General features: G+C 45.9%; 1 protein-coding gene across 2 annotated transcripts; it reads right to left on the minus strand.

Annotated features, from left to right (window-relative positions):
- Positions 1-17,483: 17,483 nt before the first annotated feature.
- LOC137423316 (fibroblast growth factor receptor substrate 2) lies at positions 17,484-41,648 on the minus strand (the record flags this gene model as incomplete). Of its 2 annotated transcripts, none has more annotated exon segments than XM_078774334.1 (4): positions 17,484-20,961; positions 29,992-30,158; positions 36,270-36,428; positions 41,462-41,648. In XM_078774334.1, coding segments are annotated over 4 exon segments (1,464 nt in total), but the record flags the coding sequence as incomplete, so codon positions are not given.
- Between the last annotated feature and the right edge of the window lie 8,918 nt (positions 41,649-50,566).

Genomic DNA, 50,566 nt, shown 5'->3' on the forward strand with positions numbered 1-50,566 from the left:
TCATATTATTGCACCATCTCAGATTCAGAGATTTGATTTTTGCAAGATTTGCAGATTTTGCAGATTTCCAAGCTGAGATTGCAACGCCAGGGACGGCCGACTCCTTCCTGCGAGCTGCCCACATCACCCGCACAAGAAGAGCTCATCAAATCACTGCAGCGGCACTGCACATCCTGCAACACCGTGCGTATGAACGCCACTGTATGACATATGCTGATGATGCAGAAGACCTACCTGAGTTTGAAGACTGGTGTCACCAGAGAGGAGAAGACATTCCCAACTTTCAGTACTGGGCAACTGTGCTGGAACTAGAGATGTTGGTACTGGTATACGTGCGTTCTCTGCGGCAGGCTTCATTCACGATGTACCTTGATGCCCTGACGGAACTGGTCCCATGCCTTAGACCACAGACACTATGCCAGGTGGGTCCCTGTTCACCTGAGGGACATGGTTGCACTCCCAATGAAGCACCCAGATGTAGCCAGAGAATTCAGGGCTGGCAACTTCACTGTACATAAGACAAAGAAGGTGTTCTCTTCGATCCCAATCGAATCGAAATCTTGCAAAAATCAAATCTCTGAATCTGAGATGGCCCAATATCCAGATCTTTTCATACTATGATAGTCTACTAGTGTGCCAAATTTGGTGCTTTCCTCACAAAATGCACAATTGTTATGCTAAGTTGCCCCACTAAGTCGGTCTGTGAGAGAGCCGAGAGTTGTGTTGATATTGCTAGAGCTCTCTGTCAACGAGGAGTCGAGGTGTGGTTGAGTCGAGAGTCGAGTCGAGAAAGCACGAACTCTCCCTGTGCCCTGCTGCCTGATAATAGCGCTTACGAGGACGATCCCTCCCGGGGCCACAGGCACCAACGATCTCCTTGCCTGAGCTCCCTGCACACGTGCCGCAAACACCTCGAGGGACACGCCTGGCGAGCTGACCGGAGCTAACGGCACCAAGGCCGCATTTGGAGCGCGTTGTCTTCTCTTCCTTTCCCCGCGTGAGTGAAAGGGCCCTTGTCCGGGGATAAGTCAAGGACGATAAGTTTCTGCCCTGTGTCTCTTTGCCCTGATCATTTGTATAAATTGTATAATAAACCTGTGTTCTTTTGTATCCATTTGGCCGTTCACGTCATTTCCCACCATTGGCTTCACACTGCACGAATAAAACCGCTCAATCGGGTTCAATAAGAATTAACGGCACGAGTCACATGACACGCAAACCGCTCGGGCGTATCAGACCAGCGTGACTCGTGCGAGGTCCAGTCCCCGTCTTCCTGGCGGCGTGTGTATAGAAGGTACGTGGGGATTCGACCCGATACCCTTCCGCACGTTCGCTACGGGGGTGGCGGCTGGAATTGCTCAGCAATCCGCCCTCCACGAGTGCAAAGTGGGGAGCGGCCTCGTGGATTCGAAGGCCCAAGGAGGAAAAGGGCTTAACCCCCCCCCCCTCTGTACGTCGACGGGCTCGAGATCCGCAACACATTGGTGTCCGGGAGTGGGATATTTGGACCTAGAGTGCGCTTCACGTGCTCGAAATTACGAGCGCACAAAATTTAGCTTTAAAAACAAATTTAAATTCGTACAATGGCTGGCCAAGGCGACCAAATGCCGGTGGGAGTAATAGATGAAGAACTAATGGCCCAGGACCAGCAGGAAGAGTTGGTAGAAGGGGAGGCTGATGAGGGTGCGGCAGTTGGTAAAGAAAATGGTGTCGCCTCGCACGTGGCGGCGGAAGCCGGGCCCACTGTGCAGGCGGGTTTTGACCTGCAGCTGTTCATGACACAATTCAGCGCATACATGGCAGAGTCAAAATGCGAAAGGAATAAAATGAGTGAAGAAATGAATAAAAGGAGTGAAGAAATGAACAAAATGGGGGATCGAATGACTACTCAAATGAACACCCTGGCTGAACGGATAGATACTCAGAGGGAGGAATCCAGGTGCGATATGTAGAAGATGAGGGCAGAGTCAAGAAAGGACATTTAAAAAATGGGGGAGGAGATTGGGCGCAAGCTGAGCGGGGAAGTCGTGGTGGTACGCGACGGGGTGAAGCGGTGCAGAGAACGCATGGAGAGCGGGGTGAAGTGGAGCACAGCCAAATTGACGGGGGCCATGGGAGTAGCGAAGCGGGGTGTAGAGGAGCCGACGATGGTCAAATTGGACAAGGAAATTTTGGGGGCGCCGGCGAAGGTCGAGTTGGAGGAGGAAATTTTGGGGGCGCCGACGATCGTCGAGGTAGAATAAATAATTGGAATTAAAAAGACACAAGGAGAGACAGGGAGTAAATCACGGGAGAAGGTGATGGAGCCTGAACAAAGTTTGTGTTTGCACCATGATGCCGTGCTTGCGAACCCCATGAAAGGTTTGCAGGTGCTGGCGGAGAAGCAGGGGAAGGAGGGCCCCGAGGTGAGTGGCGCTAATGGCGGGAATGTGTTTGGCGCGAACGGGTGCTCGGCGCGCTTGGGAGAGAGGCGAGACCCGGGCGATCGCGAAGGGCCCATTGTGCGGTGTGCGAGTGATAGTGGTACGGAGTGTGAGAGAGAGTGCGTACCAGAGTGTGTGGAGAGGGAGTGTGCACCGGAGTGTGCGATCGCCGAGTGTGTGGAGAGGGAGTGTGCACCAGAGTGTGCGATTGCCGAGAGGGAGTGTGCACCAGAGTGTGCGATGGCCGAGGGTGTAGAAGCAAAGTGTGCACCCGAGTGTGTGATGACCGAGTGTGCAAAAGAGGGGTGCGCACCAGAGTGCGAGCAAGAGAGCACAACGGAGTGTGTGAAAGGAGAGTGTGCACCGGAGTGTGCAATAGCGGCGTGTGTCAAAGGCGCGTGTGCGCATGGGTGTGCGAGTGTGGAGTGGGTCGCGCGTGGTGAGGACGTGGCCCAGGCATCGACACCGACCGGGGTAGCGCGTAGTGGGACGGGTAGCGTACGCAAGCCCCCGGTGAGTTGTGTGCTGCGGGGACCGGAGGCAATCGGTGTTGTGTCGGTCTCACAAGGACCGGCGTGCACGATTCGTGCCTCCGGCACCCGCACGGTATGGTTGGCGCTGTATGGCGGCAAGGCCGGTCGGCGGCGTTCGAGGGGTGGTTCGGGTTTTCAGAGCCATGCACCTTACCGGGTGAGGTGCCCGGATGGTGGCCGGTTGGGTCATCGTGCGTGGGACCGCGAGGCCCCGCGCAAGGATGGAGCCCGGCACCTGGGCCCATCAATTCCTCCCCCCTTGGATCGTAAATGCCGGACGGACATCCCATACAGGCAACCAACCACCCGCATGGATCGCTCGGCCCTTCGAGGCCGAGCTGTGACCCAGTACATCCACATGGAGAGGCTCATAGTTTAGAGGACTGGGGGGAGTAGTGTACCCCAAGTGGGGGAATGGTAGTGTCACCATTCCTCCCACGGAGGGGGGCCCATGAGCATTAGTTTAGGGGGATGGCAGTGTTAGGCCCATGGAGGGGCCAGCAATGGTTGCCTCCATGGGGCACCGAAGCTAGCCGAGGGAGGGCTGGGATAATGATAGGGATTTAGAAGACAGTAGGGACATGAGATTTAAGTAGTGACACCTGAACTGTAGAGGGGACGTAGAGAGTTTAGGTGGATGTTAAAGAAAAGGGTGTGCTTAGTGTAAAGGGACGACGGGGAAGCATGAGTTTTAGGGGAAATTAGGTAGGTAGATGATGCCGTGTGTGTGAGAATAAACGGAGTTGTGTGTGAGAACAAATGGAATTGTGTAGAGGTGTGTGAGAAAAATGGTGTGCAAGATAAGAGGTGTGGAATGCTTGGTGTGGAATGCATGGTGCGAAGGACTGAATGGGGGGGGAGTATAACCCATTTGCGAAAGCCTGGGGGGGGGGTAGTGTAAAGCCAGGTAGAGGGCATAGGCAAATTGCATGGATATTGACACCTGTGGTGCGGGTAGTAGCAAGTAGTGTTTTGTAGGGTGCAGTAGACGGTGGAATGGCTGGGCGTGTGGCTTAATTGGTGAGTATGGTTATTGGGGCACTCCGTCACTGGTAGCTTGTCGGCCAGGTGAGGCCACAGGTAGGCTCTCGGAGCCGGTTAGTTGTAGTGTGTGAGTGGGGTCCGAGGATCCCAGGGGAGGACCCGGGTTGCCCGATGCCGAGGTGGGCATAGAGGGGGTAAGTGCCAGGGAGGGCCTTCCCCGGTTAGTGGTCGCAGGAGCAGGCAAGCTCGGGAGGCGGCTTCAGTGGCGGAGGTGCGCAGGTAAGTAGGCCTGCTGGTAGAGCCACACGACCCAGCCCCGAAATTGTGCGAGGGCACAGTGAGAAAGATTGGTGGGGTGAGACCCAAATTAGGGGGCACCACAGTGTGGGCAATGGGAATTCGGGTTCTTAGAACCACATAGTTTAAAGAGGCCGATTGGCAGGGTACGACCCCGGGTAGTTTAAATGAGTAATGCTATTAGTGTAGTTAGGATGAGAAATCCCTTCGCACCATTCACAGCCAGTCACCAAGGAGGATGAGCTTCACACCAGGGCTCTGGAGGCCGTTTGGGAGTAAGACGCATCATGACGTGGGTGAGACATTGTTGTGTTCCGTCCCTTCCGTCCTGGGAGGGATTTGGGGACAAATTTGGTATGGAGGGGGATATGGGAGACAAGACATAGAGACGGATTGTAAATACAAGGGGGGCTAGGGTAGTGTAGCCAACGGTGGGGGGTACTGATGGCTAGGGATGAGCTTGCTCTGCTCGCTCTACCACATCCCTCGCACTGCACCAGACATGGTGCTACCGTGTGCCTTTCCCTTTGCTTGTTGCGCCTTGTTTTCCCTCCCCGCCCCAGGACCGTTTGGAGGCCGAACTGTGCAGCACCGTTACACCTGTGCAGCATCCATTTTTCCGTGTTGCACCTGGGCAGCCGAACTGTGCAGCACCTTGCTGCCAAACCCACCTTGCGGCACCTTTGCTGCACTTATGGACCACAAGCCTTGTGGCCCGCACCTCTGCTGTGCAGCATCTTGCTGCAAACTCATCTTGCACCTTCGGACCATTGTTGAGTGGCACTGACGCCATGCAGTTGGACCACGTGGGAGTAGCCCTGCTGGCCAATGAAAAAGCAGTTGTGTACTATTGTGTGCCAGTTATGAAAATGGAAGACTTAGATGGCCCTGATGTTTCATATGGCCTGCATGCCGGTGAGGGCCAGCCGGTTTTGTTAGCCGCAAACAGAAGATGCAAGATGCAAGCAGCAAGTGCCATATGAGTGGTTGATTTTCTCTCCTCCAATTCCTTTCCTTAAGTGCAGGTCCTGGGTCGTGGAAATGTAAATAAAGTTTAAGTTCTGTGATTGTAATATAAGAATGTGCCCACCGGCTATGTGTTTAGTTTACAAAATTCCGGAAATACTCGGATAGTTGTGGGTGTGAGTGATAGAATAGCTGCTCAACGCATTAGGGGGGACATATCTAGTGTTAAAAATGTCGCACACATGGGTTCGAATAAATGTTAGGAGGATTACACCTATGTGTCACATTAAAGGTAATGGTAAAATTGCATGCCAGACTACCGGTCGTTCCGATGTTGGGGTCGACTCGGGACGAGTCTGGTGAGAGAGGGGGGTAGTGTTGCAGTTTTGAGAATAAAGGGTAACCCCCCCCCCCCTCTTAGTTAGTTGCACCACAACATGTAGCCTCGCTTAGTTCAGATATGTCTTATTAAATGTTAAGCATAGTCTCCTTTCCTGTGTTAGTATGCGTTGGAGCAGGCCAGTAAGTGTAGGCCATGTGCTCTTTGGGCTGGAGTACCATGTGCTAGGGCCTAGAACAAGTCTAGGAGGCCCGAGGGAGGAGCTGCAGGGGAGTGGCCGGTAAGCGGCAGGCAGCCAATGAACGCTCAAGGGGAGTGGCTAACAACGGCAGCCAGGGCAGGGGCTTGGAACATTCTAATGGGACTCTGGGCGGGGCTATAAAACCCTGCCCCAGGCCGCCGAACAGAGCTCTGTCTGTAGGAGAGGCAAGTCGGTCTGTGAGAGAGCTGAGAGTTGTCGATATTGCTAGAGCTCTCTGTGAACAAGGAGTCGAGGTGTGGTTGAGAGTCGAGAGTCGAGTCGAGAAAGCACGAACTCTCCCTGTGCCCTGCTGCCTGATAATAGCGCTTGCGAGGACGATCCCTCCCGGGGCCACAGACGCCAACGATCTCCTTGCCTGAGCTCCCTGCACACGTGCCGCAAACACCTCGAGGGACACGCCTGGCGAGCTGACCGGAGCAAACGGCACCAAGGCTGCGTTTGGAGCGCGTTCTCTTCTCTTCCTTTCTCCGCACGAGTGAAAGGGCCCTTGTCCGGGGATAAGTTAAGGACGATAAGTTTCTGCCCTGTGTCTCTTTGCCCTGATCATTTGTATAAATTGTATAATAAACCTGTGTTCTTTTGCATCCATTTGGCCGTTCACGTCATTTCCCACCATTGGCTTCACACTGCACGAATAAAACTGCTCAATCGGGTTCAATAAGAATTAACGGCACGAGTCACGTGACACGCAAACCGCTCGGGCGTATCAGACCAGCGTGACTCGTGCGAGGTCCAGTCCCCGTCTTTGTGGCGGCATGTGTATAGAAGGTACGTGGGGATTCGACGATACCCGTCCGCACGTTCGCTAGGGGGGTGGCGGCTGGAATTGCTCAGCAATCCGCCCTCCACGAGTGCAAAGTGGGGAGCGGCCTCGTGGACTCGAAGGCCCGAATGGGAAAAGGGCTTAACCCCCCCCCTCTGTACGTCGACCGGCTCGAGATCCGCAACAATATTGTAACGGATTTGGGAATTGTGTGTGTAATTTGAGGTAAAGCTTGTTGTAAAAATCACCCTCCGTAGTGTAAAGAAAGGTCAAAGGTCGTCCGTAGTTAGGCCACCGCAACACGGAGCCAATCATAAATTCCCTCGGTAGTTATGTCCCGAATCTATGTAGTTGAAGGCTCTGTTTCCCATTAAATCGACACTTCATTGCACCGAATTAAATAAGGTAGATCCCTCTGACATGGTATCTTCGAAGTGCCACCTTTCGCCACTTTGCTGCATTTTAACTCCCTTTCGCCACTTTGCTGCATTTTAACTCCCTTACGCCACTTTGCTGCATTTTGCCTCAATTACGCCACTTTGCTGCATTTGGCTCCATTAGCCACGTGGTTAAGCCTCGGAGAAGAAAGGCGTGTCTCCGCCCTCGTGATCGGAAGGAGGAGTGAGCGGCACCAATCCACCAACCAAGAACGAGGGGTTTGGCTTGAGAGGGCGGAGGGAGAACGCTTGGGGGAGGTTCGAAAAGGTTTGAGGGTGTGGCCTATAAAGACCGCCGCGGGACGCCTCGCGAGAGAGAGCTTGAACGAGAGGGCTGTGAAAACCAAGCTGGAGAGAGGGAGAGATGGGAGAGAACCCCGAAAGAGCACGCGACGCAGCAGCTTGAAGCAGGGGGCTCGAACCGCAGCGGTGTAAACCAGGGCAGCTTTGGGAACCGCGGCAGCGGACGCGACCGCAGCGTGGGCGTCTGACGACGGTGCCGAGGTGACCGCGAAGGAACGGCGGCCGGCCCGACCGTGCTCCAGCCCGAGCTGAACCTTCTCCCTCCAGCCAATCCACCCTGCAATTCCCCATGTAAGTGTGAATGTTTGTCTGTTGTACACGTTGTCCTGGGGTTCATTAATTAAGACTGTTAATAGGTAAGCTAATGATTTCACTGTGTCTCCTGCTCCTTCCATTTCCCTGTATATAACCTTGACTGCTCTTTTTGCTTTGGCTTGTGTAAATAATTAATAAATCCTGGTATTCCTCTGTTCTTCATTCTCGTTCGGTCGCTTTAGTGGTTTCAATATTGAGTGTACGTGGCGCGATTCGGCCAACATTCAGGATCGGGTTTAGTGAAGGCTAATGACTCGAACTTCGGGTTGCTAAAAACCGCTCGGCAACTAGACTATCTAAAACCGGGGTTCGAGTGGTACTTGTCTCCCTAGTCTGCGGAGGGACGGATAAAGGTATTCGGGATAAACCCTGGACCCATAACCCTGATCCATTCCATCCTGCGGGATAGCGTTACAAGTGCCAGGAGCGGAGACGGTCAGCTTAACAAGACAAGGGACTAACCACCCCTTGCTAAGGGGGAAGAGCCGTACTCCGTATCCGTAACAATATTAACAGGGAAAAATAGGAACCTGACTCCTCTCATCCACGGATATTTCTTGTACATCCTATATTTCTACGAGTCCGATTTGGATTCAGGAAAATAATAATGATGATTAACCATTTTGAAATTGCCACTCCTTTGTCTAAATGCTGAAAATTATGTTTCAGAAAAAATATTTGAATAACAGCTTTGGAAAGCCAAGTATTGTTAATATGGGACTTTTCAAATGAGGTAATCTGCTCCAGAATGCTCGGCGGGCAGGCACAGAAATCCCTAGGAACAAGGTTCATCAGGGCAGCCGATCACATATCATGTGTGCCAGATAAGGATTGTAACATAAAATGGCTCACAAAGCTTCTCGAAGAAGCCAAAAATACTTGGAAAAGTAGCTCCGAGAAAGGGGTGTGCCTCTGCACAAGGAAAGATTTGGAGAATTTTTGTCAACTCGCTAAAATGTTGATATCTTGCAGTCCATACTATTATAAATAAAAACTTGATGATGTTGGCCCATGCAACCTGTGGACGGTTGCATTCCACCTGACTTATCTGATCATCGCTTCCAGCAAGTGAACTTTGAAACTTGCGGGATTACCTCGTGTGAGCATGGTACGCTTGGCGGTTTATTTAATGGACTATGCAATCTGAAACCTGACACCATCTTCACCAGCATTAGGTAGACTTCCCAGTGACACCGTATCTGGTTTAGTTGCTTCTTAACACCAATGGAAAGGTCATATCTGCGGCTTATCAATGCACGGGGTAAGTTTAAAATGATATTTACTATTAATCATGTTTGGGAGAGGGGTCGGAGGTGTACGGGTTGTGAGGGGCATTATATATATATATATATATATATATATATATATATATATATATATATATATATATATATATATATATATATATATATATATATATATATATATATATATATTTGGTTCTGGGGACACGAGAAATTATACTCGATTTTTGCATCTACTGGTAAAAGGAGAAGCATCCATCTGTGTGTGCTTGTGTTCTATCCACTGCCTCTACTAGATTGTACAAACAGGAAATGATATGAACCCGACACCCATCAGCCACGGATATGCCTCGTATACCTACATTTCCATGAGTCCGATTTGCATTCAGGAACAGAAAAATTACGATTAACCATTTCGAAATTGCTACTCTTTCGTCTAAATGCTGAAAATTGTGTTTTTAAGACGGATTACATTACAGATTTTGTGCTGGCAACGGCAGGTTAAAAGTGTTTGACCATTTAAACCGAGTCACTGCAAACGCAAACAAACAAACAAACAAACACACACACACACACACACACACACACACACACACACACACACACACACACGTCCTCGTTCAGCATTCATGCGACATTTTGAAAGTCTTATATTCAGACATTGATCAAAAAGTAGAAGAAACGATGAGTAGGATGTGTGCTAATTTACAAGTGTAAAGAAAACTGTTCAAACTTATCTCAATGCAGTGATGAACATTCAAAATGGCAAGATGGCTGACACGTTTGAGTGTGAATGCAGAGATCGAAAGTGTAAATACGAGTGCGATTGAAAAATGAATAGTATGATTGATAAAGTCAACGAGCAGATGAAGCAAGTGATGGAAAAATATGTAAGGACGGATGGAGCATGAATGAGGTATTTTGAAAAGGAAAAGTGAATAAGAGTATGTGCAGTTGAATGGTTTAAAAAGCTGATGTTGGTTAAAAATTTAAGGGAAAAAAATGAGGAAAGGATGAGATGGAAAATTCAATGGAGAGTGAACAAAAGCAAATGTAAACAATGTGCACATCACCTTTTGAGAGAAGGGCAATAAGCTGACAAGATGAAGCTAACTCCGAGGGCCTTTCACTCACTCACCGCAGGCAGGTTGGTGGTCTTTCTGTCTTCTACCGACTCCTCTCCGGCCTTGCTCCCCCAGTTCTGTCTGTGCTCTGTCCCCCAAATATTCCTAGAGGTCGCACAAGAGCTACCTGCAACCCTCTTATGGTTAAACTGCCAAAATCAAGACTCTCTATTCACCTTCACTCTTTCATTCCTCTTTTTTCCCACCTCTGGAACAAACTCCCTCACTCTCTTCAAACCCACTCATCCCTCCAGGGATGCCCCACTCATCCCTCACCCACTCATCCCTCTTTAAAAGAGCTGTCCACCACCATCTTATCTTCCCCCATCCAAAACCTTGATCTTTTCTACCCCTGTTAATTCACCCCAGATCCACTTTTTTGAAATTCCGACTTCTTTCCTGGAAGTCCTAGCAGTGTCCATGTGTTTTATACCTCTCCCACCCCCCTTCCCATGCCTCCTCCACCCAAGCCCTTTCCCTCCCACAAATCTCCCGATGTCCCTGTTCTCTACTGTTGTGCTTGTGTGCTTCCCTCTCTCTCCCCATCTTGTCTCCCGCTCCCTTTATCTTATGTTTTATGTGTCAGTTTGTGTTTTTGTGATTAATGTCAGCTCTTACACGAGCCTCGATCTTGCATACAAAAAAAAAAATAAACATAAAAAGAAAAAGATAGACTATAGGTATGCATACTCGCGTTTAAGTGGCTAGCCTCTGTTTGAATCCAGACCCAGCTATAAACGGTCTTCCCGGTGTTTTTAAAGGCAGGGTGACTCAATGTGTGCGCCTTCCCTCGAAAGGACGTTAAACAGGGTGATCGTCTGCCAACATTAGTTGATGGACAGTTGAGATCCCACGGTCTCCTTCATGAAGAGTGACTGAGCTACCTGCAATGGTGCAGGCAGCGTGCCAAAAATTTCTGTCTATGGCGATTAAAAAGAAAAACTTTTTTAAAGCTCCATGGGCGTTTTGCTTCAAAATTAGCCGATTTGGCATGAATGCCCTCATGGTTCTGTGATCCCAGGTTTCAATTCCACATGGTGTGAATTTTGTTTTTCTATTGACCACTTGTAAGTCATGTAAAAGTACACCAATGCTTCCTATCATCCCAATCCTACATTTGATGGATATACAATGCCCTCTCTGCATCAAAGGAACAAGAAAACAAGAAGACATCATGCAGAGCACGATAATTGCAAAATCCCCCTCCCCCCCCACTCAAAAAAAAGTTGCCATTGGTCCAGCAAATTGTCCATTTCATAAAGATTAAAATTGACGATCTTGATAAAAGCTCGAGTCAATAGGATGAAAAGTGACGATTTTTAAGATGAAAATTGATGATTTTAGAAGTTTGACCTAAAGTTGACCTTTGACCTTTTGATCTCAAAAATAGTTAGTTTCCCTATTTAGTGACTCAATGTGCAAATGCTGTTCAATTTTGAAGTCAATCGGATGAAAATTGAGGATTTTAAAAACTTGGCCTATGTTGACGTTTTGGTCTATGTTGACCTCAAAAATAGATGGTGGTTGAATTCAGTGACCATACATATAAATCCTCGTAGAAGTTCAAGTCAATCAAATGAAAATTGGTGATTTTAGAAATTCGGCTGATGTTGACCTTTTTGCCGATGTTTACCTAAAATATATATAATAATTTGTGGTTGAATTCAGTGACCAGACATGCATATCCTCTTCAAATTTCAAGTCAATTGGATGAAAATTGAGGATTTTAGAAATTTGGCCTATGTTGACCGTTTGGCCTATGTTGACCTCAAAAATACTTGGTGGTTGAATTCAGTGACCAGATATGCAAGTCCTCTTCAAATTTCAGGTCAATCGGATGAAAACTGAGGATTTGAGAAATTTAGCAAAGTTGGTGACCTTTGGCCTATGTTGACCTTTTGACCCCAAAAACAATTGGCTTCTTGCTTTTGACCAACTCTACCATTTGGTGAAGTTTCGTGAAGATCGGTTGAAAATTGTGACCTGTAGGCCGGTGACAAACAAACAGAACCACAAACGCAACCGACCAACAATATACTTGAAAAATCTTCGATTTCGCAAGTAATAAATACAAAGCTTGGAAAAGTGTTCTACAGTTGAATCAAAAATGAACATGAGCAAACAGTTCAACCTTGGATGGTTGTTTGAGGATGATGCGTGTTTGACGACCCTGTTGGAAGATTTGGTTTTTTTTGGAAATGAGAGCAACGTTTTTAAATAAAATGTTTTAATCAACTTGCAGGGAAAACAAAACAAAGCCAGGTAATAGAATAAACACGTGACCTCGTAGGTATGAAAACAATGGAGAGCATAGCCCTCTCTGTTTATAATCTAAAGAGAAGAAGAATTTACACTACGTGAGACATTTACATTCATGACTAGAATATTTTATCGATATATGTTATTACATTTAGAGTCTGCAGGGAAAAGCGTGAGTGCTTAAGTCAGTTGTGAAGGCACATTATAAAAAGGTGCAGCAATAATGGAGAGCTTCATTCAAGTGCAAACGTTATGTGTTTGAAAAATGCTTTTTAAAATCCATTTACTTATTTATTTACTTATACAGAGATCTATGCTCAAGTGAAAATGAAATTAGGCGTTTCTAACTGACAAACAATGGGTCAGTGGGGAATGGGCAGCCAAGGAAAATGTGAACGGCTTGATTTTGTGAAAAGTTTTGTCCGATGCTTTTGTATCTCAAAAAACACGATATTTATTGTCAAGTCCATGCTTCAACAAGCCCACATGAAAACATTTTTGGTGCTAGATCTTTGTTTCGAGTAACAATGGGAGGGGAGATGTGGGGAACAAAAGAAGAAATGATTCTGGCAGCAGCAAATTGGCTTTAAAATGAAAATGTACAACAGACAGCATTGCATGAGCATGAGAAGGTTTTGCACAGGAATGAGGAAGCAATCTCTATATTACATGTGCAAATATGGAATGGGAGCGGAGCACGGCAAGAAAAATGGATTTGAAGAAGAAAAAGGAAGGGGAGACAAGAGGAATTAATGAGGAGAAAGAAGAATATGGTAAAGGTCGAGTGGAGATGCAAGTAAAGAGGTGGGAAAGGAGAGGAAAAAGTATGGGGGCATAAAAGGACATGTCAAAATGTTCACCATTTTTTAAAGTAATACATATCCCCTACAATAAACATCATATAATATCGCTTGTTCGGCAGTCCTGAACTCATTATTTGGATCCAAAGACGGTACTTATGTAATGGGATCCCTTTGTTATCAACACCTATGCAATAAGGACAATGTGGAAGCCGCATGAATATTTATGAATAAAAACGAGTTGGCAATGAGCATATTTTAGGCAAGCAGGAGCCGGTTAAGTGTGCTATCTGGAAGACGACCAAGAAATAAATTTGAAGTCCATATGATGCATAAGCAGCAGCAGCAGCAGCAGCAGCAGCAGCAGCAGCAGCAGCCAGGTGTCAACTAAAGCCAAATGCCTGGACAAAGGTGGTGGGGGAGTGTATGCTGTTCGACCATTCCGTCGTGGCTTACAGAAGAGATAAGCGTGCCCGACATTTTGGTGCAAATTCCTAAGGTATTCAGCACAAACACACATGAACATGAACATACACTGCAGAAATGTAAACAGAGACCAAGAAGCAGCAAGATATAAATTACATCAATATTTTTAGCTCTTTGGTGAGCCCTAACATCACTATTTGCGTGTGTCGTGTACCGGAATACATACTCATACGTGCATACAGAAATGACAGAGTTTTAAAAGGATCCAATCAAATATTCAAGCGGAGAAATCAAGGAAACCACCATATCTCCCACTAATATATTCTAACATGGTTGCACTGTATCTTTCTTCTTCTTCTTAATGTCCGAACATTAAAAAAAAAACACAATTTTTTTTATGCTACGTAAACAAGATAATTAGACCTGTTTATCCAAAACATGACATGATGAGCTACTTGTCCAAAACATTTTATACTGGACATAAGGCCTAAGTAACTGTGTAATGGAGATAACCGTGTTAATGTGAACCATCATTTATGATAAACATAAATTCAAATAAATTGGTGTTTCAAAAGAATGTAGGAAATAAAGAGTAATGGAAAAATAATAAAACAATAAAAAAAAGTAAAGAACTCACAAATTCGTCATGGATCATAAATGGCCGTTGTACTGAGCAATATAATGGAGCGTTTCATGGAATGGAAACGGTTTTGCAGCTAAAACAGCAAAATATTTGACAAAATGCTCAGATTAAATAAGTTAAAAAAGAAGAAGTTAGAAACACTACCTACCTTTGGTGCGATGGTGCAGTTAGCACAACTACCTTTGAGCTGTCTATTCTGGGTTCGATTGATTATAAACTGTCGGAATGGTGCTTCACAACCAGGGTGTCGCATCACAAAGTATGCCGTTTTAAATTTTTTTATTTAGAATGGACCTTAAGCTGGGGAGCCTCTGCTAGCAGTAGCTGGTGGATGTTAAAGATCCTACGGTGTCTTTCAACAAAGAGTATGGGAGCCTGGCCACATTCCAAAAAAATCCTGCCCTCAACTATATGTGGCACAGCTGCACTCCCTAGAAATGATGCGACCAGCAGCCTTGCGCTGCAAACGAGAGAAGAAACACTTATGTGATCCAAAATGAGGGATGCATCAGTCGTTATATATTTCAGCGTTCTTTTGTTCACTATGGCTACAGGTTGGTAATGGGCCAAACTAAAAGCAGATAGAATAGGGCTCGGTCTTTGCACTTGTTAAAGACAAAAGAGGCACTGAGTACGCTTTAGGCAGCATAGTGCATACAAAAACTAATAAAATATCAAGTTTGAAATGAACACCGATACTGTATAACATTTGATTCTTACAAATATGCACAATACAAGACACAGCACTGAATAATTCATACCTTGCATTAATGCTGCCGACTAACAGCATGGTAAAGATGAAGGTGTAAACCAATAAGAGAGCTTTGTCAGTTTTAGCCGCGAGTAGATGCAAGAAGGAACGTGTTTCTAAGACAACATTGAGAAGGAAAAGCCACTTAGACATACTGCCTTGGCCTCAAAGCGTAATTCTGCTTGGCAAAACCATGCCATGCAGTCAAAGCCGGGACATGAATGCAATGTCGGACGAAACGTACACAATTTGTTTTGACGATGCATCAACATAATTATGCAGGTCATCGTTATATCCACTACTTTACACTAAATAAGAGAATGCAAATGGAGGCAGAAGCATGGGGCTCACGCAGAAGGGAAACATGAATGTCCAAATGATATTGTATATAATGTAAAAAATTGGAAGCAGTAAAAAGTGACAGGGTAAAAACACTTTCATTTCCTTGTAACACTTCTTTCAAATACCCTCGTGTGTACTCCATTATGCATGTGGCCTGGATTGGAGAATAATAATGACAACAGTTGTCTCACACCCTTGCTTTAACATACAACTTTCTGGTAACATAAATGTATGCTCAGGGAGGAGCTAAGTTACAGAAGGCAGTAGGTTCACAGACAAAGGATCAAAGGAAATGGGCACGATGGGATTAGTGGGAGTAGAAGAGAGCAGAGGTGGGTATGAGAATGAGAAATGGCATATAGGATTGGAATGCTGGAAGAACGCATGGTACAACATGGGTGGGCTGGAGGAGGACAGAAGGCCGAGGATGAGAGGAGCGAGGCCAGAAGCTATAAAACTCTGGAGTCCACCAACGAGCCTGCAATGGACAAGAAGCTGACTTTCGGACCCGGCATCATACCGAAAGATGTCAATAACACAGAGAGCCTTGGCCTTGCATGGGAAGCAGCCGAGGCCGGTGCGGACCTGTAGTCCATAATAATGCGGATGAAGGCCTTATATACATTGTAATGTGCTTTGAACGACTCAGAATGGACATCTCTGCAGAGAATGACGAGACATCAGTCTCCTTACATATAGCTTAGAGACGCAGTTCACCCAAGGAAGGTTTTGACAGATTGAGGCCGACGAGCTTCAGAGACGACACCTCTTCCAAGGATTGGCCAGAGTAGCAAACTGGGAAGTTTAAAATATGATGCTTGTGGAAGGATAGAGTGAGAACATGGGATTTTCTGCATTGAAAGACATGGTCCAAGTGGCTAACTGACAAGTTCCTTTTCCAGATCTGTAGAGATGGTTCCTGCAACAGTTTGCCTCTCAGAAGTGTTGTGCACTGTTTTTTCCCCCACAGAAGAGAGATTTGGTGGTGTGACCAGACACAGAAGAGAAGAGAGATGACCAATAACAAAGTTGGTACTGAAACACTGCCTCGTTTTAGAATTGATGAAGAGGCAGATCATAACCAATGACACCGAGAAAAACCTGTCGCTTCCACTCACAGATAAAAATCAGATCGCCATTCAAGGAAGAGTCCTTGAATTCCATTATCAGACTGTTTGGAAAGTAAGACTGGGTGCCATGTAGTATTAAAAGCTCGATGGATATCCAGAGAGATGGCTTTCATCTCTCCTTTGCGATTGTGTGTTCTTCAATTGTTCATGATAGAATAGCCAGAGTGGAAGCCAAACTGATAATCACACATTGAAACAGAGTTGAAGAAGAGATAATGCCTAAAGTTGGCAGCACTGACTGATTCAATCACTCTGCTTATGATGAGTTCTGCCGTTGAATGGATCAGAATTGGAACCCTGCTCGTGAATAGGGGTGACTAATGCATCTTCCCAAGATGAAGGCAGGAGACCATCCGACTGAGAAAGACCTGGAGAAGAAGTTAGGACAAAGGAGAGGATTTGGCTGAAGCACAATTTTTGAAGATTACAGTGACAACTAGGTGGTATTCATAGAATACTTACCCTGCACAGTCAACTTAGTGTGAGCCAACTCTTCTATTTTTGAACGTTTCTTATTTTTTGATCCAATATGGCTGCCAGACCACGTGAGCGATGACATCATAAATTTATATTCTCTAAATAATTGTTGCACAGATCATGCTCAATCAATTTCAAACTGATCAGACGAAGAGTTGTCCGTCGAATTATGACGTCATAATTATGGCACCAATGACGTCATCGTTAACAACACCTATTCCCCATATGGAGTTATTTACAATGAGCCACGTTTCAATTTTTAAAATGCTGACATGGCACACACTTTACTTTACTGAAATGCAGACACAAATGTTATATTTGTCAAGAATCGTCAGAATTTCGCCAAATCTGTTTTGGTCGTGTGTTAATATACCTCAGCGATTGACAAATCTGAAATCAGAATTTTATTTGAGGTCAAAATGACCCCGTGAGGTCGCTCCGTACTTTGCCTGCTCGTCATGTGCAGTGTGATAATTAATTCCATGCCCTTCTCTAGAACTCTTCTTCTTCACACAATAGCAACTTCTAGCTTCCAGACCGTAACATCCAATCATCTTGAAATTTTGCACACTGGTTATACTTCATTATCTCTACTATAATATAAAGTTTCACGTCGATCAATGAAGCAGTTCAAGAGTTATAAATTTTTAAAATATTTTCGTTTAATTATATATATCTGCCAAACCTATGACGGTGGCACCTACGACGTCATCTTTCACATATGTTCTTCCGCATGGAGAGTTCTTTGCAACGAGACCTCTCAATTATTTCTGTGCAGCGGTTTTTGAGATATAGAGGTGCAATTTTTTTTGTTTTTTCCAAGATGGCGCCCATACCACTTGACCTGTGACGTCTTAATATTCACTAAAATATTCTACAGGAGGAGGCCCTCCTATGGTGAAAATTTAATGTCAATCGGACCAACGGTTGCCGAGAAAATGAATTTTTTAAATGCAGACACGCACGCACGTACGTACCCGAATGCTTAACCCTGCCTTTCGCTTCGCGAGCGCAGGGTAACAACACCAGGGTCCAGTTGTTGAGGTGGAGGAAAGAGTTACAGAGAGCTTCTCCAAGCTCCACCTTAATGGAGCAGAAGTCCACGTGCTACATTGAGGAGTCTATTTTGTGGGAAAGTGTGGGAAGGGGAAGGGACGGATTAGGAAGCTTGACATTTTCAGTAAATATAGCATCAAGATATTTTGCTTTTTCCCTCCAAAATCCAAAGCAAGGTCCAACATGACTTCATCCTTTCGGAGTGAATGTACGTAATGGGAATGTGTACTGAAGACAGTCTTGTTTAGCTGTCATCAGTTTCTCGAAGTTGGTGAGAGACTTGAGGTTTTGCCCACAATTGATCTTGATGCTGGGCTCGTGGAATGATTGATAAACACTGGTTGCAGGCTGTGGGGATGGACTTTAGGTTCCCATCAATTTGGTTTGCCTTCCAAGTAGAGAATATAAGCGATGTTCACACGATGTTTGTTGAATAGGCCAGTTGGAAATGCGCAGGGATGAACTGGGAAGGGGAGAAAGCAGTTGTTGAGGAAAATATTCCAGGAACTGTTGATGTCAAGAGCCGATGAGATAATGGACCAGTTTGGGAGGGAGAGGGTCCTTTTGAGACCAGACTAATATCCCTTGCCAAACAATAGGTTGTTACAGAGATGTACAAAAAGGCAAAAATGCTCTTTGGGGTCAGGTGCAGTCGGGAAGGGAAATATAAACACCACCACTAAGACGAGAGTTGGTCTGTCAAAGCACGGGATGAGAGTAGCCATACAGGGAGACAGATGACTCGGGGACATCTTGTGTGAGAAAGGTTTCTCTCAGACACAGATAATGTAAGGAGATGCAGCAGAAACCTGGATAGAGATATCTGAGAAGTTTGTTTGAAGACTTCCAATGTTTGAGATCCACAGAGTGATGGGGGGAGGAGTAACAGAGACCGAGACAATACAGCCTTAAGAGACAGACGGTGGGAGGAGAGCAACGGCTATGAGAGCAGGATAAATGAATGGGGATGGACAGATTATGAGTGGGATAGACATAGGAGCCGAAGGGAGGGCTGCTGGGAAGGATAACAGAGAGGGCAGAAGTGGATGTGGAAGAGGTTTCAGCCAGATGCAAACAACTATTACAACCTGGTTTTTAATTTCTGCAGCCCAAGTTCCAGCAAATGATCGCGAACACTGTGTCTGGGGTGGAAAAGTGGACTATTAAATGCCCATTAAAAAACAGTGCTATAATTTAAAAAAATAGCCCAGAGTGGACTGGCGGTCATCTCTTAAGGTTGTAGTTCAGACCTCTGCTGATTTAGGGGGATGCCGTGGGAGCTCTCCTGATACAAAATCGAAAAATCTAAGACTGGGTAATCCTGCAGACCATTGGGTAGAAGGGCTGTATTGGGTTTCAGAGCAATCGGTTGAAAACTAAGGAAAGAGTAGGGATCTGAAGTTTCAGGGGGTAACTCCCCCACTCCCCGGGAGCCCGCATGATCCAAAATCGAAAAACAAAAATCGAAGCCTGAGCGATTGTGTGGGCTCTACTGTCTTGTATCCATGTGTTAAGTTTCAGAACAATCAGCCGGGTGATGAGGGAGGAGGAGCAAAAATCGCAAAAAGTTAACAGATGGACATCACCACCCATTTCATAGGTTCATCTCTTCGAGACTCAGGATGAGATGACCTAATGATGCAAAACATTTGAGTTTTGGTGCCGTCAAAAAATAAGGGCAGTTCAGGAAAATGGAAAGGAACACAAAGGTAGTGGGATTGGGGAAAACGGATGGAGGGAAGGTAATAGGTGTGAAGGGAATGAGAAAAGCAGATATAGAGGATATATTGACAGATAGCTGCATATTTAACGGTTATAGGTCCATAAGAATTAGCCATCGCACAAATTCCTTCCCCATCACACCCAAGTCATTGCATTTTGAAGAAAATAAAAATTCTCATTTGTAATGAATTCGGAATAGCACAGCAGTAATAATATAACTACTTAATTCACAGCATAAAAGTATCGCATATAGCAGTAGCTAATGTGCATAAGCTTGAGTTTAAGAGCCCATATGCTGCAGCTAAAAAGCCTGGTTCATAGAACATCATGGCAATGTTAAATGCATAATCCAGCAGCACTCAGCATTGTTTTCCTGCAAAATAATTCAGTGAACAAGCCATCACACTAAAAAGTCACATTGGAGGGTCAGTGCTGTTATGGCGTGTCTTCCGCACTGTGCCATCGTCTCGAGGAAGTGCACGCTGAAGGCTAGACATGGCTGCTGTTTTTTCAAGGTCAATTGTGGCATACAACTCATTGTGGCGTGTTGGCGTTTGAGGAGGTAAAGGTGTGACAGGTGTACGTGGCGTGCGTGGTGGCATGCCCTCACTCTCACTGCTGCCTCCTTCCTCCAATTCTATTTGGATGTAGTTGAGTGCAGAAGCTATTGTCCTGCTTCCTCCCCCATTCCCATTTGCAGCTACTGGCAACCTGCATCGCTTCAACTCAAAACTGAACACTGTTGGTGGATCATCACACTTTTCCAAAAAGTCTGCATTGTTCTCAAGAAGTCCATTATCATGTAAGGTCTTAGAACTGTTATCATCAGTATTGCCAGACATGTCCAGCTCTAAGCTCGTGTGCAATCCATTGTAGAGCACAGGTTTTGGAAGGACTGGCTCTTCCCATACTGGTGGTAAAGCTGGCCAATTCTCATAGTTTTGTAGAGCCCTGCTTGATACAGCTACCATGCAATTGGATTCATCTGGTGCTGAACAGCATGGTGGGCACGCCTGCAACGGAGGCACGAGGCCATTGAGATTTTCATATACCAATTGTGCTCCTCTGCTGTTCTTCCCCATTAATGATGCTGACAATATCCTATTCTCCTGTTCATATCGCCGTCGCTTCTCTTGTTCACGTTTCTGAGCTGGTGTTGGGCCAAGTACAAACTTCACACTTTGTGGTTCTAGCTGCACCTCAGCACTAAACTCATTAATGCAAGGTTGCTCAGTTTCTTCACTACACCGTATTTGAACATCGTCAAGCAAGTGCTCCCCATCTTCAGTTACAGGATATGCAAGAACAGCCGGCCGTGAAGTCAGCTCGTCTTGCACATTTGACGTGTTCACATAGGTATGCACCTGCATCACAGTGCAGAAAACAAACATTCAAATTCTTGTTTCCAGCTTATTCTTTAAAGTAAACAACAGTACAAATTTAACTGTATACTTTAAAATGGCATTCCATTACGTTTAATACCGAACCAATGCAAAAACAACCATCTATGGTTCCATCATTTGCAGAATGACTGAGTCTTGGAATTACTTTCCTTGGTAATAACACTCTGCCAGGATCTGCTCTTGATAGTATGTGTATGTATGTATGTATGTATGTATGTATGTATGTATTATATGCATTCCCAAATTGCTGGACAGGATGAGTTGAAAGCTGCTGGATGTAGTTATGGGGGAGGGGAGAGGGGAACGGGAAGGCTTTAAGCAGTAAAATAGAGCCATGCAACTGCGTCGCCAATATGCCTCCATGTAGTCCATGCCCGTGACAACGGGTAGATGCCCTCGTTGACTGTCCTGACAATAAACAAGTTTGACTTAAATCCCTTCAGCTGTTCTTAATTATCACATTTTTAACCAGACATGTTTTCACATCGATCGATAGGTGAAAGGTTTTTTTTTTAAATATCGGCTTTGAAGCTAATATGACTGCCAAACCACGTGACATATTACTTCTTTTTTTTAAAGTACACTCTGCATGTGTATGAGTAGGGGATCATGTTTGAGAAGTTTCCTGTTGATCGGATAAGGTTCGTTTTTCTATCCAATATGGTTGCCAAACCACGTGGCATACGACATGATACATTTCAAACTATATGCAGCAATGTTGTTAGATGACATTTGTAAAGTTTCGCATCGATGAGGTGAGCGGTTTCTGAGATATAATTATTTTATATTTTCCTTCAAAACAAATATGGCTGCCACACCATGTGACCGATTACGTTTTCCTGATCAAATATTAATCGACATACCTAGTCGATGACACTCATAAAGTTTCGAGTCGATTGCTTCAGTGGTTTGGAAGAAGATTTTTTTTTAAAGGTTTTGGGTTAAATCCAATATGGCTGCCAAACCATGTGACCTATGTGAATTTAATATTTCAATGTAAATGGGTCATAGATCATGTGCATGAAATTTCAGATTTTTAGGATAAGGCATTTGATTAAAACATCATCAAACCGACACATAAAACACAAAATAAGGGGAGTGGTAGACAAGATGGGGAGAGAGGGGGAAGGACACAAACACAACATTTGAGAGCAGGGACATTGAGAGAACTGTGGGAGGGAGAGGGCTTGGGGGGAGGTGGGAGAGGTATAAAACATATGGACACTGCAAGGACTTCCAGGACAGAAGTTGGAATTTCGAAAAAGTGTATCTGGGGTGAATTAGCGGGGGTAGAAAAGATCAAGGTTTTGGATGGGGGAAGATAAGAGATTGTGGGGAACAGCTGTTTTGAAGACCTGGAGGGGGGAGTGGGATTGAAGCGAGTGTGGGAGTTTGTTCCAGAGGCGGGAGAAAAGGGGAATGAAAGAGTGAAGGTGAACAGAGAGCCTTGATTTTGGTAGTTTCACCAGAAGAGGGTTGCTGGCAGATCTTGAGTGCCCAGCAGGAAAATTTGGGGGACAGAGCACAGACAGAGCAGGGGGAGCTAGGCCGGAGAGGAGTCGGTGGAAGACAGACCTGCCTGCGGTGAGAGAGAGAAAGGCCCGCAGAATCAGTTTCATCACTGGAGATACCAATGATTCTGAATGCTTTGGTTTCAACCGCGTGAAGCCGAGCTAGGTGTGAGGCAGGAGCACCAACCCAGAGGGGAGAGCAGTATTCCATTGAGCTGCAGATGAAAGCCTTGTATGTGGTGAGGAGCTCAGAGGTGCCCAGAAAGGACGACGACTGGCTTTGGAGGCCAGTTTGGACATGTGGTTTTCCCACGAAAGATCATGGCAGATAGTGAGACCTAAAAGCTTGAGTGACAGAACTTCTTCAAGAGGAATGTTGAGAAAGTAGATGGGAGGGTTTTCCAGACGTTCTTTACAGAAAGACAAAGTGAGTGTGAGATTTGTCAGGATTGAAAGACATGTTCCACTTGTTTAACCAGTTTGTTATTTTGTCCAGGTCTGCAGAGAGTGAGGAAGCTGCTGCCTGTCGAACTGAGGGTTAAGATATGGAGCGGCAGAGAGTGGAATAATCAGCAAAGAGATAGAGAAGATTTTCCAGAGAGTCGAAGAGATCATTAATGAAGACCAAAAAAAGCACAGGGCCCAGAACACTGCTTTGGGGAACTTCAGCCTGAGCAGGAAGGGGAGATGAGAGAATTCCATTCAGGGCCAGAAGTTGACTGCAAACGCAGAGGAAGTCCTCGAGCCATGCATGGAGGCTTCCATGGATATCATAGGAGGAGAGTGGTGAGCAGGGCGGGGTGCCAGATGGTATCGAAGGCACGTGATATGTCAAGGGAGACGGCTATGATTTCCTGTTTGGCATCAAGGACCTCCATCCATTGTTGAGACAGCAGAAGCAGCATGTCCAGAGTAGAATGACCTGGTCTGAATCCAAATTGATGATCCGAGATCAGGCCATTGGAGAAGAGGAAGGATTTAATATCAGAAACAATGATGGATTCCATGACCTTCCTGATAAATTGGAAGCAGGCTGATTGATCTGTAGTTGCAAGGATCTGTTTTTGCACCTTTTTGTGTAAAGCTGTAATGTTTGCTGATTTCCAAGATGCTGGCAGATGACCTTGAGCAAAAGAGAGGGCGAAGAGAACAGAGAGAGGATGTGAAAGAGCAGCAGAGCAGGATTTTAGGACCCATGGGCTAATGCCGTCTGGTCCAGTTGCAGAATCAGTCAAGGTTTGACAGAAACTTCTCCACCTTGTCAGGAGAGAATGACACAGAGTCCAGGAGCAGCTGGGTTCGACAAGGTAAGGTGGGTACAGAGAGAGATGGGTTTGGGATACAAGATTTTGAGGCAAACACAGAGTTGAGGCATTCAGCTTTTTCACGTGCAGTGTCAGCTGTGTAACCATTTGAGGTAAGGGAGGGGATGGAGGGGGAATAATCATCAGAAACAGATTTGACCCAACGCCACCAGGATTTGGAAGAGGGAGATAGGTTTGAGAGTTCAGTCTTGAGATTGGAGAGATATTGTTTCCTGGCTCTCCTGAGGATAGACACACAATTGTTCCGAGCTTTGTGAAAGGAACTGAGATTACCTTCAGTTGGATTTTGCCTACCAGGACGCGAAGGTAAGTTGTTTCAGGCCAACTGCCTCACCACAAGATTCAGCATACCATGGGCGGGAGGAAGGCTATGACAACTGAAGACGAGATGGGATGAGTCTGTGCATGAGAGAGATCAATTTACTTTGGAATAATTCCCAGGATGAGTTGATGTCAGAGGCAGTACAGATGGGAGACCAGTCCAGATGATTGATGGCTGCTTGAAGACCGTGACAATCAGTTTGAGTGAAATGCCAGACACGTTGACGCTGAGGAAGCTCTCTGAGAATGGCCAGAGAGATGCTCACTTTAACAAGGAAATGATCAGATGAACCGATTGGAGCAGAAGAAGAACAGCAGACATTTGTAGGGAAGGTGGTCATAACCAAGTCCAGAAGAGCTGATGTACCATTGACTGAGATCCAGGTCGGGAAATTGACAGATTGTGTCAGTCCCAATGAGTCGCAGAAGTCCTTTGCTGAGATGCCATGGCTGGTGCGAGAGAGAGGTGCCCACACCCAGTCAGTTGGCATGATGACAGTTGAAGTCGCCACATATGAGGAAGAGTGTTGGGATGAGTGGATAGAAGTTGGTCCATGTTGTCAGACAGCAAGAAGTAAATGGAGTCATTACAGTTTGCTGGACGGTACAACACACATATGAACAAAAGGTGGGAGCGGAGGGGACACCATTGCCAGAGGTACTCCTGGGGGTGGGGTGGAGGGAGGGCAGTGCAGGGAGAGTGAGGAAGAAAGTTTTTGATAAAGATAGCAACCCCACCACCAGGATGAGGCTCACGTCTATCATACCGGAGGAGGGAGTAACTCGGGAGAGATATTAAGGAATCAGAGACATCTTGAAGGAGGAAAGTTTCTGTTGAGCAGATCAAGTCTGGATTGTCAGAAGCAACCTGTATGGAGAGATCAGTCAGTTTGAGCGAAGGCCCCACATGTTTGAGGTCCATACCGTTAAGAGGAAGCATCAGATACAAGACAGGGGCGGGGAGGGGTAGGGTAAGATGAGGAAGCAGAGGAGGTAGGGAAAGCTGTTGATAGTGTGTTGGAGATTTCAGAGGAGTTCAGAGAAAGGGAAGGATGAGGAGGACAAAAGGTTTGATGGTGATTAAAAGAGGCACAGTGAGGTGTTGTTTGAGGGAGGGGCAGAGTGAGGAAGAAGGGTGGAGGAGGTGGAGGTATGAGTTGGAAGGGAGAGGAAGCAGGGAGGAGGCTGCTTTGAGGGGGGGGGAAGAATGGAGAATTGGAGAAAAATGGAGGTTAGGGAGATTTGAAGGGGAAGGGGGAGTTTTGAAGGGGAGGGGCAAGGGGGGAATTTAGGAGGGGAGGGGAAAGGAGAAGTTTGGGAGGGGAGGGGTGAGGAGGGAAAATTTGAAGGGGAGAGGTGGGGGGAATTTTGGAGGGGAGGGGCGAGGGGGGAGTTTATGAAGGGAGCGGCAAGGGGAGAGTTTAGGAGGGGAGAAGTGAGGGGGGAGTTTAGGAGGGGAGGGGTGAGTTGGGATTTTAGAAAGTGTTGGACGATTAATTGAAAACTAATATTTTTTGCAATATGAGTTTCTTGTGATTTCCAAGTCGATGATCCGTTTGAAAACGTTAGAGGGGTGGAATGCAAGTGAGTTTAGGGAATGTAGAAAGGAAGAACTGTAAGAGATTTTTTTTTTTTTGAAATGGAGTGATTTGATGAGTAAATTGAAGAAAGCCTTTTAAAGAGGAAGAAGAAAATCATGTTATAATATACAATATATGTTATAACCTCAGTATTAGAAGTTACACTGAAATAAACCAATCCTGGGGGATTAACCCATTCGTAAGGATGGGTTCTTCACTAGTAATAATAATCGGAATGACAACAGGACGTTTCATTTGGAATAAATAAATAAAAACTTTAAAATCCCAGCAAGAGCAATAGCCTTCAATCAATAATAGTGTCGTGTCCGTAGCCGATGAACACCAGCCTTGGACGAATAGCCAGAACGGTCCTCAATTCCCGAGGCGACCAGCCGAATATGTGGCAGTTATTTGTACAACTGTACAGTCCGATCTCTACGATGGGATTCCATCATCTACCCCCACAAACGTAACAAGAGCATGGAAGGTTTTGACAAAGTAGTAGCCATTTTCGTAGCTTATAATTGGTCGTAGTGATCTGTCTTTCGGATATTTTATTCTTATTTTGGTAACTTGAAATGATCGGCAATACAGGCAGTTCCCAGTTTCCGAACACAATGTGTTCTTGAAAATGGGTTCGTAATCTGGATGTTCATAAACCGGAAGAATAAATCCCATTTGAATACATGTTATAAGTGATTAATTGGTTCCCAAACACAAATTGAACCCTTTTTTACATAAGAAAAACGTTATTAAATGTGTGTGTAAAAAAAAGAAAAAGAATAAATACATTGACGTAAATAAAGCATGTGAAGTATGAGGGATGATGATGGATAACGAGCTAGAGGGGTTTATGGTGAAGCATCAATGCCTCTCATGCCGGTAAGGAACTCTGGAGAGAATGCAGTCTCATGCCCGTGAGGAACCCTGTGGAGAGAATGCAGTCTCATGCCCGTGAGGAACCCCGTGGAGAGAATGCAGTCTCATGCCCATGAGGAACCCTGTGGAGAGAACGCAGTCTCATGCCCGTGAGGAACCCCATGGAGAGAATGCAGTCTCATGCCCGTGAGGAACCCTGTGGAGAGAATGCAGTCTCATGCCGGTAAGGAACTCTGGAGAGAATGCAGTCTCATGCCCGTGAGGAACCCTGTGGAGAGAATGCAGTCTCATGCCCGTGAGGAACCCTGTGGAGAGAATGCAGTCTCATGCCAGTGAGGAACCCTGTGGAGAGAACGCAGTCTCATGCCAGTGAGGAACCCTGTGGAGAAAATGCAGTCTCATGCCAGTGAGGAACCATGTGGAGAGAATCGCATTTGAAATGGCGGAAGTGTTGGAGCGAAGCCAGTGTGAATGGGTAATTAACTCTCGATGTCTGATTTTCTGCATTAGGGCTTAGCATGGTATGTTCAAAAAGGCCATGTTCAAGTGAATACAGCAAACGTTCCAAGACCGAAACATGGTTATAAAAGTATAATTTTAATATGAATGGATGTTCGGAAGCCAGGTGTTTGAAAACTGGGGACAGTCTGTAGATGGTTTTCCATGGCTTTCTGAATGCAGCCTGTGTACACTTCATTTATTACCTCCATATCATCTCAAGGCTGGTGATGCAAGGGTGAAGTATCTTCTCTTCTTTTTAACATATTTGCACATGTAGACATTTCGATAATAAATGACACTGTGCAACAATAAAAAAAATTTTGATCATTATATTAACCGGCGATAATTAATATAAAGCATATATATAGCATAAATAATTATATATAATTTGATAATTATATAATTATATAATTCCTGATCATCTCCATAAATAACCTTTATTATCGTCAGGAATTAGGAATAATTTTAAGGAATTTTAATATAATTTTAAAGTCAGGAATAATATAAATTTTTTTTTGTTTGTTTTTTTTTTTCGTCAGGAACATCCTCTATTTTTTTGCAGCGATTCCACACCATATCTTATCGTACCTATCCCACAGACAGGCAGACAGCATCTGTGTCACTCTCTGCTAATCTGGAATTGATGAGATGTTTCCCTGACAAATAGAATATGTTGGTCAATCCTCGAAAATTTCAGTCTCAACCTTTCACTCCAGAAGGATCGTCAAACGAACATATGAAAAAAAAGAACAACCCTATTTCCATGGTCAGTCACTGGAAGAGGTTCAGTTTCTTGAACCTTCTGGCCTCTATCATGCAGACTGAGCATCTTATGTTGTTTGAAGTGATCATTTGAAAAAATGAGAGGTACTGACAGCTTACAAGGTCTTTGTCGATAGCTCAATGTATTGCCGCTCTTCCCTGAGGGATGGCACCCCAGCATATCTCCAGGATTCCATTAAATCGAAAACTCTGAACATTATTGGCATATCCCATGATGAGGCCGAAGCACAAGGTGTGTTATAGTCACATCACAAACAGGTGGATGGCCTGTTTTTTCCCCTTCCCCTCCTCCTGTTTTGGTAGCTCAGTTCTCTGCCATCCAGCCCTCTCCAACTATTCCAGGAAACAAGAGTTCTTCCAGTAACCTCCTGGTTAAACTCTAAAACTCAGGCTTACTACCGATCTCCACCTTTTTCACTCATTTGTGGAACTTCAAAGTAGGTGGTACACCACCATCTCATTTCATCCCCAATCTCTAACCATGACCATATATACCAATATTAACCATACATTAGCCAACATTCTTATTTGCAGGTTACTGCGTTTCTTCTCCCCTCCTTTCTCTTTATCCTCTCTCTGTCTCTGACCCCTCTCTGTCTCTGACCCCTCTCTGTCTCTGACCCCTCTCTGTCTCTGACCCCTCTCTGTCTCTGACCCCTCTCTGTCTCTGACCCCTCTCTGTCTCTGACCCCTCTCTGTCTCTGACCCCTCTCTGTCTCTGACCCCTCTCTGTCTCTGACCCCTCTCTGTCTCTGACCCCTCTCTGTCTCTGACCCCTCTCTGTCTCTGACCCCTCTCTGTCTCTGACCCCTCTCTGTCTCTGACCCCTCTCTGTCTCTGACCCCTCTCTGTCTCTGACCCCCCTCTGTCTCTGACCCCCCTCTGTCTCTGACCCCCCTCTGTCTCTGACCCCCCCCTCTGTCTCTGACCCCCCTCTGTCTCTCTCTCTCCTTCTCTTATTATCCCTCTCTCGTCATCTCTCTCTCTCGTCATCTCCCTCTCTCGTCATCTCTCTCTCTCGTCATCTCTCTCTCTCTCATCATCTCTCTCATCATCTCTCTCTCATCATCTCTCTCTCATTATCTCTCTCTCATTATCTCTCTCTCATCATCTCTCTATCATCTCTCTCTCATCATCTCTCTCTCATCATCTCTCTCTCATCATCTCTCTCTCTCATCATCTCTCTCTCATCTCTCTCTCATCATCTCGCTCTCTCAACATCTCTCTCAACATCTCTCTCATCATCTCTCTCATCATCTCTCTCTCATCATCTCCAAACTCCCTCAAACTCCCTCACTCCCTTCAATCCCACTCCTCCCTCCAGGTCTTTAAAACAGATGTTCACCACCATCTCTTATCTTCCCCCATCCAAAACCTTGATCTTTTCTACCCCCGCTAATTCACCCCAGATCCACCTCGTTTGAAATTCCAACTTCTTTCCTGGAAGTCCTGGCAGTGTCCATATGTTTTATACCTCTCCCACTGCCCCCTTCCCACGCCCCCCCCCCCCCCAAAGCCCTCGCCCTCTCTCAGATCTCTCGATGTCTCCATGTCTCTCGGTCCCTGCTCTCAAATGTTGTGTTTGTGTCCTTCCCCCTCTCTCCCCATCTTGTCTACCGCTCCCTATGTTATAGTTTTATGTGTCGGTTTGTCTTTCTGTGTGATTAATGTTCGCTCTTTCACGAGCCTCGATCTTGTATACAAAAAAAAAAAAAAAAAAAAAAAAAAAAAAAAAATCTCTCTCTCATCATCTCTCTCTCATCATCTCTCTCTCATCATCTCTCTCTCATCATCTCTCTCTCATCATCTCTCTCATCATCTCTCTCTCATTATCTCTCTCTCCTTTTTTGTTCATTTCCTTGCTCATGTCCAAATGTGACGCAACCACACAAATGTTAATACTTTGCTATTTCACAATCTGTAATCTTGCTCTTCCATGACTCTTGATATTGCACATGTAAAAAAAAAATCTCCAGTCTCCATCATCTCATCCACAAGCACAAATATGTTAATAATAACTGATATGCAAGTTTGTTATAAAATCCCACTTCGGCTACAAGCTGATACAATGTGCTCCAAAATTTCACGTACCTGTTTTTCTGGAACAATGAGAGGGTGAGTGGATTCTTCACCAACTGAAGGCAGACGAGCACTGCCTACTGAAGCATGTCGACTTGATGGATGTGAAGAATTTTCCTCATAAGAAAGACGACGAGGGAAGACAGAGACAATGGAAAATGGGTGCCCCAAGCCAGAAGCTGAAGAACAAAATAAGATTAAAAAAAAAAAATTCCTGATTTCCTTCAACACTTTGTACTACAATCAGTCATGTAAAATTGCGTTGCATACATTCAAATATATACAAGAAGAAAAAGACATAAAATGCCAGCCCCCCACTGTGGCTTTAGTATTTTTGCTGTATGGAGTTAAAGGCAAACAGTTTGCTGTCAGTTGGATGACAAAACAAAATCTTCTGAATATGTATACTCATGTATTGTCTTTGTGCCAGGATTGAATAAAAATCGGACCATGCATGTTGAAGAAATGGTTGGGGACACGTTTAAGTAACAAAATGGCCACCAGTCAGCCATATTGGATCTGTTCTCAAAAATAAATGAGGTGCATATGTAAGCCATCATTCATCATCTGGGTGCAGTTTGAACAAGATCGGTAAATGCATGTCTGAGGAAAGGTTGAGGACTTGTTCAATATCAGGGTTTTTTTTTTTTTACAACTAAAATGGATGCCAGTCTACCAGTCGGCCATCTTTGACCAGATTGCAAAATAACGTGAGGTGCACATCGATGCCATCATGTTTTGTCTTTGTGCCAAGCATGAACAAAATCTGTCCATACATCTCCGAGGTATGGTTGCAGACGCACAGACGGATGGACCAACATCCAATGGGGGCTAATAATAATTAAATAAATAAAGTAACATTTCTCACGAATATCGAAAAATGGCACATCCACAAAACTCATTGTGATCAGGAGCCGTCTCCAAATTACATCTGTAAACACGGCAGACCATCTCTTCTATGCCCATGCGCTCAAACATCTTTCGTTGAATCTTCTTTTACCCCATCTCATTCAAAGCCAAACACAGACTTTCCTGCAAGGAAAGGCTTCACATTTCATTATTTGTGTCCCATTGAAAAGACTATATGAATGCAAACAGTTCCTGATGCCATTCGTTCAAACAGTGGAGCTTCAGTACTCTAGCAGCTTTGATAAAGAGTGGTAGTGTCAATGCACTATTTCGGCTTTCTGTGCTGGGACACTCAGAACAATCAGCCTAGATTGTCACAGCGAACTAACAAAAATGAACTGGCTAGGCCAGGGGATCGGTGAAATTATCCACAATTCTGTTTGCTGCATCTCCCAAGGGCCACCTTTTGATTACATAAATAAAAACTGGACATTTTTGAATCTTCCCTTCCCTCTTGTGCTCCAAGCCTGGCCTTTCCCTCCCTCCCTTTCCCTCTCAAATATTATCAATTTCTAACAGCAAGTCTTGGATTTATTGGAGATGTTTCCTTTCGAGAGCCACTTTGTCCTATTCTCAACAAAAACGTGGGCAGATAAAAGGAGTTCATTCAGATTTGTGTGTGTGCCGTTGGTTGTCCCCATATTCGGGTTTCAAAATGTGGAACGGAGTCCTCCCAGGGCTCGAAGTATCCACCTCCGTTTTGGTGAAGGATCTTGATTTGATTATCGGGCTAAGTTGTGAAGTTTTCTTGTTCTCAGTTTGGATCCGAGGGCTATTTTCAGGATCGTCACTGAGCCCCGTACAGCCACCAACTGTAATTTGTTTTTGGTAATGTTCCCGGGGATGGTTTGTGGGTAGTTTGTGAGATTCTTCTTTGTCATTCTCGTTGCTCCAATGATCATTGGTACAATTTGGTGCTCTTCAGCTTCCAGGATATTTTCACTTCATTCTTGAGACCTTGATATTTGGTCATTTTCTTGATTTCCATGTTATTTAGACTGAAATCACTGGTACTCAAACCTCAATTAGCAATGCCTTCTTTTCCTTTTTGTATGCGAGTACTATATCTGGTGACAGTGCTTTGTTTTCCATGTTCACGCTCTATGGGATCATCAGGTCGTACATGATCTTTACTTCCTTGTTTTCAATGATTACTTTTGGTTCATGTTTCCATGAGTTTTCTGAAACTGGGATATTGAAATTTCTGCTGATGTACCAGTGGATTACTATGCATACATTATTGTGCCTTTATGTGGACAGCTGTTCTGACACGAGTGTTTTTATGTCCTGAGAAGTGGAAGACAAATTGAATTCTGTAGTCTGTTGAGCTTTTCACGTACTCTGCTAATCCTACAGTTGTCATTGTTCACTTGATTTCTTTCTTTTCTCGGCAGGTACATTCTCAGAGGTGGTGTGTATGTGCACGTGAGGCTTGTGGTACTCATCACTGCCCTGCACTGCCCTCTCTCCACCTCACCCCCAGGAATACCTTTGGCTACGGCTTCCCCTTCGCTCCCACCTTTTGTTCATATGTATGTTGTACCGTCCACCAAACAGTGATGACTCCATCTACATCTCGCTGTCTGAGAATATGGGCCAACTTCTATCTACCCATCCCAACTCTCTCTTCCTCATATGTGGTGATTTCAACTGTCACCATGCCAGTTGGCTGGGTGTGGGTACCTTTCTCACCAGCCATGGCTCTTCAACAAAGGACTTCTGTGACTCACTGGGACTGACACAATCTGTCAATTTCCCGACCCGGCTTTCAGTCAACGGAGCATCTTCTCTTCTGGACTTGGTTATGACCAACTTCCCTGAAAATGTCTGCTGCTCTTCTTCTGTTCCAATCGGCTCTTCTGATCATGTGCTTGTTAAAATGGACATCTCTCTGACCATTCTCAGAGAGCCTCCTCAGCGTCGACGAGTCTGGCATTTCACTCAGGCCAACTGGCACGGTCTTCAAGCAGCCATCAATCATCTGGACTGGTCTCCCATCTCTACTGCCTCTGACATAAATTCTTCCTGGGAATTCTTCCAAAGCAAACTGCTCTCTCTCATGCACAGATTTATCCCATCTCGTCTTCTGTTGGCATACCCTTCCTCCCGTCCATGGTACACGGATTCTTGTGGTGAGGCTATTGCCCAGAAACAACTTGCTTTCATCTCCTGGAAAGCAAATCCAACGGAAGGAAATCTCATTTCCTTTCACAAAGCCCGAAACAAGTGTGTGTCCACCCTCAGGAGAGCCAGGAAACAATATCTCTCCGTTCTCAGGACCCAACTCTCTTATCTGTCTCCCTCTTCCAAATCCTGGTGGCGTCTGGTCAAATCTGTTTCTGGTGTTTGTTCCCCCTCCATCCCCTCCCTCACCTCAAATGGCCACACGGCTGACTCCGCACGTGAAAAAGCTGAATGCCTCAACTCTGTGTTTGCCTCGAAATCTTGTGTACCAAACCCATCCCTCTCTGTACCCACCATACCCAGTCGTACCCAGCTGCTCCTGGACTCTGTCCTTTCCTCCTGACAAGGTGGAAAAGTTTCTGTCAACCCTCGACTCTGATTCTGATTCTGCAACTGGACCTGACGGCATCAGCCCACGGGTCCTAAAATCCTGTTCTTCCGCTCTTTCACTCCCTCTCGCTGTTCTCTTCACCCTCTCTTTTGCTCAAGGTCATCTTCCATCTGCTTGAAAATCTGCCAACATCACCGCTTTGCACAAAAAGGTGCAAAAACAGATCCCAGCAACTACAGACCAATCAGCCTTCTCCCAATTATCAACAAAGTCATGGAATCCATCACTGCTTCAAATATGAAATATTTCCTCTTCTCCAATGGCTTGATCTCTGATCATCAATTTGGTTTCAGACCTGGACACTCTACTCTGGACATGCTGCTTCTGCTTTCTCAACAATGGATGGAGGTCCTCAATGCCAAACAGGAAATTAGAGCAGTCTCCCTTGACATATCACGTGCCTTCGATACGGTCTGGCACCCCGCTCTGCTCACCAAACTCTCCTCTTTTGGTATCCATGGAAATCTCCACGCATGGCTGGCGGACTTCCTCTCTAGTCGTAGTCAACGTGTGGCCCTGAATGGGTTTCTCTCATCTCCTCTTCAGGTTCAGGCTGGAGTTCCACAAGGCAGTGTTCTGGGCCCTGTGCTTTTTCTGGTCTTCATCAATGATCTCTCTGACTCTCTTGAAAATCCGCTGTATCTCTTTGCTGATGACTCTACTCTCTGTCGCTCCATTCTTCATCCCTCAGATCGGCAGTCTGCAGCCTCCTCACTCTCTGCAGACCTGGACAAAATCACAGACTGGGCAAACAAGTGGAACATGTCTTTCAATCCTGACAAATCTCACACTCTTACGATGTCTCTCCGAAAAGACCGACTGGACAACCCTCCCATCCGCTTTCTGAATAATCCTCTCCAAGAAGTTCTGTCACTCAAGCTTTTGGGTCTCACTATCTGCCATGATCTTTCCTGGGAAAACCACATTTCAAATCTGGCCTCCAAAGCCAGTCGTCGACTGGGCATCCTCCGTCGTGCGAAGTCCTTCCTTGGCACACCTGAGCTCCTCACCACATACAAGGCTTTCATCCACAGCTCAATGGAATACTGCTCTCCCCTCTGGGCTGGTGCTCCTGCCTCACACCTAGCTCGTCTTCACGCTGTTGAAACCAAAGCATTCAGAATCATTGGAATCTCCCGCGATGAAGCTAACTCCAAGGGCCTCTCACTCACTCACCGCAGGCAGGTTGGTGGTCTTTCCGTCTTCTACCGACTCCTCTCTGGCCTTGCCCCCCCAGCTCTCTCTGGGCTCTGTCCCGCAAATATTCCTGCAGGTCACACAAGATCTGCCTGCAACCCTCTTATGGTCAAACTGCCAAAATCAAGACTCTCTGCTCACCTTCACTCCTTCATTCCTCTTTTCTCCCGCCTCTGGAACAAACTCCCTCACTCTCTTCAATCCCACTCCACCCTCCAGGTCTTTAAAACAGCTGTTCACCACCATCTCTTATCTTCCCCCATCCAAAATCTTGATCTTTTCTACCCCCGCTAATTTCACCCCAATTCCACTTTTTTGAAATACCAACTTCTGTCCTGGAAGTCCTTGGTGTCCTTGTGTTTTATACTTCTCCCTCCCCCCCCCCCCCCTTCCCACGCCTCCTCCCCCCAAGCCCTCTCCCTTCCACACATCTCCCTGCTCTCAAATGTTGTGTTTGTGTGCTTCCCCCTTCTCTCCCCATCTTGTTTTCCGCTCCCTCTTTTTATATATTTTGTTTGTCTGGTTGATTTGTTTGTGAAGTAAATGTTAGCTCTTTCACGAGCCTCGATTGAGTATACAAAAAAAAAAAAAAATCTGCTCTTGTATCACAGTTGTTTCTAAGGGGTTACCACTTTATTTCTCATGCAAATATGGGAGAGTTTATGATCCCTCCATCCTCTCGTATGTTCCCTGTATGCCGCTTAATTTCCCTCTACTTACTCCCAATTCCTCCATTCTTTTCCTTCTTACCCCACAAATTCCACACTGCTGTATAATAATCATCGTTCTTTCTCTTCCTCGTTTCAATTTTAGTTTCGCAATTGAGGAACTCCCCCAATCCAAAGGTGTGTACATGAATAATGGCTCCAAATGAGATTATTATTTGTCCAACAGCAATGTCCCCAGCATAATCCTTGACATAACCCTGCTTCAGCATCACAAATACTCTGTCCACATTGTATGGAAATGAGAGAGAGACATTTTCTTTCACAAACTACATTTACACATTATTACAATTTTCATCAAAAGTCACATTTATTAAGTACACACTGCGATAGTCAGGGATAATTTGAGATAAGAAACTCGAACGGCACTTGGTAGAGTGCATACTTCCGTCAGGCTGAACCGTTTACGTTTTGTATCCCACTGATAGGCCGGATCTGGATCCGGACCTGAACCAAAATCTAAGCGGCTTGTTCTTGTCACATAACCAACTCATCCAACTTTTTGTCATAATTTGTCCAATAACATTTTGAAATATCATGCTACATATCGTTTTTGGCCATATCTCTTAATGGTGAAGAATCTCTTAAAATTATAGGATCCGGATCTTCACCAAAATCGAATCAATTCGTCTTTGTCACAAACGAAACCTATCCACCAATTTACGTCCGAATCTGTCCACAACTTTTTGAGACAACATGCTCAGAGACAAAGACAGACAAATAGGCAGACAGGGGTGAAAACCTAACCTCCATCCACCTTCAGTGGCAGAGGTAATAATTCACCTTAAAAACAAATCACACTCCCTCATTCTTTCCTTTCTTCCTTATAAATTGTACATTTACACGTTATAAAATGTTTTTCATCAAATTGAAACACGGCGTACTTGCTGGTGTGGAAGGCGTACATGGCACGTCGGTCTCAACTCGAGTATGCAGGCGGTCACGAGAAGGCTCTTCGTGCACGTTGATGCGGCTGCAGTGCATGTTGTCTTGGAGTACATTAAACATCTCCTCAGCCCGTGTACACTTGAAGGCAAATATTCCTGATGAACATGAAAAAAAAAAAAACCCAAGAAGCATTAATCATTCTGTGTAACATCCATGACCTATATACTTCCAAGTGTATTACCCAAGAGCCATGCATCACAGATAGGTTATTCCCAACAGTTGATTATTCAGATTTGGCATTTAATATGGAATATTTTTTTTGTGGGGGTGAACTTACTTTTCAAGATGACTTAGAACCAAAAGTTCATTGGAATTATGTTGAAATTATTCTAGATTTGGTTAATGTGACCTTCAAAAGAAACAAAAACCACATTTGACATTTCGAAGCAAATAAATTGATCCTTGAAAGTGATGTAAACTGATATCGAACTCAATTCACGGACAGTACTGTGTTAAACTCCTGCACGTTTTCCAGAAGTATCTCTTTATTTTGCACATTAGCCAAAAAAAATTTCAACAAAAACAAAAGCTAAATTATGACTGGGATTACGGACAGTAAAATTACAGTTCAGTACTTCGTGTAACCCCCACGAGCATTCAGGAGAGCACGTACACGTCGAGGCATGCTGTTCACGAGATTTGCCAAGGTTTGGACAGGAATCGCTTGCCATGCAGTGACAATAGTCTGCTGCAATTCACGCACAGAGGTAGGCTGCTGGTCCAAGTTGTAGATTTGACGCGTTAATTCTGCCCACAAGTTCTCTATCGGATTTATATCCGGGGACATGGCAGGCCACTCCATATGCTCTACACCACGGTCAGCAAGAAAGTGTTGGATCATGCGAGCACAATGAGGCCGTGCATTGTCATCTTGGAAGACAAAGTTTCCTCGAAAGGCTGCACGAGCAAATGGAAGCAATGTTTCTTCCAGAATGACCCTGTACTTGAACTGGTTCAGGTTTCCATTCAGAACAACCAGGTCAGTTTTGCCCCCTGCATGAAAAGCAGCCCAAACGGTCACCCCACCACCCCCAGCTTGGACTCTTGGCATGATACAATCTTCGTTGTGGGCTTCATGCACTTGTCTGCGCACTCGGACGTGGCCATCTTGACGATAGACCAGAAATATAGACTCGTCACTGAAGGTCACGTGATTCCAGTGTCCTGGCTGCCATTGACGGTGCTCTCTGGCCAACTGCAATCGGCGCTGGCTGTGTTGTCTGGTCAGGCGTGGCTTTCTCAGGGGACGCCTGGCACGATAGCCTGCTTGAACCATTCGTTGGTTGACTAGCCTTCTGGATACAGGCACATTTGTCAGTTGCTGCCACTCAGCCCGAAGCCGATTAGCTGACTTGGTACGGCCATTGCAGACTAACCGGTGCAGCTGGCGATCATCTCTCCATGTGGTTCTGCGTGGACGTCCTGGCCTCGGTATTGGAGTCGGGACACCCGTCTGAGCATTTCGTTTCAGGATCTTTGACACCTGACCTTAAGTGATGCCATACTGCCGAGCAATAGCACGGTTTCATGCCAGAATTTCGTAAAGCCACCACTCCATGACAAACAGCATTGTCAAGTTGACGGACCATCTCCAGAGGAAGCGGCAATAACTTTTGTAGATGTGCAGCAGTTGTTTTCCACTAATACAGAACGCAACAACCCTTATATACCCGATTGTGAAGCCAATCATCAAATGTACCTGTCCTTACATTTTGTCACGCCACCTGTGATATAATCCTGTTATTGACTTCTTGCTGCGAAAGACAATCAGTGACATGGTTCTTTCAACAAAGACATCACCGAAGGGTAAAAGAAACTCACCAGATTGATATACTGAGTTCAGAAAGTAAACCCAAGTCAAGAAAAAAAAAATATTCCATATTAAATGCCAAGTATATAATTGAATGCCAATGTCAAGTTGGCATTCATCCAAGTCATGAGATGTAAGAATGCAAGCATGGTTGACCCAAGTAAGTACTTGCAGGATAGCCGATTTGGCAGTGTATTTGATTCTGAGCTATCTGGCTCTTGAGATGTTCCACTGTAGAATTTGAGTTTATTAATTACTAGCAGGGGTACCTGACATTGCCCATTGCTGTTCTCATGCTGTTGGCATTTTGAAGAAATAAAGCATTGTTTTTTTTCCCCAATTATTTTGTAGGGTCCTAAAACACTTCCCTACACCCACTAAGGAATGGTGTCGGGGATCATTTAATATTACCTTTCACATATCTACAAAGGTTTGGCACTATCGAAAGATTTTAAAATAATAAGAAATAAAAATGCCCTTTTTTTTTTCTTCAAAAAGTTTTTTTCCTAAAGGACTCCCCAGTACTCATTGATGTACCTCAAAGTTTGACGAAGGTCCATTTACTATCTGAGAAAAATGGCGACACACACACACACACACACACACACACACACACACACACACACACACACACACACACACACACACACACACACACACACACACACACACACACACACAACCCCATTTCCTGCTGTGCAGGGGATGGGCTAATAATGGCCCAGAGGAACAGAATGGGAAATATTTCAATAAACTCTGGACATGATGCTCCTTTAGGTAGTTGTCTGGGGAAATTCAATCCACCCTGTAGTGCTCAACTTCACCAAAGGGTGCACTATTCAATCCAACTGCAACAGCGAAAAAGTAGACCCCATCATTTTTCCGGGGGTTTCCCGGCGGCTGAAGGAGCTGCTAAACCCTGCTTAACCTGGCCGGTACAGCCTTCACCTGTGACAAATTTGGTCCAAATCCATGCAGAGGTGTAGGAGTGTATACATAGCAAACAGGCAGACATTTATATTTATAGATGGTTCTAAATCGAGCCTAAATCTCAAACAAGGTCAGGATATCCCTGGACATTGGGTTTTTGGTTTTTTTGGTATACAGAATCGAGGCTCATGTAAGAGCTAACATATTAAACATGAAAACATGCATGGACACATAAAACATATAATAAAGGGAGTGGGAGACAAGAGGGGGAGAGAGAGGGAAGCATACAAGCAGAACAACAGGAGAGAACAGGGACGTCAGTAGATCTGTGGAAGGGAGAGGGCTGGGGGGGAGGGAGGTATATTAGGGTATTAAACACAGTGTGGCATCCTGTTTTGCTTGGAGACAGAGACAGAGAGACAGAGAGACAGAGAAAAAATAGAATCCTGGGATCTCGAGATCAACCTTTCATCAACTGTTGAATGCAGAGTCGTGTACAAGGCAATTATTGCTAAGCACTTTGAGAAATTTGCAGTGGTGGTTAGCTCATTACAGTTTACCGTGTAATGCTATACTACAAAGATGGGTCCTGTTATTACAGAAACATGTCCTTTATGTGGTGTTTTATTTTGTCATACGATTCTTCCCTCTTTAGGGGTTATTATATAGCCTCTCTATCGAGCTTCTGTTGATCCGTATCCATGTAAACTTAGTTATGTTTTAAACTTTTTCAGATCGGCCGTTAGGATCGTTTCTGCAGAATATATCGGTGTAATCATGATGGTGTTTATCATGTAGTTTGAACAGGCAAAGGTGAACAGACAGAGTAGCGATTTTGAACTTGGCAGGTTGCCAGTAATATCGTGCTGTGTCTTTGCGAAAGTCACCATGGGAACTTTGACATCTGCCAGCTAATGCTACCAAATGGGTTTACAGCATAAAGTCAATGTGAGAGATGAAAGACTGAAGTGATAATCCCACACTACCCCCTTGGGTATCTGTAGTAATGTACACACCGTCACATCTGTGTAATCAATCCTTTGTGAATGCTTTTTTGAACCAATTATATCGGATATAAAATAGAAAGCCATACTGTCACATGGATCTGGTTTTCCCTTTTCCGAACATCCCATTCATAATCATTTTATTATTGATACAGCATTCCTACGTTGTCCTGGGGGGAAGTTGGGGAACAGATTAATACAAGTCATGGAATCTCATTCAGTTGCGCAAGTTCTGCTGAAGTGGTGAAGAGTTTTGGAGTTGTTGCAGTCCAGTCCTGTGGCAGAACACAACAGTCCAGCTGGTGGTGCTAATGGCAGTGAACCAAGAGGCCAGTCTAACCCAGTGTACAGCCAGTTGGAGAATTGATTATTAGCAAGCAGGCTCGGTGGGAAAACGTCAACCGACTGCATTGAAAGCTCCCGGGCTTGATGGCACAATGCTCAAGTTATAATTCAGCTCTAGGCAAACATAAGGCGGGCACCATTTTTTGCTGGAATAATTTTTCTTTATTATTTTCTTCCCCTGCACTTTTTATTTCTTATTTGGTTTTTTTTGCCACCACAGACCTTTCCTTTTATTTGTTTCCAGATTCATGGGAGTGGGGATGGTCAAGAGTTGTGAGTAATCAAATGTACATGGTCGATGTCCGTCCCATGTCGAGCTTCTGTCGGTGCTATACTTTGTGCATGTGTGTACTATAGTAATTTATAAGCCTGTTCAACGCACAACGGGAGACAGGATTTTGCATTCACGTCTGTGCGTGTGTGTGTCTGTCAGGGCCACAACTAAAATTTTCAACAAAGCTTTAATATGAAAATATGGAATTTTTTTTTTCACCTATATAAAAAAATATTTTGGTTCACCTCAAAGGTGAAGAATCACTTCAAAATTAAATAATTCCCGTATTCGAATCCATATTCAGATCTTCACTAAAATCGAATCGCTTTGTCCTTGTCACACACCCAACCTCTCCACCAAGTTGCGTCCAAATACGTCCATAACCTTTTGAGATATCCTGCTATATGTCGTTTTTGGTGCCATCTCCCAATGGTGAAGAATTTTTTTTTTTAAATTCTAGTAGCCGGATCCAAATCAGAATCTACACCAAAATTTAATCATTTCATCCTTGTCACACACCCAACCTCTCCGACAAATTTAGTCTGAATCCGTTCAGAACTTTTTGAGAAATCTTGTTCACAAACAGACAAACAGGGGTGAAAACATAACCTCCATCCACCTTTGGTGGCAGAGGTAAAGATACAGATAATTTCAAAAAAGCACCATTCAAATGTGTTCTCTTGGGTGATGCCAAATAGGCAATATTCAATCACAGCATACTGACAATATTCCATACATTTACCTGGCCCTTAAGCAACATGTTACCTTGCCCAGTTTGACAACGCCGCCCACTCTCAAAAGAGAAGAGATTGGAGTCATATCCATATCGACGTAGGCTTGAATATGGCCATCGCACTGTGTCGCGCTTGCGTGTGTGCAAGATGATCTCCAGTTCTGTAATCTCCATTACACCAGACTCGAGTTCATTCCCATCATCATCGACATTTTTCACCTGTCAGAATGAAGAAGCACAAATGAGAAAAAGGAGCACAAACGAGGAAAGATGAAAAAAACATTTAAAACAAGAAAGAGCAATCAGAGATTGCAGACCCTCGCCAGGATGCGTTTTCAGTGGTTTATAAGGCTTTTGTGTTTAAACAAATATGGCGGCCGAACCACGTGACTGATGACGTCATCATTTTTTTTTTCTCCATCAATTTATACCTAGATTATGCTCAAGAAATTTCATCTTGATCGGAAGAAGTTTTGTACTTGTCAAATTATGACGCCATAATGGAGGCACCTATGACATCGTCATTAACATATTTTATTCCCCACAGAGAGTTCTTTACAATGAGCCATGTCTCAATTTTTCCTATGCAGTGATTTCGGAGATATAGAGGTGCAAATGTTTTCGGTTTTTCCAAGATGGCGGCCGAACCACGTGACGTATGACGTCATAATTATTTTTAAATTTTACATGTGGAGTTGTACCGATAGTGAAAATTTCCTGTCAATCCGACCAACGGTTGCAGGAAAATCATATTTATTCTGTGCGGACAAAAACAGACAGACAAACAGACTCAAATGCAATACCCTCTCCTGAAGGTGAGGGTAACCAGTATGGTGACTGGTGAGGTTACACAAGACAGTTACAAAAGCTACTGCATCAACATCATCGACATGATATGCCTCCGCCCCACATTATTACATCGTTATATATATATATATATATATATATATATATATATATATATATATATATATATATATATATATATATATATATATATATATATATATATATATATATATATATTGTTATAGATCGCGGTTAGATGTTATAGACCGAGCGGTGGTGTAAGACCGCGACCTAACAAACTCACCCGATTCACCCAGACTTTGGCCGTATCGCACCGTAGCTGCCCAATGGGGAAAAGACAAAGGCGACGAATGCAAAGAGGAAAAAGAAGGCCAAGACGAAAGACAAAAGGTTTGAAATATTACTACTGAATTTATTTACTATTTACACACAAGCAACAAAAAGCAATTCAGTTTATTTACAAGTACAAGACGCAGATGACACAGTGCAAATTTAGCTTATCTACAGACTTAACTAACCCAGGACAGCACAAACAGAACACTGACTCACGCGGGGAATTGATGATAGGACTGGCGGGAGATGGATGGCTGGCGGGATAGGGAGGTCCACTGGTCCTTCAGCACGATTGACTCGTTGGGCAGCCGCCGCTCCTCCGCGGCCGTGCTCCAAACTGCCGTCCAGGCCTCACGCTGCTGTGGCTGCTGTTTCGGTGGCTCCAGCTGCAGCAAATGCAGTTGCGGTGGCTCGAGCTGCAGTTCAACTCTGGACTTCTTGGTTGGACTCAACTCCTTGGACTCCCTCTCGTCTCTCGGTAAAGGCTCATCTCCCGTCTGCCTGTCTGGTCCAAACCCTCACTCTTTCTTCTTTTCTCTCACTCCTCACCACCGCAACCACTGACCCTCCTCTGGCAACCGACTCAGACCAACTCATCTCCCGTCTGCCTGTCTGGTCCAAACCCTCACTCTTTCTTCTTTTCTCTCACTCCTCACCACCGCAACCACTGACCCTCCTCTGGCAACCGACTCAGACCAACTCATCTCTCTTTGCCACACCCCTGCCTTGGGTTATATAGGCCCCCGCCCCTCAACCTTTGCGAACCTCCCCCACCGCTCTTCCTCCACCCTCTGTAGCCAAACCCCTGGCTCATGGTTGGTCGAGCGGGGCTGGTTCACTCCTCCCCCTCTATGACGAGGTGGAGACACGCCTTTCTTCCCCAACCCTGCCTCGTGGCCAATGGCGGCAATTGGATCGGAGGGGAGGTAATATGGGCAATCGAGGCTTTTGGGGATGGGAAGGAAAGGGGGTCTATTCTCTTTCACTGGTGCAATGGAGTACTTTTAATTAATGGGAGACACAGCCTTATCCTAAAACACAGAATAAGAGATAACTATCAAAAGAAAAGATATATCGTGACCTACATGTATGTTTTTCTATGGACTAACTACGGGAACGCCCTTTGACCTTTATACAACCACAACGGAGGGAGGAGGGGTGATATTTTACAACAACCTTTTACAACAACCTTTTACAACATTTTACCACCACCACAAAATAAAAAAAACACATTCTCATATTCACAACACTGCACCCTCCTCCCCTTAGGCACGTCCCGGGCCTATTACTTTTACCTTAGTGTGGCATGTAGGTGTAGTTCCCTCTACTTTTAGCCTGACCCTGAGTGCGACAGTTTTAAAACATAAATAAATGTGTCCCGCTGCTCCATTGCACCCTGCCTAACAGACTTACGCCCACAGTTAACCGAATTGCGGAATGGTCTTCAAACTACACACTGACGGTGGGAAGCATTATTTACAATTGACGCTATTTTTATTTACAAAACTAACCCAGGACCTGTAATTGTTCTTTCTGGGGGGAGGACAGTCTGCTCTGCATCAATGCACCATTAAAGCACCCAAAAACGCACCAATACACACCCAAGCACCAATCGGTGCAGTCACCATTGTTCAATGAATAAAATAAAACCAACAAACCCAACCCTGCAGGTGTCTCTTGCTCTTCGGCTCCCTCTGCTGGTTATTATTATTTCTTCCAGTTGTTGTCATTTCCATTTTGCTTTGCTTACTGGCGGCCTATTTGTAATAAAGTGTGCCCAAGGTGTCCTTTTTATTTTCGTTTATTTATGGCCCACAGGGCCGACTAGTGTGGTTCACCTGTGGGGCATCGGTGCCCTGTGGCCAAGGTCCGCCAGCAAGATTTCGGGCCCTCATGGCCGGTTCCAGCAGAGGGGCCTTGCCCCAACCCATGGGGTCCATAAGTGGTGCTCGGCCACTGACATGTGGTCCATAATGTGGTGCATCGATGCAGACAGCTGGTTCTGGGAATTTCGGGCGCACAATGGCCGACCCACACACGCTCCCCTCGGCGCCCAACGGCGCTCAGGTCCTCATGTGGGAGACAAAAAGGGGGGACAAGACAGATGAGCGAGGGGTAAGGTCTCAAGGGTACACATCAAAAAGGCAATGCAAGGCGAAATGCGTACGGAGGGCGAAGTGAGAAAGCTCGTCCCTACCGTACGTCACCCCCCTGTTACCTAGCCTACCCTTGCCCTTACCCCATATGTACAAAATCTACGCATTACCAATTCGTCACTACTGTCACGTCTTCCCCATATTTCCCCTATACCAAATTCGTCTCCACAATCCCTCTACTTCAAAATTTGCCATCACCAATTCATCATCAATCCTCATAAGGAGGGAGAGATGGAATTACGCACAATGTCACACCCACGTCATGATGCGTCGCACAATCCAAACATTTGCATCATAAAAAATAATCAAAACATGGCATGGTGTGGAGTACCTGTCACCTCAGGTGAGTGGATGCAGATGGTGCGAGGAGATCCTTCATCCTAACTATCCTCTAAATGACTTTAACACACTTTACACTACCCGGGGTCTTTCCCTGCCAATCCATTGGCCAACTTACACTATGGGTTCTGAAAACCAATTCCCATTGGCCAAACTGTGGTGCTTTTCAATTTGGGGTCTCACTCCCCCGATTCATCTCCCGGTGCCCTCGCACAATTTCTGGGCCGCGACGTGTAGCTCTCCCAACAGGTCTACCCACCTGCACACCTCCACCACTGTAGTTGCCACCCGAGCTTACCTAGCTCCTCACCCTAACCTATCTAACTGGGGGCAGCCCCTCTCCTGGCTCTGTCACCCCATGGTGCCCTCTGGCACTGGGCTACCCGGGTCCGTCCTCCGGATCCTCGGGCCCCATCCACAACAACTACTACCGGCTCCCAGAGCCCACCTGCGGCCTCACCTGGCCGACATCCTTACAGTGGTGGAGTGCCCAAACCAACTACACACACTAACAGGCTACACGCCCAGCCATTTCCACAACACTAATGCACCCATCCAAACATCATTCTTCCAACCGCACCACAGATGCCAATATCCAACCACAATTTACCTGTACCCTCTACCTAACTCTTACACTACCCGCCCCGGGTATCCGTGATGGGGGGTCCACTCTTCCCCCATTCACACCTTCGCACCATCCACTCCACTCCACCATTTCCACCATACTCACTCCACGACCATCCATTCCAATACTCCATACCATTTATTCCATGCACCTGTCTTTCATTCACCTGTCGTTGCACACCTGTGCAATCTCACCTGGTGCCACCTGCACCCTCCTCCTCTTTCTGGACCAGTTGGTCAACGCAACACACATCACCATCACTCACTCATACACTGCTCCACACACCTGTTCAGTTGCACACCTGTGCAATCACACCTGTTCCATTCTCACCTGTTCAATCCTCACACACACGGCATCATCTCAGCTAACTTCTCCCCTCTGAAACTTGCGCTTCCCAGTCGTCCCTTTAAACTATTGCGCTCCCACGTCATTATCATCCATACTAATCTACCTGCGTCCCCACTACAGGTATCAGTCACTAACTAAACTTAACGTCACCTAATGTCAATCTTCGCTAGATCCCTACACACCATATCCTAACCCACCCGGGCTAGTTTTCCACTGCCATACACCCCCTAAGCTAGTGCTCCTTTGCCCCCACCTTGTGAGGGATGACAGAGTTGCCATCCCACCACAGCGGGGCATCTCTCACTATCAATTTTGTTCGTCCAAATCCAACAATTCAAAAATTTTCCATTTACTGCCAATTCCATTCACTTTTCTAAATTTCGTTTTAAATCACTATCACTATCACCATCACCCGTCTACTTATTACATCCTCTCGGTGCGCCAATTCACATCTACAGCCCGGCTTCGTACAGCCGAGCAATGAACGCGGGTCGTTTTGTGCCAGCGGCTGGATACGTCCCGCATTCGGGGCAGGGACGGAGGCTTACCCGGGCCGAGATCCCATGCACCACTTCGGCGTGGAGCCATCCAATGTCCCGATCTCGACCTGCCGGCACGTCTCAATAGAAAGTGGTCGCCATGACGACCCTTCCTATCGAGCTGCCCGCTCCGCCTTGTGGAGCCCGGACGCGGCCGCTCCACGCGAGGCCCAGCGTGGATCGCGCACGGCGGTCCTTTCGAACCCGCCGTGGCTCGGATCTCCGCTGGTTCTCGCGGCACGCGAAGCCCGGCACGCACCGAGGGCCCGATCCGGCTAAAAGTCGACCTAACCTTTAACCCGGTTACCGTCGACGCTTCACCTGCAGGCTTACATGCATACGCTACCTCTTTCTTGCTCATACATGCAGCCGTTCCCATTCTCCTCGTACCTTTTCTTTCACACCTCGGTACACTCACTCCGCTCACCGACTTGGTCACACACCTGACCACCGAACACTTTGGCACACATTCGTTGCTCGCACACCTCACCAATACACCGCTTCGCGCCCCTTTCTCGGTCACCTCCTTTGTGACGATCACAGGTGTGCTCTCACCCGCACACCCAACCACGTGCCTCACTACCAACTCAAATGTGCCTTCCCACACACGCTCTACCATTCCAGGTGTGCATCCTTCCATCCCAGGTGTACATCCTCGCCCACCTGTCACAACCAGCTCACGCTCCGTTTCACTCTCACTACTCTCACCTCCACTCTCAGTCGCGCACTCACCCTTACTCTTGACAGCATGCGCTTTCCCCATGCACCCGTCCGTTACACACCTTTCTCGCGCATCCTCCCGCGCACACTTCTTCGTTACTTCCTCCGTAACACTCACCACAGGCATGCATTCTCCCTTACTCTTGACAGCATGCGCTTTCCCCATGCACCCGTCCGTTACACACCTTTCTCGCGCGTCCTCCCGCGCACACTTTTTCGTTACTTCCTCCGTAACACTCACCACACCGCGCTTCCCTGTGCTCCCTCGCACACGCGCTTCGACCAATTCACTCTTGACGGCACACTCACTCCTCGGCGTGCACTTTTTCCTCACACACCCCATGGTCGGACATTCTCGCACACCCCTTTTTTCGCACACCTGTCCTGTCACACACCTCACCAACGGCCTTTCACGAACACCCGGATCCAAACCAATCCCCAAGCCGACTGAATCTCCCCTCACATCATGTACATTGCCACTCACCTCCGTACCTCGTCGCACCTTCTCTGCCACCTGCAAACTTTTTATTTGGTTAGTGAGCACCGCATCATGATTTGAACACAGACCTTGTACACATTCCATCACCTCCTCCCGGATTTCTCTCTTAGTTTCTGTCCGTCCCTTCTTAATTTCACTCACCTCTTCTCCCACTTCCTCTAATTTTTGTTTAACCTCTTTTATTTCCCGGTGCGTCTCCTCAAGTTCGTCCTCTAAGGCTACCGTGACCGTTTCTACGTGCGTCCTTACCTCCCGGTCCTTCGTCTCCATTGCTTCTGTCACCTCTTCCACCCTCATTGTCAGTTCCTCCCGTACCATCTGACATTGCCTCTGCGTCGCTATTAATTCGTTTTTAATTTCTTTTTGTGTCGCCTTTAACCCTCCTAGTACCGCAGTGTTCTTTTGAACCTGCTCCACTAACTTAGTTTGTCCCTCTGTCAGCTGCTCCACCTCCTCCGTCAGATCTTCTATTCCCCCCTGTAACTTTGCCGTATTATTTCTCACCTCTTTCTCTATACGCTTTTCGCCTCGCTTTACCTCCTCGCGCAGCCCCGAGACCTCCTCACTCACCCCTCGTCGTATTTCCTCCATCTGGTTCCCCATCTGTTCGATTTCCCGGGCGGATTGTTCCCCTATTTCCCGCAATTTGTCCTCCATCCTATTTTCTAACCCCTCTAACCCATTTTTCACTCCCTCTATTTGATTCTCTTGAGCGGCCATTCTGTTTTCTACCCCCGTTAACCCATTCTTTACTTCTTTTATCCCGTTGTCTAACCCCTCAAATTTCTTTTCTAATCCCTCACCGGTACCCCTCATTTGGCCCTCCAATCGCTCACCCTGAGCATCCATCCGGTTCCCCATTACCCCCATTTGGTCCTCCAATCGCTCACCCTGAGCATCCATCCGGTTCCCCATTACCCCCATTTGGTCCTCCAATCGCTCACCCTGAGCATCCATCCGGTTCCCCATTACCCCCATTTGGTTTCCCATCCTGTTTTCCATCCCTTTGAAATTATCGTCTGTTTTTACCATAAAGGCCATCATCTGTTTCATAAACAGGTTCCAATTCATTGGCATCTCGGGTTCGGCTACCGCGACCATGGGCGTGGCTAAATTTGGTGCCGCAACAACCATGTGCGCGAGGACGCCATCTTGTGCACCTGATACACCCTCAACCACACCTTCTTTACTCTCCTCCACCCTTTCCTCCACATACATTTCCCCGAGGTCCTGGGTCGATTCTACCCCGTCTATCTCTCCCACCGGCATCCCGTCGCCTTGAACAGCCATGGCGCGATTTCAAAATTCGGATTTTTATACAACAAACAAATTTCGGCTTTATAATTTCGAGCGCGTAAACGCGCTCCGGGTCCGATCTCACTCCTCGACACCAATTGTTATAGTACTAACACAATTGGTGTCCAAAATTTGGGCTAAATAAATTTAGTCCCAGGTTCGAATCCCATCTCCTGACTACCAATTGTTATAGATCGCGGTTAGATGTTATAGACCGAGCGGTGGTGTAAGACCGCGACCTAACAAACTCACCCGATTCACCCAGACTTTGGCCGTATCGCACCGTAGCTGCCCAATGGGGAAAAGACAAAGGCGACGAATGCAAAGAGGAAAAAGAAGGCCAAGACGAAAGACAAAAGGTTTGAAATATTACTACTGAATTTATTTACTATTTACACACAAGCAACAAAAAGCAATTCAGTTTATTTACAAGTACAAGACGCAGATGACACAGTGCAAATTTAGCTTATCTACAGACTTAACTAACCCAGGACAGCACAAACAGAACACTGACTCACGCGGGGAATTGATGATAGGACTGGCGGGAGATGGATGGCTGGCGGGATAGGGAGGTCCACTGGTCCTTCAGCACGATTGACTCGTTGGGCAGCCGCCGCTCCTCCGCGGCCGTGCTCCAAACTGCCGTCCAGGCCTCACGCTGCTGTGGCTGCTGTTTCGGTGGCTCCAGCTGCAGCAAATGCAGTTGCGGTGGCTCGAGCTGCAGTTCAACTCTGGACTTCTTGGTTGGACTCAACTCCTTGGACTCCCTCTCGTCTCTCGGTAAAGGCTCATCTCCCGTCTGCCTGTCTGGTCCAAACCCTCACTCTTTCTTCTTTTCTCTCACTCCTCACCACCGCAACCACTGACCCTCCTCTGGCAACCGACTCAGACCAACTCATCTCTCGTCTGCCTGTCTGGTCCAAACCCTCACTCTTTCTTCTTTTCTCTCACTCCTCACCACCGCAACCACTGACCCTCCTCTGGCAACCGACTCAGACCAACTCATCTCTCTTTGCCACACCCCTGCCTTGGGTTATATAGGCCCCCGCCCCTCAACCTTTGCGAACCTCCCCCACCGCTCTTCCTCCACCCTCTGTAGCCAAACCCCTGGCTCATGGTTGGTCGAGCGGGGCTGGTTCACTCCTCCCCCTCTATGACGAGGTGGAGACACGCCTTTCTTCCCCAACCCTGCCTCGTGGCCAATGGCGGCAATTGGATCGGAGGGGAGGTAATATGGGCAATCGAGGCTTTTGGGGATGGGAAGGAAAGGGGGTCTATTCTCTTTCACTGGTGCAATGGAGTACTTTTAATTAATGGGAGACACAGCCTTATCCTAAAACACAGAATAAGAGATAACTATCAAAAGAAAAGATATATCGTGACCTACATGTATGTTTTTCTATGGACTAACTACGGGAACGCCCTTTGACCTTTATACAACCACAACGGAGGGAGGAGGGGTGATATTTTAC

The sequence above is a fragment of the Myxine glutinosa genome, chromosome 3 (genome assembly GCF_964187855.1).
Source record: "Myxine glutinosa chromosome 3, kmMyxGlut1.1, whole genome shotgun sequence".
NCBI lineage: Eukaryota > Metazoa > Chordata > Myxini > Myxiniformes > Myxinidae > Myxine > Myxine glutinosa.